Genomic DNA, 69,918 nt, shown 5'->3' with positions numbered 1-69,918 from the left:
CAATTTGATACCTAGAGAGCCGGCTTGTTGCATCACGTCATGGTTGGTTGTGCAGCTGTGACGTTCTTGTCTTCTAACTTGCCCTTTAGCATTTTCCTCACTGTTCCTTCCTGAATCTAAATGCGTTTAATTAATTTATTTTGATCCTGAACATGAAAAATTCTAATGTTTCCTTCTCCTAAGAATCAATATTTTTATAGAGTTTTTTTTTAAGTTTATTTATTTCTTGAGAGAGATAGAGACAGTGAGAGTGGGGAGGGACAGAGAGGGAGAGTATCCCAAGCAGGCTTCGCGCTGCCAGTGCAGAGCCCGACGCAGGGCTCGAACTCATGGAACCGAGAGATCGTGCCCTGAGCCGAAATTGAGAGTTGGACGCTCAACTGACTGAGGCACTCGGGTATCCCAAGAGCCAAAATTTTAGTCTATAAACAATTCATTAACTAGTTATTGCTTTAGTCCTTCAGGAATTTTTTAAGGACCAAATCAGTGTTTGTTACATATCGGAGGTTAAATTTGGAGCTGAAAAATATTCAAAATGACATAATTTGATCTGTGAGAGGAAATCTATAATCAAAATCAATCCCAATTTGTTTACCCAAAATGTTTTATTGGAACCTTTTGTCCCATTTCTTTAGTTATTTAATGCATATGTTTTGCATCTGTGATAAAAGATGTTTTTTTTTTTTTTTTTTTTTTTTTTTTTTTTTTTTTTTTTTTTTTTTTTTACTGTTGGCTTTTATCCCCTTAGCATTAATATTTCTCTGAGTGTTAGCCTACTGTAGGATCTTGTGACTCTGGCTTAGGTCAAATTCTTCCCGACATTTTCAACCTCTTTATAAACATATGAATCTGAACGAGATCACGATTGCTTTCCTGTAGCCCTATCTACAGCGGCTTTGGTTGTACTGGGTCAAGCACACCTCTCTATAGGATGAGCAGAGTCTGGGCCACCATGTGCATCCTACTATTCCTTGAGTTGTATCTTGTGTCACTTGTGGTGTCTGTTCATTACTGCACAATTGGTGCCCAACATGGGACGGAAAATACTGGTTTCCGACATACGGCCTTTCGGAAGAGGAACGCAAAGTGTTTTGCGCCCACTTTGGAAGTGGGGTACATCTTCCTTTGGGGGAAAAATGGTAAGCATTCACGGGAATGGGATGGCCAATGATAGATAAGTATGGGAATATAACTTGGGGCTACAAATCATGAAGCAGAGGATCTACTGAAAAAAGTAGAGATTCGAGATAATAAATTTGCTCGAAATCTCAGCTATGGAAATAGTTGGAGGAATCAACAAATACCACATCCACAAGGGGACAGATTTATCCTTCTCAAACCGTACAAGTCTTAAGGGAAGAAGTAGAACAAAGGGGGATCCTGAAAGTTTATTTCAGGACTTCAGTTGGTGCCTGACTGAATACTCCTGTGTTCTTTGCTTGACTGAAGACTTTCATGTCCTCAACGAGAAGAGGCCACCATGGCTCCAATTAGGCTGGCCACTGCAACCTGAACTAAATGCATTGTTGTCACTCCCAGGATGTGGATAAATTGAAAAGTGGCGCCCCAGTAGGTGCTGGGTGGAGCTGGGTGGCTCCATCGGTTAAGCGTCCAAGTTCGGCTCAGGTCATGATCTGACAGTTTGTGGGTTTGAGCCCCACATCGGGCTCTATGCTGACAGTTCCGAGCCTGGAGCCTGCTTCGGATTCTGTGTCTCCCTCTCTCTCTGCTCTTCCCCCTCTCACGCTCTGTCTCTCTCTCTCTCTCTCTCTCTCAAAAATAACTAAACGTTAAAAAGTTAAAATAAAATAAAAGGGGCACCTACTAAAGACATTTCCTGCTTTTCACTGCATGCTTCCCAAGAACAGCTCAGCAAGATGGATGAACACCGTATACAATTATAAGGACAGTAATTTGAGAACATTTTTGTGCTTTAAGATGGCATCTGGTATTCACACATATCAGAAAAGCCACTCTTTGCTCGTGTTTTTCTATGCTTTCAGTGTATTGCAGCTCTAAAATTATGGGAGGCCAGCTCAGTTCTTATTCATATGCAGACACTCTCCTATCTTTCCTGAAATTTCTTTTTGTGCTACAATAGTGACTTCTAGGCTCTTCTTGAGCATTGAGTTAGGGTAAAGGACCAAAGACTGGCCTTTCCAGAGGGACCTGATAGATCTCTTTTAGAAGTATGTGAACTTATCTGAGTCTGGGAAGCAGGGAGGGGTTAAAGTGTGAGTAACTTTTCCTTTCTTTGTATTTCAGGTATGGATAGGTTGTCCTAATCAGTTCTTTACTATACCTATAGGCAATACTCTTTTTTCAATTTTTTTTCAACGTTTTTTTATTTATTTTTGGGACAGAGAGAGACAGAGCATGAACGGGGGAGGGGCAGAGAGAGAGGGAGACACAGAATTGGAAACAGGCTCCAGGCTCCGGGCCATCAGCCCGGAGCCCGACGCGGGGCTCGAACTCCCGGACCGCGAGATCGTGACCTGGCTGAAGTCGGACGCCCAACCGACTGCGCCACCCAGGCGCCCCTAAAGGCAATACTCTTGAGTGAAACCTTGCCATCCTTGTGGCTACAATTTTTTGCTCCTTAGAAGGATATTTTGTCTGTTTAGCTTAATGTAAAACTTAATGTAAAACTTAAGAAACATATCAATCATAGCCCACCCTTCCCCCCAAATCATTCCTTTTTTGTTTTTGGTAACTGATACTTTGTTACAAGTAACGCATCAGAAAATTGTTGGGTACCTGTCAGAAAGATTGAGCACAGCAGTTGGATCTTTCTGATTAAAGGTAGACTCATCTGTTTGGGGAACAAACTAAAAGTCTATTTGGACTTCTCTAATGAAAATAATAGTTCAGGATTCTTGACTGAATTTTAGGCATTCTCGGTATAGGCATTAAATACAAGGAAGCCCTTCTGGGATTGGATCACACATTTCCTAGTAACAGCTCAAGAACCATTTGAGTAGAGGAGCCTAATGAATAGTTACACCTCAACTGTGGAGGCCCGCGAGTATTCAGTGCAGGGAGGTGGGGGGGGGGGGTCTTCCCACACCGCTCTCCCCCCTACCTCTATCTTAAAGATACAATCAAGTAAACAGCTAAGATGTCATACAGTTCTTGGGTGCCTCAGCATGTTGATCTACATTCTTACAGTTTGCATAACGGAATAACAGCACTGAACACGGCTTCTCTTCTCCTGACAGCCACTGCAGAGACTAAGAGCATGAGCCACATTTAAATGGCTTGGGAGAAAGTAAACAGAATACAGGCCATTTCTGTTTCTTTTTAAACTTCCAGCTCTCTGAATGTGCCTATAACCAGGAAAAGTTCGTATTATGCAAGTAAATTGTAAAATGTAGTATATATAATGTAAGAATTCTTGATTATCTTAATTAAGGTTACAGGAAAAAATCAAATTCTTTATCACTGATCAAGTTTTTCTCAACGGAGACATAATTTATATTTTCTAGTTCATGGCATGAAGCAGACTTACCAGACCTAAACTCTACTGTCTTTTAGCATGCTGGATGCATCTTCTTATGTTATTAATAAGTTGTGTTATAATTTTCTACCCTTCTGATTAGACAGAGATCTCAAAATTAGAGATAAGATCTATTCACATCACTCTGTCTGCCTGGGACATTGTAAACATGATATTCACATATAGTGAATATCTGTTACTGACAAGTTATACTGTTTACTTTGCACTTATGTCTTTTTGGTTGTATCATATTTGTCACCTCTCCCACCACACACACACACACACACACACACACACACACACACCACACAGTAGAAAGAGGGAGCAGGGTAAAATCTTTTTTTTTCCCTCTGAAATCTAACTTCAAACAAATTCAAAAGATTTAAAAACAGCCATCCACCTTGGTACCAATATTCCCTTCAAGTGAATTATTTATATCTGAAAGTATCATTAAATTCACAAATGGACATTAGTGTGTATATATATATATGTATATATTATAAATATATATGTTTCTGAGAAGATAGAAGGCATGAAAGAAGGGAAACCAGAAAACAAAACATATAGCTAAAAGCTATAAAAGGTTATACAATGTTTTGGTGACAACTTAGTTTAATGATCTGTTGAAATCTAGGTTTTACCTGCATAAAAACAAATGGTACATAGTCGAGTATGTGTGTGTGCATGTATTTACATATCTTTATATTTGATAAATATTATTAAATATATTATTAAACATTATTTATACACATACACAAACATATGTTATCATTATATAATAACATATAATATATATACATCTGTGGTTATTTAGGTACCTAAAAATTGAAGATTCAAAATAACTAGGACAGCCGAGGCAAAATAATACACATCATCTTACAATTATGCAGTGACTCTACATTTTGATCTATTTGAGGTACACAAAGCTTAGTGAATCTCAGCTCAGCTAATTAACCTGGAACCTATTTCCCTTGATAATCTCTGTGTTTTCAACTATGTAATTTAAGAAATGATGTAACCAATAACACAGGGTTTATGAAGGTTAAATACGGTAGGTTATGCAAAATATCTAGTCTGGCATACAGTAAATTGAAAAAAGATATTTAACTGTTTTATAGATAATCATTAAATACAAAAATTATATGCAACATATTATGAAAATTTTGCGATTTTGAAGGAAAACTAAAGCGTTAGGTATCCTAATCATTGGTGTTACTAAGGAATGAGGAAAATGATACAAATAGAAAAACCAGAATGTTAGAAAGGTTGGAGACTGAGTCTAATAGTTTCTGTAACGGTTTCTGTGCCAACCCCATAATTTTTCTTTCTTCCTTTCTTCTTTCTTTTCTTCCTTTCTTCTTTTCTTTTCTTGCCGAATTTATATGCCACCTAAACTATGTACTTGTTTTTGTTTTTGTTTTGAGAGAGAGAGAGGGAGAAAGTGAACAGGGGAGGGGCAGACAGAGAAGGAGAGAGAGAATCTTAAGCAGACCCCATGCTGGGTGAAGTGGGGGGATGGGCGTCTTCATCTCACAAACTGTGGGACATTCTTGTGTCACATCTTTGGTCAATATGCATAATTTAATTTGTAGCTATCAGTTCAATTGCAACTGTAAAATGATAACTTACTTATCAAAACAACATTGTAGTATCTAAAACCCGTAGGTATTTTTACAAAAGTTAAAAGGTGAGGTCTGCAGACTGACAGATTTGTCCCCATCTGAGTAATCCCCTGCCTGGTACTCATACGTCTTACTATTCTTAGGGGATTCTTTGACTTCCCCTGTCTTTTCTTTTATAACCAAGTTTCATCAACAGATACCGACCATAGGGCTTAACGACGCAGATATTTTTGTCTAAAGGTCAAGAAGGAGGCTCCGTGCCTGTAAAAATACTTCAGTTTTAGACTTTAGAAGTAACCAACTTGTCACCTTTGGTGTGTTACTTCAGACAACCTCAAGACCCACCCAACAGGCTCACCACAGAGAAACTATTTCCATCCACATGAGGGTTGACAAGCCACAGCTGCAGCCGACAAGCTCCGTGCAACTTTCACGTGAGGTCTTACACTCAAGTCTCCGGTGATGGGACTTATTAATAAGAGAGATGTACTTTAAAGGTGGAAATTAAGAAATTTTGCAACAAATTGTATATATTTTTTCATTCTGGTTTCACAAATCCCTCCCTGCCCTTAATAATCACAGCATGCTGATGTTTGATCCAAAATATATGTTACCAGATAGGACATTATTCTGAATGCTGCTTCTCTCATGTAGACATCTTACTTTATAAAACAGCTATTAGGCAGTGCCTAATGCAGAGAAAGATCTAAACACTATATCCAAAGCTTTCACTATATCCAAAATTTCACTATATCCAAAACAGCGTTCTGTTTCTTTCATTTGAATCTGAGTAAACTCATCCTCAACCAGATGCAGAGTTGGTTGCTGCTTTGGTTTTGTTGCTTGTTTATCTATTTTTTAAATGTTTATTTATTTATTTCTGAGAGCGGGGAGGGGCAGAGGGAGAGGAGAAAGAGAATCCCAAACAGGCTCCACGCGGTCAGCGCAGAGCCATGCAGAACTGCACACAGGGCTCGATCCCGCGAACCAAGAGACCATGACCTGAGCTGAAATCAAGGGTCAGACACTTAACTGACTGAGCCACCCAGGCATCCCTATTTCTTTTACTTCATGGGAAGAAAGGGGAAACATTCTTGTGTAACATCTTTGGTCAATATCTGTAATTGGATTTGTAACTGTCAGTTAAATTGCAACTGTGAAATCATAACTCACTTGTCAAAACAATAATACAATATCTAAAATCCATAATATAATCGCACAGATACTGGGTAACAAATCGGAGATCAAATGAATACAATGCATTAAATAATAACTGGAAAATAATCATTTCTGCTAATGGCAAATATTTCCTCGCTTAATGGAGCTACAAGATGATCATCTCTATTACTTGGAGAAGGCCAGAGCAAGACCCTATAAAGAATAATCTTGGTCACTCTTAGGAAATTTCTATTAGTAGAACTGAATGACCAGTAAGAATCTGGCTAGTCAAATTTAAAAACGTCAGAATCTTTAACTCTAGGACAAAAATATTCAAAGGTGGGAGAAATTTAAATGATTTCCTATTTCTAGGTATACTTGTGTGATCTTTACATTGAAGAAAAGACTGGATAAAACAGAATTTCTGATGTATTAATAAATTTATCCATCAATAAAATAGTAGAAGGCCACAATATTTCAGTAGGATTAAATATACTGGTCCTGGTAAATGTGTACTCATACACTTAATAAGACATTTAATTAAATACTAGAATAAGCATGTGATATGTGCTCAATAAATGTTAAAATTTCCCCCTACTAAATCAACTCATTAAAACGAAAATTGGTTGGGGCACCTGGGTGGCTCAGTTGGTTGAGCGTCCGACTTCAGCTCAGGTCACGATTTCACTGTTCATGAGTTTGAGCCCCACGTCAGGGTCTGTGCTGACAGCTCAGAGCCTGGAGCTTTCTTTGGATTCTGTGTCTCCCTCTGTCTCTGTCCTTTCCCCACTCATACTGTCTCTCTCTGCCTCTCAAAAAAAAAAAAAAAAGAATATATGCTAAAAAAAATCTTTAATAAAAAAATGAAAATTGGTAAACGAAGGAAAAGTTCTAGTCATTTACCTTGCCTTTTCTTTAACAACCAAACTTCACAGTAACAAAATAAATGGTAGTAATTATTTTCTAAAATATGAAAACAGAGATTATATGATGGTGGTTGCACACATTTATACACAAGACAAAATTGCATGCAGCTATACCCATACACACACACTGACGCAAATAAGTGCATATAAAACTGGTGAAAACTGACGAATTTATGGATTGCATGAATGTCAATGCCTTGGCTTTGATACTGTACTCTAATTATGGGAGATATTGTTATGGGGGAAACTGAGTCAAAGGTCCAAGGGAACTGGCTATACTGTATTAATTTGGCAAGTTTTTGTCAATTGACATTCATTGCAAAATAAAAAGTGAAAAAAAAAAGAGGTTAAGAGAAGATAGTATATTTATTGTTTTGATATTAGCACTAGCTACCTTCATTTCCCTTTCTTTCTTAGGTCTCAGCTACGTTGTCCTCTCACTAAAGTTAAATTCTGTTATATTCTTGAACAAAACATTCATTACACATCAGGAACAGTAAATTCAGAGATGGTGGATGTGCTGTTTTCGATCAAAGCTCATCGAAGTCATTACTCATCTGGTATAACACGGATTCTTGATGAATCTGGACTTGACTTGCTTACAATTAGTACACGAGAAGTTCGCTCATCTTTTCACTGGGCTTCAGAGTGAACTTTCACGTGTTGATCAGTGGTGGACTCATTCACAAAGACCTATTCCAAGGGGCAAAAGAAGGAAATGAAACAAAAAACCAACAAAACATATTGACAGGGGGCAACGATTTCCCAAATTTCATCTTTCGAAATTTACCTTCTCAAATTTCCTTTAAATGAATCACCACTATTCATTTTGTTTGGAGTAAAGTTGACACCCCTCCGGTATTCAAACTGGACCCCAACTGGTTTAAATCAACCGATGTGTCTTATCCATTAGCTGGAGTAGTTTGCACCTGGCCCAGTCAGTGTCAACAAGATGGAAAGGAGTCCTTGGATGACTCTCTCAAGAACTTGAGGAAAATAAGCTAGACACAAAAGAGTTTAGATTGTAGTGTTCAGTTATGTACATTTCAAAACCAGAAAAAAACCAAATGATCAGTTAGTTCGCCTTAGAGGTCAAAACGGTCTTGGAGGTCAAGCTGGTGGTAATATCTGGAAGGAGAAAGAGAGTAGCAACAAGTCTAAGTGAGGAAAGATCGTGAGGGTGGAGGAAATGTTTTATTTCTTGATGGGGGTTGTGGTTGCAGGTGCAGCCACTGATATTTAATTAGGAATTTTGCTTTTATTTCTTTCCAACAGGGATGTTAAATTTTATTTTGAAAGGATGGGAAGAAAATACGTGTGTTGGACTTTTTCTGTCTTATTTGGGTTTTGGTTGGAGGCATGTCTGTTATCTATTTCTCACTTTGCAGTAGCCACAGTGCTGTATTTCCAAGTCCAATTTATCCTACAAGATCATGCTCAAATTTCAATTTTGATAAGAGTGTTTTCTTTCTGAAGTTGTCTCCTTTCTCTGTTCTGTTCCAGAGTGGACTGGGAATACATTTAAAGGGCTACCACCTTCAGAATGAAGCACAAATGAGAGGGAACTGGGGTCTCCTCTGATTGTCATAATCTTAGTGTATTTCAGTTAGAGAGTGAGACGAATCAGTATTTTCTCAAATGAAGTATCACACATTTTCCTTTGGGAGATATTAAAGAATACTTCAAAATTAAGCTGAACACTTTCAATTTGATTGTTAGACATTGAGTGAACTTTCAGGTTCTTTTTTATTTTCTTTTTTATTTGAGAGAGAGAGAGAATGTGCGAGGGAGGGAGAGTGGCAGAGAGGGAGAGACAGAGACTCTCTATAAAGCTTTTTTTAATGTTTATTTATTTATTTTGAGAGAGAGAGAGAGAAAGAGAACGAGCAGGGGAGGGGCAGAGAGAGAGGGAGAGAGAATCCCAAGCAGGCTCTGTGCTGTCAGTGCAGAGCCCAACTCAGGGCTTGAACTCAAAAATGGTGAGATCATGACTTGAGCCAAAGTCAAGAGTTGGATGCTTAACCGACTGAGCCACCCAGGCATCCCATAGAGAGAGATAATCTTAAGGAGCTCCCCGCTGAGATGCAGCACTCATCCCACAACTCAGGGATCACTCACTGAGCCTAAATCAGGAGTCACATTCTCAACCAACTGAGCCACCCAGGAGCCCCACTGAATGGACTTTCGGATAAATTATCTGGTTATTTATTGTACCCTTAAGTACTCATTATAAAACTGACATAAGGTGTCTTAACAGATTTCATGAATAGCCTAAACTTCAGGTTTCTGGAGACAGGTTATGAAACTCTCAGGAAAATTTACAACGAATAAAAATAGATCTTTATTAAATAATAAAATACACACACCTGTGTTTCTGTGAAAATAAAATGGCTTTAATCATGAACAAAAACATGGATTCAATGTTCTTACCATGTGATGTTTCATTTAAATAAAGTTATTAGGTTCATGTTTTGGATTTTAGGTGATTGGAGATAAAATAGGCAATCATAACTTTATTACGTGGCTTTAAAATAGAAGAGAATTTCATCCCCATCCATTGTTTTATTCAACCATCAGTTAAAGTCTTGTTTGAATCAGAACAATTTTAACTCATTTCTACCATTTGTTTAAAATAATGTAGTTTTGGGGCGCCTGGGTGGCGCAGTCGGTTAAGCGTCCGACTTCAGCCAGGTCACGATCTCGCGGTCCGTGAGTTCGAGCCCCGCGTCCGGCTCTGGGCTGATGGCTCAGAGCCTGGAGCCTGTTTCCGATTCTGTGTCTCCCTCTCTCTCTGCCCCTCCCCCGTTCATGCTCTGTCTCTCTCTGTCCCAAAAATAAATAAACGTTGAAAAAAAAATTTTTTTAAATAAAATAATGTAGTTTTTTCACATCTCTGAAATAACATGTGGAACCATATTAGAGGTATGAATGCAAAAATAGTCCATCCTTTTAAGAAAGAAGTTCTTCTTATGGCTGCATTTGAAACTCGTGCTGACCATACAAACTGTAGGACATGCCCAAGTGCTTCACCCACAAAGTTCTGTTGAATTCAGATGTCCCAGGATGGGATGTCTAACGACTTAGGAAGGAAGCGTTGCTTAATACCTTTGTGTGCTGATGTCTCCTAAGATGAGTACAGTTTGGCGCTGATTCATAATCCATAAGAGGATGGGCAAAGAGAGCGAGAGAGTTAGAGGGAGAGGGAGAGAAATGAGTCATGTGATTACTCATTTATTACAACAGAAAATGATCTGGGAGCAGGAGGTTAAATAGCTGAGTCTGGTGGCTTTCATTTACTTAACACGCGGAGTGCCCAGAGCTGGATAGGCAGAAATAAATAGGTGACAGTTTGTGTATTTGGGGCCGCAGGGACTGGGATTTACTTTACACGTTTGACTGTGTTTCTAACTAGCGCATTATGGACTCCTTACCATCTTAGGTCAGACATTCACTTAGCACCTGTTTTCGGGAGGATGGCTCTGTTTTCTCCCATAATCTGTTACATGTCTGGTGGTTCTGCTGCTCTTCTGAAGTCTTTTTTTGAGTTTAACTTGAGGTAACACCAAGGCAATTTGCATTTCATAGCATTTTACTAAAGGTAAAGCCTCAGGGTATGACATTTGAGACAAGAAAACAAAGGAAACAGTATAACAATTCATCTCGACCCAGATTACCAGTATGCTCAAAGGATGAAAACCCCAAATTTCCCATTTTCCAAATGATTTTTAAAGACGTCTTTGATGTTCATATGTTTAAAAAAAAATCCCTCTCATTTTCTTTTCTAATAGTCAAAGCGTTTGCATTACACATGAATGGTGAGAATTTCCTGTGTTGTGTTTCCGGAAACATTTTAGAAGTGACTTTACTACTTCTTGTCCATACTATGCATTCACCAATAGAAGATTCAAGAACTGCCCGAATATATCATTTTTCTTTTCTTTTTTTCTGTTAAGTTTCTTCATACATGACTTTTGAATTCTTTAGCTTCCAGCTCGGCTCCGTGAACCAACACAACACCATTCGTCTTGATTAAGCACAAATTGTGCTTTGCCAGCGTCGACACTGGAACATTCCTTATGGCAGGTATGTGAGGCCCAAGTCATCGCATTTTTAAAAATGAAATTAGCCAGAAAGGGTGTCTCATGGACATGGCTAATATCAGGGTGGTGCTTTTAGGGAAAAAAGTGGATGTTTTTAGGCTTTCCAGGTATCAGAACTTTCCAGTTCTGATTCTTCACCTGTAACTTAGAAATGATTTTTTTGGAGCTTTTCCAGCAGGTTTAAAGAGTGGCTTCTGACAGGGATAGCTCTAAACTCTAATGCGAACTGATAAATTATGAGCAACATAACGCTGGTGCAGAAGTAACTAGAAAATGCCACATATTAAGGACAATGCTTGCAAGTGTTCTTTTAACACTTGTTAAAGTGTTGAGGTTGTGACACCTCAAATCACCTAGATTAATAGTTTGGCACATTGGACTGTTTGTTAGTGACAATACTCTTCGAGAGGATGCTAATGTTAATGCCAAGTCTCCCAATTTTAAATTGTTTTAGCCTACAATGCCCAGAAGCAAGTAAGTTTTGGTAGGAGAAAGTGTAATGTTGTTGCAAAAAAATGGTTGTTTATATATCATAATTTAATGCATGGTGAAGTGAATCCAGGCCACTGAAGTATTACCCATGCATTGGTTGGGGAACCCCCTTCCCCAGCCTAGGTCCAGAAGGCTCCTGTGTTCCCTTACCTATAAAATCTCTACAAAGCTGCAAGCAGCCAGACATTTCTTTGGCAGAGAACACATTGAGATGAATAGAAGGGCACATTTCCAAGTCCTTTTGTGGGGGTGATCAAGTATGCTGGGTAAAAGACGCTGGGCCTAGCCAAGCTTTCATTGGCTTTCTGACTTAGATACATACCCGCTTTTATACCTCGAGACAAATAGCATTATTAATGGATCTTAAGTTTTCTCACCTACTTAATGGGACTCCTATTATCTTGTGGGTTTTGTCGAGAAAAGCAACACAAGCATCTGTTACATAAGCCCATAGAACACAACGTGATGCTACTTGATTTCCTCTTACCCCAAATGCCTAAGCTTCTTTGCTGAATTAGGAAATAAATTGTAAATCGATTTTACTGAGACAGGACTGGTAAAGGAGAAGAGTTAACAGATAATCTCGCTAAAGAATAAATTACACCACGTAAAGCTGTTGCTATTGGCTGGAGTTCTGAACGCGATATTCTCATTCTCCTGTTTCATTGGCAAGATGATTGGGCTACCAAATGAAAGAACTTCTTGGAGTCTCTCTCCCTGTGTTGCTTTTAAGAACTTCACCTCCCGGGTTTGTTTTCTGAGTCATCATTGGACCTCTCCTTTACCACAGCTTCTCAGATCAATCCATGGAATTTGATTTCCGGCATCTTAGGAGTAATCTGCCTTTCCTTGATGGCTACTACGGGGATTTTGCTGAAACATTGTAAGTTTTCTTTTTTTTTATTAATTTTTTAAATGTTTATTTTTTTTTGAGAGAGAGGGAGCGAGTGCGAGTGGGGGAGGGGCAGAGCGAGAGAAGGGGAGACACAGAATCCGAAGCAGGCTCCAGGCATTGAGCTGTCAGCACAGAGCCTGACGTGGGGCTGGAACTCACCAGCCATGAGATCATGACCTGAGCCGAAGTCGGATGCTTAGACTGAGCCACCCAGGCGCCCTGAAAAATTGTAAGTTTTTCCAGACAAGTTTTTATAAAGACCACAACTGTGATGAAACATTTAACTAAAAGGCTTCATTTTTTAAATTTTATTAATAATTTTATTTATTCATTTTATTAATGTGTAATATGTCATTATTTCATAAACTTGCATCTAAAGAAGTAAATGTCTAATTGTTTCTTACAGTACTTACTAAACAAAGTATTCAGCCAACGATGCCAACAATGTCTCCAGGACTAACCACAGAAATCCAGAAAGGTAGGTTTCATACTTTGGAAAACCTTAGTGTTGGTAGAGGATAGAATAAGCAGTTTCTTGTTTTTCTCACACAGAACATGATGTACACTTAGTAATACGAGTTCGCCTGATAATTGTAGGATAGTCACATTTCATTATTCTCTAATGTAAAAACTGTTAAATTACATTGAATGTGCATACTTTACCTATTTAAGCAATAAGGAACATATTAGCCTAAATGACATTTTTTTTTCTCATTAAGTGCCCATGTTACATTAGTGCTGTAACAAATCAAAAATAGATTACAGTAAATACTACAGTTAATCCTAATCGCCTGCCGGTTTGCTCATAACCCATACTTTTACATCTCTTTGACTTTGCTTCTGCTTCTTACCTGACTCACAATAGAGTGCACATGTTTCTGCAATTTTAGTCCCTACTTATCCAGGGAAAGCCAGCTCAAAGTCCAATTTTTTAGGTATTTTTTCCAAACGCTCTCCAAACTGTCTCACCATCTTCTGTGATCATGTAACACTTAATTTACCTTTTTTTTCTTCCCTTAGCATTTTTGCATCCCTAATGAGATTCTGACATATCACGTTGTGTAAGGTGAAAGTATAGGAGAAATTGATCTGATACACACATATGTTGCAATATGTTACTGCCATAACATTAAGTAGTACCTCTATCATGTCACATAATTACCATTTCTTTTTTTGTGGCGAAAACATTCAAGATCTACTTTTTTTTTTTTTTTTTTTTTTTTTTAGCAACTTACAAGTATATAATACAGTATTTCTAACTATGACCTTAACTCTGTGCATTAGATCCCCTGGACTTATTCACCTTCTAACTGGAAGTTTGTCCCCTTTGACCAACATCTCTCCATTTACCCCACTCTCCAGCTCCTGGGAACCACTACCTTTCTACCCTACCTACACTTCGGCACCACTCATTTGAAAAAGATTTGAGTGCCTACCCTGTGTCTTGACTTTCATCACCGAGGATAGCAAATGTTCAAGACGCTATCACTGTCCAACTGTAGGAGTAGACTTCAAGCTAATTGTTTCATTTATCTTTATTTTGAAAATAAGATATCCCAAACACTGGAATTTTCTCCCAATATGCCATATGCTTTTCTGACTCAGGAAATAGTTTCCCTTCAATACCTCTTTCATCTAGTTCACACAGCGGAGCTCAATTATGAGTCACATCCTTGAAATCTCTTCTAAGTCACCCTGCAATTTACACTCTGCTACCCAATATTCTAACATACTTACTTATTCTCTTGCATACTTACCTAAGTTATCATGAAATATAATTGACAAATGATTGGAAATGACAGAGTTCCGACTCTATCTCTAGAATATAATCGCTTTTAGGAAAAAAGGTTAAGTCTGACTTGTTTGCATTAATGTCCCCTGAACTAAGGTACGCATAGTAGATTCTCGAAGAATATTTGTGGGAAATGGTGCATAAGTAACAAATGATTTTTGGGTGGGTAAATAGCATTGAAAAAATTGAATGTCATCACGTATGTTTTGGTTTTTTTTCTCCTAGAAGCTGACTGTTGTTCTTGCCAAGAAAAGTGGATTGGGAACCAATGCAACTGCTACTTCTTTTCTACTGAATTCAAAACTTGGGAAGAGAGTCGTGATTTCTGTGCTTCTCAGAATTCCAGTCTACTTCAGATTCAAAACACAGATGAATTGGCATGTATTTAATTCTGGTTTCCTACATTTTTTTTTTTTTGATGTATGAAAATATGCTAAGTAAGCGGTATACTTAGATTTATCTTTAAGTGGGCAGTAAATGGATGGTTATATTTGAACTAATGACTTAAATAATTCGCGACACCTTGAAACAATCATTATAAAACCTACATAAAATTGATTTATATCATAGGAATAAATATCAAGTTGGAGTACAGATAAAGTACAAGGAACTTTTTGGAGAGAATTCAAAGAACAAATAAAGGCCATTATTTTTATGCAAAGACTAATAAAACAAGTTTGTAAGTTTTAGTTTGTAAATTGAATTTATAATTTCTTTTGTAATATATGTCTTTCGTCATCATTCCGAGATATAATGTGCAATAAGTACGGAAAGTATGATCAAAAAATTACTCAATTTAAGAAAAGGTGAAAAACTTCCGAATATAAGTTGAGTCAAGTATATCTATGAAATTTACTTCTCAAGATACTGTTGATGTGGGATTGAATTTGATTGTAATCTTCTGTGAAGGAGGTGTTCCAGGAAAACTCTAACTTTTTTCTAACGTTTTTTATTCCTTTGAGAAGGAATATTTTATGGTATTTGTTTATTGATCACAAATGAATGGGCCTGATAAGGAAGAAAATATGAGGCAAGTGCCTATACTTTTTAAACTGGACATTAAGAATTATCTCAGTTTGTGTGATTAGAAGTCTCAATCTGATGCTGCCACTTTGTTAAAAGTACATTATTCCCAGAGTAGATTCAGATTAGATTAATGTGTTTGTCTATGTTTCCAATCAGCATTTTATGAGGTCCAGTGCAAACTTTTACTGGATTGGGCTCCGTTACAGTGAAAAACATCGTGCCTGGTTGTGGGAAAACAACTCCAACGTCTCCCAAGATCTGTAAGTTTCTGGCAGTCAAGGTCTTTTTAGTTCTTTGTGCGTTTATCTGTAGATCTCACCAGAGAATGTGACATTCGGGAACACTGTAGCAAGGATAACCTAAGGCATGCAAGTACAGAAAAGAGAGGAGATATAACAGAACATGAATTTTAGCTCCATCTAGAACATTCAAATTTATGCTCAAATGTCATGAGGTTAGTGTATTTGTGACCATGAAACAGCTTTCAGCATTTTTCTTTTTTTCTGCCTTGTGTAAGCATTCGGATGTGTATGTGCATCTACAGGTGTTCACATTCACAGAGCTGTCCAGGGAAAATAGTATATGTTATTTTCTATTCTCTTATTAAGCCCGATATTCTCAGCATCCTCCCATATTTCAAATATTCTGAGCTTATTTTCTGTATATTTGTAAGCTTTGGATCTCATTTTCATTCATAAGCATGGGTTTTGCAGCGTCAGACAGTGACAAATTTTATGCTTGGATTTGTTTTCCTGGACTACATTAGCCAGTACATCTCTAAACAAAATAGAAGCAAAGTATATTGTATATCAAAACCATTAATAACAACAGCAGAAAGAGAAAATCTTTGGCCTCAATGCTGTTGATTATAGGGACAACAACAGTTTTTGTCATATTGCACTCTGGAATCGTGAAAACGGGGCTTCTGAGTAAAAAAATGGGCTCATTATGTTAATATCGCATTCAAGTGCTTTTAAAAGTTCTGTCATTTAATTAAAAACACTACTCTTGAATATTATTCCCTTTTCTAATATGTCAACATTTTATTTTTTGTTACAGATTGCCGTTAATTCAAAATTTAAATACAAAGAAATGCGTAGTGTATAGCCCAGATCGAAGTGCTTTGGATGAACTCTGTGAAAGTACATATCGTTTTATATGTAAGCAACAGCTGAGGCGCCCGGGTGGCTCAGTCGGTTGAGCCTCCGACTTCGGCTCAGGTCATGATCTCGCCGTTTGTGAGTTTGAGCCCTGTGTCAGGCTCTGTGCTGACAGCCCAGAGCCTGGAGCCTGCTTCAAATTCTGGGTCTCCCTCTCTCTCTGCCCCTCCCCTACTCATGCTCTCTCTCTCTCTCTCTCTCTGTCAAAAATAAATAAACATTAAAACAATTTTACATGTAAGCAACAGCCTATTTAGGTGTTTCTTGGAGTGGAAGGGGTGGGTAATGAAGGTTCAGCAGTACTAAGAATATGACTTTACCTCTTGTATTGTTGCTAATTACCTGCCTTAGGGATCTGTAAAATGTTTCAAATTATGTCTTATGACACAATTTTCATATATTTGAAATCCTGTGTTTTAACATTGATGAAATTCCCTACGACCCAGCAATTGCACTACTCGGTTCTTGTCCAAGGGATACAGGTTTCGAAGGGACTGTTTCGAAGGGACACATGCACCCCAATGTTTAGAGCAGGGCTGTAGACAATAGCCCAAGTATGGAAAGAGTCCAAATGTCCATTGACAGGTGAATGGATAAAGAAGACGTGGTATATATGCCCAGTCGAGTGTTAGCAGTCAAAAAGAATGAAATCTTGCCATTTGCGACGATGTGGATGGAACTAGAAGGTATTCTGCTAAGCGAAATTAGTCAGTCAGAGAAAGACAAATATCATATGGCTGCATTCATATGAGGAATTTAAGATACAAAATGGATGAACATAAGGGAAGGGGAGCAAAAATAATATAAAACAAGGAGGGGGACAAAACATAAGAGACTCTTAAATACAGAGGACAAACAGGCTTGCTGGAGAGATTGGGTGGGGGGGATGGGCTAAATGGGCAAGGGGCGTTACGGAAATCACTTGCTGGGATGAGCACTGGGTGTTGTATACAGGGGATGAATCACTGGAATCTACTCCTGAAATCATTATTGCACTATATGCTAACTAACTTGGATGTAAATTTAAAAATAAATAAATAAATAAATAAATAAATAAATAATAAAATGGATGAAATTTGTGCACCTATACCTGAAATTATAAAGCATCAAGGTCTAGAAAAGAATATTTTGATTTAATGCATATGTTCAATATTACATGTAATATATTTGTATGTGCATATTCTGGTAAATTTTCTCTGTAGAAATTCAAATAAAATAATTCATGTCAACTGATTCGTATCACTGTCATTTCAGTTCTTTGTAAGGCACACTGAGTTGGAAAGTCCTATCTTCACCTTACTTTTCTGGAACTTAGTTCTTTCTGGATGTCTATATATCTATTTGTTTTAATTTAGAGCTTAGAGTGTCATATGACATCTTTCTCATGTGTATCACCCAACTTTAGAAGGGAACATATTTGTGTTTCTTCTCTTGATGGTCTTGAGCTCTGCAGAACAATTTTGAATCTTTGTCCAAATAGGTGATTCCCTATTTGGGAATCTATGGCTTTTAGATTTTGCAAGGGTAAATAGAATCTAAGCCCTGATCACATAAATTTGCAATACTTATTTTTTCACTCTACAATCTCTCTTGCCTTATGCTTATCCATCAGTAAAAAGTCACTCAGGTGTACATTGAAGATATTAATCTTTAATAAATCCCAAACCTTTTCCCCAAAAGTTGTGTCAAATATTGAACAATTCCCTTTCTCTGTGGGGGAGGAACAAACCACTTAACTGTGGGGATTCTGAGTGTGTCATCGAAGGGGTGAGAACATAATAAGGCCACGTATCTATGACCTGGATGGGGTTTTCCTAATCTCACACATATAAAAAGCCAATTCTCTTTTGTAAAACTATTGTATGTACATCTTAAAAATTTTATATTGATGTGTCTCTTTGCTTTCTATTTCTATATTTCAATTGAATTATAATAATTAAGAACCTCAAGTTGATTTTTAATAGTCAGGAAGAGAAAGGGGCCTTGTGTGTTTTAGTTCTTAAAATATAAATATAATAAGACAACCAGGTGAACTTTTCACATTCTCATATGAAGATTAGGAGAAGTATGACTAAGTTTTATCATGAAAAAGACAAGATGATATAAATCAAACGTGTAACTTGGACTAGGAGAACACACATTGCCCTCTCTGGGTATCTAAAATGTTTGGGCTTTGTTGTCCATGTAAATTCCAAATATTCAATTACATTAACAATAGCATAGGTAAGCTAATAATGAAAATCACTAGTTTTCTGTCCCAATATCCCACCTTCCACTCCTCCTCCCATAAGGCAATTTTCCTCTGGGTTTTTTGTTTGCTTTTCTACTTAGAGTGGTTTTCTCTGTAGTGAAGCAAGGATAGTCTACTTTTTATAATTTTGTCCAGGATGAATCTGTGAGGTGCCTAGAGCTCAATTTGCCTTTTTACTGAGAACTCACATATATTCATTATGATCTCAAGTGCAATGAGGAAACAGAAGGTGCTAAATACGATGGATGGGATCTAATTTCAGAGAGTAATCTATGTCAAGAATTGTCTCTATTGAGATGGGAAAATTCCTGTAGCCTCCCAATTATAGCTCAGGTGTTCTTTTCAAACCCCATATCATTTTCGGGCCTTATGATGGAAAGGAGAGTGCTAGTCCCCCACAGTAGTATGTCTTTCTCATAGCATCATCCTATCATATTGGTGACACTGAGTCTATGACCGTCAGGCACACACTTTATCTATCTATCATCTATATCTATCTATCTATCTATCTATCTATCACCTATCTATCATCATCATCTAGCTATCTATTTTTACTTTAGAGAGAGAGAGAGAGGACAAATAGGGAAGAGGGGCAGAGAGAGGGAGAATCTTAAGCAGGTTTCTCGCTCAGCTCAGAGCACAATGCGGGGCTCCATCCCAAGACGCTGGGATTATGACCCAAACCAAAATCAAGAGTCGGACGCTCAGCTGACTGAGCCACCCAGTTGCCCCAACCACATTTCATTTTTACTATTCTTCCTCCCACTTTTACCTGCAGGCTGCTTTCCTTCGTCCTGAAAATATCTTTGTCATCACTGGGATAGGAAAGACTTCTTTTATGTAAAGGTCTTTCTACCAAACATCTCTTTTCCCGTCTAACATGTAATTTCTGATATATTTTGGCGGGGGGGGGGGGGGGGGAGACACATTATTTTACTTTTGTTCTCTGTTTTTCTGTTATGAAATGGGCTAATGCACATCGATGGATCTAGCTGAATAAATATCTCAGGGTTGAATGTAAAACTAATGACAGAGGGTGAGGAAATGTTCAAAACAAAACCCCACAAAATAACAATATAATATGCCAAGAGTCAGCTTATCCTTCCTTAATTTTATCCTGGGTGTATCCTAGGTGTATTACCCTCAATATGTGTAATACATGTTACATTTTGTTGCATATCAAATTATGGTAGATTTAGGGGCGCCTGGGTGGCGCAGTCGGTTAAGCGTCCGACTTCAGCCAGGTCACGATCTCGCGGTCCGGGAGTTCGAGCCCCGCGTCGGGCTCTGGGCTGATGGCTCAGAGTCTGGAGCCTGTTTCCGATTCTGTGTCTCCCTCTCTCTCTGCCCCTCCCCCGTTCATGCTCTGTCTCTCTCTGTCCCAAAAATAAATAAAAGTTGAAAAAAAATTAAAAAAAAAAAGAAAAAACAAATTATGGTAGATTTATAGTATCTATGGGTCAGGAGCTGGGCCTGGCTTAGTCCTTAGTTCAGTGCTTCACAAGGCTGGAATCAAGGTCTTGGCCAGGCTGCATTCTTATCTGAAACTCAGAGTCCTTTTCCAACTTTATTCAAGCTGGTGGCAGAATTCAGTTCTTTTCGGTTGTAGGACTTAGGACTTAGACCCTCACCCCCCCAGTGGCTGCCCCCTCCATAGACAGTCACTCCGGGAATGCTTACTTCTTCAGGCCAGAAGGTGCCCACTCCTCTCTCTTTCTCACCTCTGGAGTCTTTTTCTTTTTAAGTATTCAACTAATTAAGTCGGGTGTACCTACAATATTCTCTTTTGACTAACTAAAAATTGACTAATTTGTAACCTTAATCACACCTGAAAAATAGCCAAATCTTTCCATTTAGTGTAATCTAATCACAGAGCAACCCCCCATCACCTTCATAAATCCCACTGAAACTCGAGGGCAGGGGACTGTATAGACATACACCAGGTCATGGGAATTTGAGAGTCATCTGTCTACCATACGAACGTCCCCTAAAATGTACATTGTAAGTGCTGCTACATAGTTTATTGCATTTAAACATTACTTTTTGATTCCTGGTGAGATAACCAGGAATTGAATTCATAAAAGTGAGGACAAATAATACTTTTTTAAAATTTTTTTCCAATATATTAATTCTTAATTCCTCCATTACTGAGGACAGTTTAAGTTACCTATTAAAGACGGAGTTTTTGTATAGCTGGCTTGAGACAGCTCTTTGCTTATCTTCAGAGATACTTAAGAATTGGTGGTTTTTCGTTTGTTTTGTTTTGTTTGAAACGGGCTCCACATGGGGTCTGTACTCAGAACCCTGAGATCAAGACCTGAGCTGAGATCAAAGGTTGGATGTTTGACCCACTGAGATGCCCAGGTGCCCCTAAAAGTTGGTTTTTGACTCTTGGCCATGATTAGGGCAGTGAGTTAGCTACCTAACTAAATAACTAAGTTAGTTAACAGAAAAACTAACAGAAAAAAACTTATGGTAAGTTTTTTTAAAGTTCAAACTTCCTGTGTAGCACCTAGAACCAATTTGTTTATTTATAACTTATACTTGAGATAATTGGTTAGATATCCTGTCTCCGCTATGTAACCAGACTCTGCAGTAAACTTCTGCCTGAGCTCTCCTAAAACCAAGTTTTGTCACATAAATACCAGCACAAATATCAGCAGTTTCATTTGGGTATGAATCATACCTTTGTGGAAGTAAGAACACTGGGGAGTTTGGTCCTGCATGTTTTTTTCGTCCCAAATTCTTACTTGAATTCCCTCCTGTTGTATTATATCATTTGCCTTTTTTAAAAGCTTTCTATGGGTATGCTAATTGAAGCCTTATGATTTCTTTCAGTTACCTAAATCTTTGGAATATCTAAATCCCCGTTTCCATTTCCACAATTTTAGGCCTTTTGAACTTTTTCTCTTTATATCTTAGTGCAGGGGTTAGAAAGCTTTTTCTGAAGAACTGGATTGTAAATATTTCCAACTTTGTGGACCAGTCTCTGTGGAACTATTCAAGTCTGCCATTGTGGTGCAAAAGAAGGCATTGATAATACATAAATGAACGGTTTGGCTGTGTTACAAAAGAACTTCATTTCCAAAAACAGATGGTGGGATAGATTTGGTCTAACAGGCCATAGATTGCAAACCCTTGCCAAAGTGTCCAAAATGAGAACATGTAGGCACCAATCCTACTTTCCTTCTTGCCTTATCACATCTTATTAGTCGTAAATGTACTTATAAAATTTGCCGTATAGAACCAGTTGTGTCCTGGGGTGCTTGGGTGGCTCAGTTGGCTAAGCATCCCACTCGTGATTTCGGCTCAGGTCATGATCTCACGGTTTGTGAGTTCAAGCCTCACATGGGGCTCTGTGCTGACAGTGCAGAGCCTGCTTGGGATTCTCTCTCTCTCTCTCTCTCTCTCTCTCTTTTTCTCCCTCTCTTTCTTCCCTGCCCACACTTGTGCGCTCTCTCTCTCAGAGTGAAATGAATACACTTAAAGAAAACAGTTGTGTCTGATATTATGCGTTCATTTTAAAAGGTGAAAATCCATAAAGTATGTGTGTTAGCCAAACTACAAGGTATCTGCCAGTGATACTCAGCTTCTGGTGTACCTACTTTTACATAATTTCCTTCCACACTGTACCAGGGTTGATCTGGGTCACCAGTGGAATACAGCAGAAATGAAAATATGCCACTTCTAAGGCTAAATCATATAAGATAGTATGGCTTCTTCTCTTCTCTCTCCCCTATCACTTGATCTGGGGGAAGCCAGCTACTGTATGATGAGAAACTCTGCTGATAGGACCATGTGACAAGGAACTGAAGCCTCTTATGGACAGCCAGCAAGCAAGTGAAGTCCAACTGCAAGTAATGAGACCTCTTCTTCTTTAACAGCCTCCGACTCTCCAGCCCTAGACAAGCCTTCAGAGGACACAGGCCCAGCCAGCCTCTTGATGGAAACCTCACCAGACACCATGAGCCAGATTCGTTCTTCTGAGTTGTTTAAAGATTCCTAACCCTCAGAAATTGTGTGATATAATACCTGTTTATTTCTAAGCTACAAAGTGTTGGGATAATGCATTACATGGCAATAGATGATTCAGATTTTGGCACTCAGAAGAGAGGAACTACCATAAAGAAAAAAAATAAGCTGAGTGCTTGAACCATGGCAGTGGATAGAAGCTGGAAGGTCTAGAAAGACTGAAGGCTTCTACTGAAGGCTTACAGGGACATGAGAAACATGTTAGAAAAAGGGGATGATGATGACTGCCAGGCTACCCTACCGTCATTGTTCTCACTGAGGCTGGATTATGCTGGGTGTCATCAGCACTCTGAAAGGCTAGACAGAATCTGGTCATTTGGGTGGCCCCGGGAAAAGTTAGGGCATTTAGACACTCAGTCTACCCCCTCCCTCCCACAGGGAAAGCTGAGAACTGGGAGTTTCCTCCTGATTGAATAGACTTGAACCAGGGGTAAACATTATGACAAGAGGGCGTCTCAGTTTTTCCTGCTGGCTTCCAAGTGGGTAGTTTTGCATTCACCCAGGCTGCATAAAACCTCTCAGTTTTAGAATTTCTCACAAAGGGATTTTGCCTGTGAATTGTTATTGAATTGGTGTGTTTGTGGTTGGAAGTAGGGTCTGGGATTTCCTATTTTGCCATCTTACTGATGTCATGTGGTTAATTTTTTCCCCTAGAAGTATAAATAAAAATAAGCATATTATAGATTTATAATTTACATGCATATATATATATATATATATATATATATGGCCTTAAGTGATATAAAATAGAGATTAATTCACTCTATCTCTAACTTATATCTAAATCAGATTTGAATTACACTCAAATGCAGTTTAACTGGATTTAAATGGACACAAATATCACCCTGTGTGAGTGTAAGATTCATCTCATGACCGGGAGAGGGATTGCCATTGTAAACAGTGCCATAAAATAGCTTCTTATGGCACCAGCTAGGGCTTTTAATATTCTCTAATTACCTGCTGAAGTTTTCTGAACAATATTCTTCGAGATGCTTCTAGCTCCTACAAAACCTATGTTGCAGGGGCGCCCAGTGGCTCACTCGGTTGATCGGCCAACCTCTGGTCAGGTCATGATCTCACGGCTTGTGAGTTCGCGCTCATGGCTTGTGAGTTTGAGCCCCACGTCGGGCTCTGTGCTGACAGCTCAGAGCCTGGAGCCTGCTTCGGATTCTTTGTCTCTCTTTCTCTCTCTCTCTGCCCCTCCCCTGCTCATACTCTGTCTCTCAAAAGTCAACATTAAATAAATAAGTAAATAAAACCTATGTTGTAAAATCCAGTGTGCTTGCTACTCTTTCTCTGTACATTTTTCCCTGACCTTGCATTAAAGTTGTTAGAGTTACATTTTTCAGCCATTATGGGCTAAAAGAGCCGTTAAAACAGAAAATTGGGGCGCCTGTGTGGCTCGGTCGGTTCAGCAGCCGCCTCTCAATTCTGGCCCAGACCATGATCCCTGGGTGGTGGGATTGAGCCCCACGTAAGGCTCTGCATTGCCTTTGGAGACTGCTTGGGATTTTTCTCTCTCTCGCCCTCTCTGCCCCTCCCCCACCCTCACACATTCTCTCTCTAAAAAACAGAAACAAAACAGACAAAAACATTATATAAATGACACAGAGGTACCGCGAGAGAGCCAATGCGTACATGGAGAACTTAGCCACTTCAGGTTAACATTTTAGAATTGCTTATTCACTGAAAACGTAGGAGTCTCCGTGCAGGCTGTTACTGGATGAGAATATGAGGTGCATTTTAGAGGAAGGATCTAAAAGAAAGGGTGCTTTCAGAAACACACTGGCTAAGCCTCCAGTTTCATACTGCAAGGACACTGCCTGATTTCAAACACCCCCATCCCTCCCACAGATACATAAAATCAATAAGAAAAGCCAATGCAACCACGCAAGACCCATGCCCTTTCAGCATCGGATGGTTCAGAGCACCACCACTTTCAAATCAGCTGTACGTAGAGAAAAGAAATTTAACAGGGCTCTTTCTCCAGACTACTGCTTAATGCAAATGGTGCAGCGCCGGGGGGATTCGTCCTTAAAATATTCTATGAAAAAGACAACAGAAGACGTCGATGAAGCACAGACATCATCAATCCAGGAAGATTAAACTGCACTCATAAATTCCGGGGCACTTCACGTAGTTTGGGACTTGGTCGTTCATAGGGGGTTTGGAACGTAAGACATGTGAGAAACTTGGAAAAACACTTTTTTTTTTTTCCTGTGAGAGAAAGAGAATAAAGAAGAGGCGATGCCTCTTAGAGATGTGGCTGAAAGTAAAAAAGAAGAAGAAAAGAAGAATTCTGAGGATTTAAGGATCCCGAAGAAAGAAGAAAAAAGATCTGCCTTTGCCTGCTCCTCCCCACCGCACCTTGCGCGTCGACATCCAAAAAGGAAACTGCACAGAAAAGCACAGAGTGGACAGAAGAGGGAGCTCTCTAACTAGGAACCTTGATCATTAAATGAATAAAAATGGAAAAAAAAAAAAAAAAAAAGAACCCCAAAAACCAAAAAAAAAAAAACCAAACAAACCCAAAAACAGACTACATCTACATGAAACCTCTTTAACAATTCAAGGATGTGATTAAAGGATTTTTTTTTTTTTTTTTTTTTTACCTACAAAGTCAATCTCTGAAAAAAGAAAACAACCACAAAACTGATAAAAATGGTAGTGCCACCCTGCACATTAACTACAATATCCTCACGCGGTCATAAAAGAGAACAGAAATACAAAAAAAAAAAAAAAAAAAAGGGTGAAATGAAGCAGAAGTCGATGAAACTCAGAAAAGCAGTAGGTTGCCCAAAGTAAAGTGATGAACAGAGATTTACAAAGCAAACGGAAGCAATAAGAACGCAGGTGCTGTGAACCTTGCTCAGAGGTCTGAACAGAGGCAAAGAATCACCTCTAAAGAGGATTCCGTGAGGCCAAAAAAAGACACTTTCTAGTCTTAAAGGATACATGCTACTCTGAAGATTGAACAGTTATGAGTCCATTCAGTAACAGTGACTATATCATATAAAAATGACAATAGATGCAAGGAGAAATAGTAGCACATTGATAGAAGGTGATTTTAACAGGCCGCCCTTAATATAAGGCAGCAAGTTTGAACACAAAAATAAGTTAAGCTACAGATGCTCTAAATGATCCAGTGTGCTACTATTTCTCTGCACGTTTTTACCTGACCCTGCATTAGGATTGTTAGACTTGCGCTTTTTCAGCTATCATGGGCTATGGTTGTTTGTTAAAACAGCAAATTGGGGCGCCTGGGTGACTCAGTCGGTTAAGCGCCAGACTCTAAATCAGTATGGTAGGTATTTTAGATATGCATTGACTACTATATAGTGATAGTACAAAATATGCCTTATTTTTAACCGCATTTGAAACCTCCACAAATATTGGATATCTAACATTTGGAAAAAGTAGAAATGTATGGATACTTTCTTATCTGGATGAAGTACATACATATATTTATGCATGTGTATGTATATATGTACATGTATCTATGTGTTTGTGAGGATTCTAAAGGTTTTACTTTGCAGAAAAAGTCCTAAGGTATTTCATTGGAATTATCTGCACTCCTTATTAACATTGTTCTGGTGGTATAGCCAATGTACCTAGGCTAAAAACTATAGATAGAAAGATATATAAAATATACACACACACACACACACACATATTTAGATGCTCTAAATAATATATGTTTAATAATATATATAATATATATTATTTAATATATATTAATTAACTTAATGTATATTAATTAATATATTGTATATGTTATATATTTAATATTAAATATCTATAATATAAATATATATTTAATAATAAGTATCTATAGTATATATATTTAATAATAAATGTATATAATATAAATATATATATTTAGATTGCTCTAAATATATATAATATAATTTTATTATTAAATATATATTTATATTATAGATATTTATTATTAAATATATATAATATATACAATATATTAATTGATATATTAAATTAATTAATATATATTAAAGAATATATATTATATATAAATATATGCTTATATTTTTATATATTTAGAGCAATCTAAATATATATATTCATATTATATATATTTAGAGAAATCTAAATATATATATATAAACTCTCTGTATTTGCACATGTATGATAATATACCTAAGTAATATGAGAAAATTGATGATAAACCTAACTCCTCTAATAATAAGAAATAAAAATAAGTTAACAGGTTGTGGAGTTAATATGCAAAAATAAACAACATTCCTTTACACAAATAAAACCAGTAAGAAGACATGATGAATGAAAAACCCTATTTACACTAATGACAAATAAGATGAAATATTTGGGAATAATTTAACAAGGACTATTCAAAAATCTATACAAAAAAATGTAAAACATTCCTGGGAGACAAAAAATATACTTTAAAAAGGTAAGGACACCTATTTTGGGTTAAGATCTTTTCTTTTTTTTTTATTTTTTAATGTTTATTTGTTTTTGAGAGAGAGAGAGAGACGGAGAGAGAGAGAGAGAGAGCATGACCAGGGGAGGGGCAGAGAGAGAGGGAGACACAGAATCCAAAGCAGGATCCAGGTTCTGTGTTGACGTGGGGCTGGAACTCACAAGCCATGAGATCATGACCTGAGCCGAAGTGGGATGCTCCACTGACTCACCAGGCACCCCTAGGATCTTTTCTTAAATTGATTTACAAATTTGAAGTGATCCAAATAAGGATCCAATGACTGGTGGATCTGGGCAAGTTGACACTGAAGTTCATATGGAAAAATAAACAGGAAATGCAAATAGCTGTAAGGAAATGCTAGACCTACTAATTATTGAAACATGCCTCAAAAGTCTCCGGTCCGGGGCGCCTGGGTGGCGCAGTCGGTTAAGCGTCCGACTTCAGCCAGGTCACGATCTCGCGGTCCGTGAATTCGAGCCCCGCGTCAGGCTCTGGGCTGATGGCTCGGAGCCTGGAGCCTGTTTCCGATTCTGTGTCTCCCTCTCTCTCTGCCCCTCCCCCGTTCATGCTCTGTCTCTCTCTGTCCCAAAAATAAATAAACGTTGGGAAAAAAAATTAAAAAAAAAAAAGTCTCCGGTTAAAATAGTGTGGTTGGAAATGACACACAAAGAGATCAAAAGACTAGAACCCAGAAATAGTCACAACTACAGATAGAAATTTAGATTATGAGAAAGGTAGTGTTCTGAAATAGGATAGATGTTGGTGAAAAACCAACATTATGATCAACAAAGTTCTAGTATAGAAAAAGCATGCTCTTAACATGGGCATCACTCTTCACGACCGTGAACTTCTGGTTATGTGAGTCCACATTCTAACAACATTGAGTTATTTAGGGGGAAAAGCCAATATCAAGTATTTTTCATAGGAACAATTGAATATAAATGGCTTATATATCATAAATCAGTTTTATGTGAAAGAAACCCAGGCCTCTTCCAGCCCCTTGCTCCTCCATTAATTCAGTATTGGCATATTTATTGGCTGTGGAGACTCTTGTGAGATCTTCTGTTTTCCCACACACATCCACAAAGTTATATATGCAGCTAGAACTCACTCAGAGTACAGCCTTCACTAGCATTAAGAGAAGTGTATATTTCCAAAAAAGTAGTTTATTAGTGACAATGGTAAAGTAGTTCAGATTTAAAGGCTCTAGGGGCTTAGACAAAGCCAAATTTGAATTCTTACTTGAATTCCTATTATATTTGAGGCCTCAAGCAAATGATTTTATTTTCAAAGCCTTAATTTTCTCATCGACACAATGGGACTATCCACTTGGTGAATTTGCTGAGAAATAATGAAAACATTTTGCATTCTTAAGAATGCATTCAAATAACTACAACAAACAATGAATGGCAACAAAAACTTAAAAGAAACCGAAACAAATTAAATCTATGTCAAATTAGTAATACTATTGTACAGAAAAAAGAAATATAAGTGACTAAAATACAGTGGTTTCTTACTGGTTTTTTTATGTAAAGCCAGTGTATTCTATAGAAGAAAAACATTTGCAAGCAGTCAAAAACAGTATGTGGCAGTCTTTTCAGTTATCATATTGGTAAAGACATTTTGAAATTATTTTATGCATGCTGTAGAAAAAAGTAAATAAGCAGTTGCATTGGTATCACAAGAATTCAGTGTACAAAAAAGATCCAACTAGAAAAATAAAAGTATTTAGGATTAAAAGCCCATCATTTTAAACTTGAATTGAAATACAGAAGTATAGCCTTTAAAATGACACATGTATTTCTTAGCGAGATACACCAAAAGTTATAGAAACAATGGCCTTCCAGTCTAATAAACACCACCAGTCTCTACATTACCATTTCAAATATTAACGGTTATTAATGGCAACCAGGATTCCTTGGAGAAGTAAGTAACTTCAGACAGAGCAGGAAGCATTACACACACACACACACACACACACACACACACACACACACCCCATTAGGATAATTTGTTGTGCCAGATCACAAAAGAAGCTATAAAACAAAACTTAGATGGAAATAGTGTGTAAAGGACTCAGGAATCAACTCAAAGGTGTTTCCACTGGCAATTTTAAATTTTGAAATGATAATGACAGGTTTAAACAGAAATATGGTAATGATTGCTATAGATGGAAAAAAAATCAAATGTCAAAGATTGCTTGAATTTATAATTTTATGTGAAAAATTATGGTCACAATGAAAGATTATCAGAGACAAAACTGATTAGCCTGAAAATTCAGAAAGTTTAGTAAAAATCAAACATTTGTTCTGCCTTCTGTTTGTGAATTTCATTTCAAAGAATTTGAAGCGTTCACAAACGAAGGTTTGGGGGGACAATCCCACCCAGTAAATGCAGAAAGAATGATAGGACTAGAAAACTTCCATTTTCCAAACCTTAATAATATAATGGAGCTAGGCAGGAAGCATCAATTGATTTTAAAACCATTAGGGGAAACTTTGATGAGGAAACTTCTATTACAAGGACCAGGCTGATGGCATCTGAATCCATGAAATAATCTTAGTTATGTAACACATGGGGCAACTCAGGATTATTTACCACACTGGGAGATAAAATATTGGCAACAAAACCGCATCATGAAGGTTTCTTTGACCAAAAACAAACAGAGAGAACCTGAACATAATCAATCCTCTATATGGACTATCAGTTAACAGGAAATTTAGGGAGTAGGGGAACAGTTAAACAATACTCTGAGGAAGCAATCACGGTAATATAGAATGTAAGGCTTTAAGAAAAACAAATGACTATTTTCTTTGACAAATCATGGCATGAATAAAACAGAGAGGAAGTGTGAAAAAAAGTATAAAAAATAAAGATGATCAGTTTCACAACTGAATATAATTTAGAAATTCATATAAAAGGCATACATTTTAAAATCTCCATATATACAGAAATTAAAGATAAACTATTCATTGCTAAGATATTTTAGCTAAAAATATCAGCTATTTAGAAATACATGATAGTGAAATTATTGTGTACCAAAAGGTCTGGGAAGTCAGTAAATCAAGAGACCAATTTAAAATGATAGGAGCAGGGGCGCCTGGGTGGCTCAGTCGGTTAAGCATCCGACTTCGGCTAAGGTTATGATCTCACGGTCCCTGAGTTCGAGCCCCGCGTCGGGCTCTGTGCTGACAGCTCAGAGCCTAGACCTCATTTCAGATTCTGTGTCTCCCTCTCTCTCTGCCCCTCCCCTGTTCATGCTCTGTCTCTCTCCGTCTCAAAAATAAATAAACGTTAAAAAAAAAGATTTAAAATGATAGGAGCAGATTAAGTACAATAAAGTAAATCACTTGTCCTTACAATTCAAATCAAGTAAAAGGAAGGAGGTAATAAATACAAGAATGAGTTAGATTATGATGGTTATGATAAGTAAACAGTACGGAGAATTCACAAAGCAACAGGTTGGTTCTTTTGAAAGGCTGACAAAACAAACAAACACTTGGCAAAATTTGTAAAAGAGAAAACGTTAGAAGGCACAGATAAATATTTTTAGGCATTATAAGGGGACACATATAGAGATACAGAAATGAAATAGTTTAGGAAGCTAAAAGAAAATTGATAATTTTAGTGCAAACAAATTTGAAAGTGTTGACGTTTTGTTAAGAGAAATGTTTAGGGTAAGGCAGCTTATTCCAAGCTTGAATATTTTTAAAACCATGAAAATATTATTCTTTTTAAAATTTTTAACGTTTATTTATTTGAGAGAAAGAGAGAGGGAGACAGAGGATCCAAAGCAGGTTCTACCCTCACAGCAGGGATGCGGGGCTCCAGCTCATGAAGTGAACCATGAGATCAGGACCTGAGCCGAAATTGGTAGTCGGCTGCTTAACCATCTGAGCCACCCAGGCGCCCCGAAAATATTTTTTTAAACTCTTTCCATAAAGAGAAGCAGAGGACTTCAGGAAGATTTCTTTGAAAATTTCATGGTTATATTTTTCAATTTTATATAAGCCGTTTTGGAAAATAGAAAAAGCATTTCTAAATACATTTCATAGGCTAGCTTAACATTGGCAAGGATAAAATTGCTATTAAAAACAGAGATAGTTTAATACTACATTGAATAAGCTTGATTTCACATTTCTGCCTCTTTATAACTATATAAAATATTATGGATTTGAAAAATACAATTGATACATAAAGCAAATCTACAATACAAATGATTAGCACAATAAGGTTAGTTAACAAATCCAGCAGGTCACATAATTACCATTTTATTGTTGTGGTGAGAACATTTCACTCTCTGTGATTTAAATATTTAATAATAAAATCTTAAAACAAACTTGACTAAATGCTAAGCTTTGTTAATTATGATTTGTGCGTATTACTTTACACAAGCATTTAAAAACTAAATTAAAAAATTTAATTAAATTAAAAAAAATTAAGAAAATGATTTTTTTCATGACATTTTATCGTAATTTTCCGCGAAAACGCTGTTCAATCCATGGCTTCATGCCTGTCACAAAACACACAAATGGCAAGTGCACTTGGAATGAAAACCAAAATTATAATGGGTGCACAAAGGTCCACACCTCTGGATTTAGTCTCTGCTTCTCTCTCCTCCCCTTCTTAAGCTCCTTGTCTTCTTCATCATTCTGCTCTTATCAAAATGGATTTTTTTTTTGGTAACTTTTTTCGGTTTGTGTATAGTAGGTACACGATGTTACATTCGCTTCAGGTATGGAAGCAGCCTAAATGTCCACCAATAGACAGATGGATAAGAAGACATGGTAGATATATATGGACATATATGATGGAATATCACACAGCCCTAAAAAAGGATGAGATTGTGCCATTTGTTGACAACATGGAAGGACCTGGAGAATACTCTGGTAAGTGAAATAAGTTAGGCTGAGAAAGACAAATACTATTGGATTTCACTCATATGTGGAATCTAAAACAGACGAATGAATGAACAAATAAAACGCAGAACCAGACCTATCAATACAAAGTGGCTTCCTTTAGAGTAACAGACTCTTCCAAATGCTGCTCACTTGCATGTTATTATTCCATTTGCCAAGAGTTCTGTCATCCTACTGGTTTGCCGAGAAACATCTTGGTCGCTCCACGGGTTTCACACTCAAACGCCATTTTTGCCTCGAAGCCTAGAAAGTCCGCTTCAAACTCAATTCTTCATATTCTGTATTTTGCAGCAGTCAGCGCTGTACTAGGGGGAGTAATTCAATTTCTACCAAAATGTGCTGTATTAAAATGGTAGTGGCATTTTGAAATTTTGAGGGTGTATCTGTTGACCTTTCAACCCTTATTTTGAAAATGTTTCAATATAGTAAATTTCACGAACCCTCATATACCCTTCACCCAGTTTAGATTTATTTGATTTTCAAAATTGCTAAAAGCCTTCTTAGTGTAAATTTTTGTGTACATTTAATAAACTCATAGTTTGAAATTTAGTTCAACCCTGGGTTTCATCAACAGTTTATTAAATGTAAAAATGAATCTGTTCGTTACCCAAAATTTTGCAAAAATTAAACAAAACATTCTTATAGAAGATAAGTTTTTTAACTTATTGGCCTTTATTCCCCTGCAAGATTATTTTTGTGTCAGGTCATAGATGGAAAAATAATACAATAATTATTGGTGGAATTTTCTGCTGGAACTTTTTTCCACAGCACATTTGGCAAAAGGCTTCTGTGTGTTTGAATCTTTTATATTTTATACATCATCAGCTTTTACACAATCCTCTGCATGCAGATGTATGTGTTTGGAGTTAAACAGTTTTCTGTATAAGCTTTAAAATTTGATCCATAAACTGCACAGGTTCCATTCTGCATGTCAACCATGGTTAGTCTAGATTAGAGAGAAAGACAAATTATATTCATCACTTACTTTATGAATACATAAATATAAAAAAATGCAATACAATTTATTTAAAAATAAGTATTAAAGTAATATCATTTCAGGATGTTTTAGGACCATGCTTGGTATCTCTTAGTTAAAAGATATGCAGAATATAGCCAACTCGGTTATAAAAGTAGAAGTTTCATTCTAGTATAGGTCACTATTTTGTCTACTTTGGAAATTTGTCATTTTAGGAAGTCTAGGCTCTCTTGGTATATGTACCTGAGCGAAATGAAAGGTTTTTGAAAAAGTTTTGTGTTTATATTTATTTTAAAAAGTTTTATTTTTATTTTGAAAGAGAGACAGTGGGGAGGGGCAGAGAGCGGGGAAGACAGAGAATCCCAAGCAGGCTCCGAGCTGTCAGCACAAAGCCTAATGCAAGACTGGATCGTGCAAAAACATGAGATCGTGACTTGAGCTGAGATCAAGAGTCTAGCACTTAACTGAATGAGCCACCCAGGAACCCTGAAATGAAATTTTTTAAATGTTTTTTTAAACAAATAAATGAGAAATGAAGTTAGAATTCAATGAGGTCAGCAGATGTCATGTTTTATGCAAAAATAAACAATCTTCTTTAGATATGTGCAACTTTACCTGGTAAGGAAATAAAAATAAATTGTAAAATTCTTATATATTTTATGTGTGTATATATACATACATATATAATATTATATCATATATAATATACATATGTATTATATATACATATGTGTATATATTTAGGTATATATAAATATATATATGTGTTTATAACATAAACTTAAACATATATATGTGCATGTGTGTGTTTGTAGGCATTCCATCTAGAGATAGTTCTATCTGTGTGTCTATTTTGCCTTGGAATCTGGTGATTGTTTTCTGCTAGGAACAGGTGAGAAATAGAAGGCTGAGCAAAGAGTGATGATGAATTGATGTGAATCAGAACAATAAAAAAAAAGAAAGACTGTGGTCTGATAGTACGTATTTAAAAGGACAAGAGGAGATGGGGAGCCTGGGCGTCTCAGCCAGTTAAGTGACTGACTTTGGCTCGGGTCATGATCTCAAGGTTCATAGGTTCGAGGCCCGCATCGGGCTCTGTGCTGACAGCTCAGAGCCTGGAGCCTGCTTCAGATTCTATGACTCCCTGTCTCTCTACCCCTCCCCAGGCTCACATTCTGTCTCTCTCTTTCAAAAACAAACATTAAAAATTTTTGAAAAAATAAAAAAAGGACCAGAGAAGAAACTCAGCCTATATAGAAACCACTACCTACTATAAGAGAAAAAACAATTAAGAAATTTTTAGTAACTGCTCTTAGTTGGTCTCAATCTTTGCACATTAGAGTTTCACTTTTAAATTGGACTTTGTTTTTCTATTCCTTTCAGCTTCTGTGTCTGTTTTCCCATACCATTCACATCGCATGTCCACCACAGCATAACTCTGGATTTTACTTGTTTAAAACCATATCTCTGACTGAAGTGTGAAAGTCTTGATGGAGTTCTGTACTATTCATCCTTGTAGTTATCTCTGTATGGTTTCTGGAAATTGAGTAATGCTCAACAAATACTTATCACATGCACAAAATGAAACTTAATATGCTAGCTGTTTTGCTTTGGCTTCCAAAACAAACTTTTGCACTTGCAGAGTGATAAATATTGAGGTAAGGTGATACAAAATTTTATTAGTAGTTCCAGAGAATAAACTTTTTTTTTTTTTTGCCAAAAATAAAATCCAGCCATACAGAAATGAGATCACCCCAGATCAATTCTAAGATAAACTGGGACATCCAAATTCTAAATATATAATGAATAGTCCCTGACAATGAATATAAGGGGACATTTGAAAGAAAAAGATGACAGTAAGAGGTCATTCATTGATCACTGCCAACTAAGCGTTAAAGAAGCAAAGTAAACTCCAAAATCAGTGAGAAGAGATTCTTTAAAGTCATTTAATGATAATTCTGGCTGTAGTGTAAGAAAGGGATTTATTTGACTCTCTACCACAATTACTCGTTTTATAGCTTAAGTGAATTATTATACATTCTAAGATTCTGTTCCTTACCCACAAAATTAGGTTAAAAATGACCTCTGTTAGATGCTTTTTAAGAGTCTTCAATGAGAAGATACATATAAAGTGCTTAAAACTGTCTTCCAGAAAGAACCGAATTAACCTGACATTAGCAAGGATGTTGTTGTGATGTTTTTGTTACTTACTCCAGAATTAGAGGTTCAAATAAGTAAAGTATACTTGAAGTAACGAATTAAAAACTTTTAGAGTCCAAAGAACTTCTGTTTCCTCTGTGATATCACGAGACTTAAGGGCAGCAGACCTGATAAACCACTTCGGTTTTATTTCTGAGATTTGTGCTAACATGGTGAAATTACTAAGCCAGGTATCCTAAGTGATAGAAGTGACCTTTTAAGAGAGCTACCCTAGCATTCATCCAAAAGAGTAAGCCTGTATTCATAAACTCTGTGAGCGCTAGGATGTTGTCACGTGGTCCTGCTATGCCCAGTTGAGCTGTATAATCAAGTGGTTAAAAGAGCAGGCTATAGAAATGGAATACATAGGACACTGGAGAGTCCACAAAGAGCCAGACGGCTGGAGTTCTCAGGACATAGGACTTGAGATGAGAGAGGTGAACAAATAAAGAGATCTGAGGATATGCAGAAGATCTCACTTGCGTATTTAAGAGTATTGATTAATGCATGTGTGTAAGAAAACTTTCCTAGTGCTTGCACAGGGTCTAAAATCGTGCCTGTCTTCACCACCCATATTGCAAAACTTCAAATTTCAAAAGGCTTTGGGTAGATTACTTAAAAGTGTCTTTGCTTGGTAGTGGGGCATAATTCATTGTAGACTGAGCATTCTAGTAATGCTTAAAAGCAAGGCCAAACCAGATCAAGCTGTTTCCAAGTAGCTTATTTGTGTCCTGGGGGAAAAAAAAAGAGCTCATGAATAATTTTAGAGACAAAAAATATGTAGCACTAAACAAGGGTGAAATTCACAGTGTATGAAATTAAATAGAAAAGTAACTGTAAGCGAAGACACAAAATAATGTGACCATAAGGAGGAGAAAAATCCATCGATTAAAATTGACCCAGAACGAACACAGATGTTAGAATGAACAGACAAGGATATTGTGATAGGTTTTTGGTTTTTTGGTTTTTGTTTTTTTTTAATGCTTATTCACTTTTGAAAGATGGAGAGAGACGGAGCACGAGCAGGGGAGGGGCAGAGAAAGAGGGAGGCACAGAATCTGAATCAAGTTCCAGGCTCTGAGCTGACAGCAGAGAGCCCAATGCGAGGCTTGAACTACAAACAGTGAGATCATGACCTGAACTGACGTCGGACCCTCAACCGACTGAGCCACCCAGGCGCCCCAGATATCATGACAGTTTTGATGACTGAATTCCATATACTCAAAAAAGTTAAAAGAAATACATGGAAGATTCATGAAATAGCAGCCAAATCAAACTTCCGAAATGAAAAGGTCAGTGTCTGAGATGAACTATACACTTGAAAGGGTAGTGAAAATTAGATATTGCAGGAAAAAAGATTAAAAAAATTGAATTCGGGACAATAGAGAATATCCACAATGAAACACAAAGAAAACAAGTGAAAAGAACACCAGTTCATCACAATTCTAACTTGCTTAATGGATCTGTAATTGTCCTGTGTCTGGGGAAGAGAAAAGAGAAATGAAGAAGGGGAAACACTTGAAGGAATAATGGTAGTTAAATTTTCTAATTGTGCTTGAAAATTATAAACCCACAGATCCGAGAGCCTCAACAAAACGCGAGCACAAGAAATATGAAAAAACTAATCCAAGGCATATTACGGACAAATTCCTCAAACCCTGTTATAAAGAAAAATCATTAAAGCAGTCAGAAGGAGGGAAAATGATGTATTACGGGCTGACTAAATGGATTAAAAACAAGATACAACAATATGCTGCCTGCAAGAGACGTACTTTAGCTTTGAGGACACACATAGGCCAAAAGTGAACAGATGGAGAGTCATATTCCATGCAAATGATAACCAAAACAGAGCAGGTGTGGCTATAGTTATGGCAGACAAAATAGACTTTAAGTCAAAATCAGTCACACAAGACAAAGGAGGTCACTATGTTATAGCAAAGGGGTCAGTTAATCAAGGGGATAAAACAAGTTTAAATAACGGACCGTAACAAGTGTCGCCCATAATGCAGAGCAAATGGAACTCTCACACCCTGCTAGTGGGAGGGTAAAATGGCACAGTCATTTTGGGTAGTAGTTTGGCAGTTTCTTAAAAGGTCAAAGGCATACCTATTATCCAACCATTCCACTCCTAGATATTTATGTAAGAGAAAAGAAAGCCTGTGGTCATACAAAGACTTGTACACAAATATTCATAGCAAGTGGCTTTGTTGTTCATGGTCAACAACTGGAAGTTACCCAAATATCCATCAGCAGGGGAAAGGATAGACAAATTGAACTACACCCATAAATAAGATACCTCTCAAGAATAAAAAGAAATTAGTTCTTAATACATGCTTTGAGGTGGCTGGATCTCAAAATAATTATGCCGAGTGAAAAAGCCAGACATAACAGCAGTGCCTCCATTGATACTAAGTTCTATAAATTGCAGACTAATCTATAGTGACAGAAAGCAGACTAGTTGCCTGGGGACGGAAAGAGGTAGGTAGAAAGGGGGAGAAAGGAGGCGCGTCTGGGTGGCTCAGTCAGTTAAGCGTTCGACTCTTGATTTGGGCTCAGGTCATGATCTCATGGTTCGTGAGATGGAGTGCCAGTCTGAGCTCTCGACTGACAGCACAGAGCCTGCTTCGGATTCTCTCCCTCCTTCTTTCTCTGCCTCTGCTCTGTTTACGTGTGTGCTCTCTCTCTCTTACACACAATAAATAAATAAACATTAAAAAAAAGAAAGGAGTAGGAAGGAAAGATTACAAGGGTGCAAAGGAAAGTTTGGCAGGTGATAAATGTTGATTCTCTTGATGTTATTAACGGTTTTGTGGATGTATACATTTCTCAGAATTTATCAAATTGCACATTTCAAATATATGCAGTTTCTTGAATGTAATTGTATCTCAACAAGTCAGGTAAAACCTGAAAGAATGAATATATGTGATACTTAACCTCTCTGCTTTAGTCTCCTTATCTGTAAACGGGTGTAGTATTAGACTTACCTTGCACTGCACTTGGCACATTGCAATTAATGTTACTCATTGTTGTGGTATTGGCTGCTCTTCCTAAATTTAGGCCCTCAGAGCTTTCTGCTGAAACTATTAGAATATGGGAGCATCCTGGGATTGTGTGAGGTAACGTGATCGTTGAAAGACCACAGGGCTAGTTTAGGGACAAACCCCCGAAGAGACACCGATTGGTATAAACTTACTGGTCGGGTAAGAGAATGCTGCCATCTTCCCATTGCCATGATCCATTTGGTGGCGTTTGTATTAGTCCCATCCAATGATAAGACTTCACCAATTTTAGGAAATCCTGGTTGAAACCACAAATAGAACCAGTGCTAAGACTTTTAGTCAATTCAAGGCCATAATCATGTAATCATTTTTTTCCTCACACTCGGGGAAATGGATTCTGTCCTCTAGCCTAATTCTGACTTAAACAACACCATACCTAATACCTACAAAATGCTTTCTTATTTTTAATGCAGAAAGACTGAGGGTAGACATATCTGGGTTAGTGCCCCTCTTATGTTTCAGGTAATAGTCCAGTGATTAGGAGTAAATAGAGGAAGGGAAGTTAAAATAAATACTCAACCTGGTGTTCTCTGCTGTATATCTTCAAGAGACTGGAATTTTGAGACACACAAGAGGCTTGGCTTTGGTACCAGCTTTTGCTTTCATTAAAAAATTGGTAGCAGGTATTTCTATAACATATCCAGTTTTTAGGACATGGGCCACAATAACTTTCTAGAAAGGGAGAATATGTTATTAATTCTGTACAGGTCTGAGCATTATAGCAGATTCTGCCTAGACAAATTAAATACCTTTTATTCCAACTCTAACATTTCAGACGAGCCAATCTGATCATCTCCAATGACATGGCCCCACACATTTGTATATATACACAGATGCCAAAGACTAAGTATTTTCTGCTTTTTACGAGCACTCCTTCATTGTTAAAAGATGAACAAATAAAATAAAAATGTTGGAACGCTACGGATTACGGACAAGAATTCATCATTTTCTTATACACGCTCTTGTTAACACTGTGGGACACATGCCTATACCCAGTTATACAGAGATACATGTAATTTGTGCTTCAAAATATTAGAAGACTTTCACTTACCTTGTAAAGGAAGTGGAGCTTCTTGGTGGAATAATGCTATTAAAATAATCATTGAGAGGATTAAGAGGTACAAACTTCCAGTTGTAAAATAAGTATGTTATAAAGATGACAAGTAGAACACAGGGAGGATAGTCAATAATATTGTAATGACCTTGTATAGTGACAGATGGAGATTATGCTCTCCGCAGTGGGCATTGAATAATGTATACAAGAATCGAATTACTACCTTGTACACCTAAAACCTTGTATGTAAGACATATTTCAATAACAAAAAACCATAATTAGTAAAAGGGTTTGTGTTGTTAGTAACTTACAGTTCTAGCAGAAGTAGTTGACAAATTTCTAGACGGATAGCAAAAATATAAGGACACGTCCAGTATTATTAGTTTTTGTTGCTGTGCATCTGAATGCTAATCAAAGTAATGCATTGCAACCATCAGGTCAAGAAGGCTCTATGTAGGCCAATGGGCACATGAAAAGATGCTCAACCTCAGTCCTCATTAGGGAAATACAAATCAAAACCACACTGAGATACCACCTCACGCTGGTCAGAGTGGCTAAAATGAACAAATCAGGAGACTATAGATGCTGGTGAGGATGTGGAGAAACGGGAACCCTCTTGCACTGTTGGTGGGAATGCAAACTGGTGCAGCCACTCTGGAAAACAGTGTGGAGGTTCCTCAAAAAATTAAAAGTAGATCTACCCTATGACCCAGCAATAGCACTGCTAGGAGTTTACCCAAGGGAGACAGGAGTACTGATGCATAGGGGCACTTGTACCCCAATGTTTATAGCAGCACTTTCAACAATAGCCAAATTATGGAAAGAGCCTAAGTGTCCATCAACTGATGAATGGATAAAGAAGTTGTGGTTTATATATACAATGGAATACTACTTGGCAATGAGAAAGAATGAAATCTGGCCTTTTGTAGCAACGTGGATGGAACTGGAGAGTGTTACGCTAAGTGAAATAAGTCATACAGAGAAAGACAGATACCATATGTTTTCACTCTTATGTGGATCCTGAGAAACTTAACAGAAGACCATGGGGGAGGGGAAGGAAAAAAGAGAGAGAGAGAGAGAGAGAGAGAGAGAGAGAGAGGCAAACCATAAGAGACTCTTAAAAACTGAGAATAAATTGAGGGTTGATGGCGGGGTAGGAGGGAGGGGAAAGTGGGTGATGGGCACTGAGGAGGGCACCTGTTGGGATAAGCACTGGGTGTTGTATGGAAACCAATTTGACAATAAATTTTCATATTAAAAAAAAAAGAATGCTCTATCTACTTCTCTACTGTCACTTACAATGTATGATTATGGCACCGCATATCATTACCATAATAATGAAGTGGATCCCCAGAGCTATAGCAATGGAATGGACTAGGAAAAATGGAGATGCTGTAAGAAACAAAAGAAAACAAACAAGCAAACAAACAAACAAAAAAAGAGTGAGAAAGATGAGAAAATAAGGATTAAACATTTTTGGTATGCTCATGTTTAATATAAACATTAGATGATTTTTTTTAATAGGAGGGGTGGTATCAGTACTTTTACCCTAATTATTTTTCCCAGAACAAGTAACATAGGTACTTTGCAAATGATTAAAAAAAGAGAGACTATAGAAATGCATACATATTCCCTCCTGCTTCTCCACAAAAGTCCCCCAGTTTCCTCCTTAGTATAAATCATGGTTATAATTTTTAAACTTTTTCATGTAGATACAATAACAAATACAGACAGTTCCTTTCAATCCCTTTTTAAAAACACACCTTTAAGAAACTGCGCAAAATATCCCGTGAGTTTTTTTCACTTAAGGAAATATCTTGGAGATTATTCCACGTCATGTCTTGTAAAGTTGTCAAATTTTTATACATAGCTTCTTGCATTGTCTTTCATTGGTATATGGACAAAAATCTCCTGACAGTTTTTAATTTTTTTCCCCATGTGTATTTAAATTGTTTCTTAGTTTTGCTATTAGATATCACAAGATGAATACATTTTTACATAATTGCACATCTTTTTGAGTTCCTCTCTGGGAGAAGTCCCCCATATGATTTCACTCATATGTGGAATTTAAGAAACAAAATAAATGAACATAGAGGGGAAAAAAGAAACACACCAAGAATCAGACTCTTAACTACAGAGAATAAACTGATAGTTACCAGAGGGGAGACGGGTGAGGACGTGCTAAATAGGTAATGGGGATTAAGGAACACACTTGGGATGAGCACTGAATATTGCATGGAAGCGATGAATCCCTAAATTCCAAACCGGAAACTAATATTGCACTCTATGTTAATTAACTGGAATTTAGATGAAAACTTGAAAAGAAACTCAAGAAACTACAGTCTCAATTGTCATTATTATGTTAATGATAATCTCATCATTTGCAGAGCATGAAAAAAATCCCAAACTGAACAGTTTCTGCGTAACTGTATTATATATTCCAATAGTATAGTAGAGTGAATTTCATTTCTGCTTTCCTCCTGAAGGTAAACTAAACTGAATGTTTGCCACTGATCTAATCATACGGATTCCGCAATTCCCCTCAACATACCGAGAGCAGACAAATAGATGCGACGTGGAACTTACGGTTTTCTCTATATTTGCTTGTGTTTAATACATGCCTTCTCTTTGGTCGTGTGGAAATACCATGATATACCAGCTCAGAGTTGGAATTACGGACTGCGTCCATGGCTAGACGAAAACAATTCAGGCCAATAGGAGTCATAGCCTTTCTGCCACTTGGGTCACACATTTTCACAACTTCACTTGCCATTCTATTCATGTCCCTTTTCAATAACATCAAGTTACTTTTGTTTTATACTACTTCACGATTATGATTTTTGTGCTTTTAAGATGACTAGAATTAGATTTATTCTATGGCAAAATCTCTCTAGCAAGATCTTCCGTTCTATTAAAATAAGTCAATTCTTAACGTGCAATGAAATGAAACATTATAACAATGACAGTGTAGGAGTGCCTGGGAGTCAGTTAAGTGTCCGACTCTTGGTTTTGGCTCAGATAATGATCTCACATTTCGTTAGGGGCACAGAGCCAGCTTGGGATTGTCTCTCGCTTTCTTCTCACCCTTCCCCACTCACTTACACGTGCACTCTCTCTCTCTCTCAAAATAAATACATAAATTAAAAAAATTAAAATAAAATAAAGACAGTGTATAATAAGAAAGACAGGGACCTAAAGAGGTAGATATGTGTTTAACTCATGGAGCCACATTTGCTAAGTTAACAACTTGAAAGAAAGAAAGAAAGAAAGAAAGAAAGAAAGAAAGAAAGGAAGAAAGAAAGAGGAAGGAAGGAAGGAAGGAAGGAAGGAAGGAAGGAAGGAAGAAGAGATGATAAGAAAAAAGAGAAAAGGAAAGAACAAAGGACATCAGTACAATTAGTTATGGGTATTTTAAAAAGTGAAATTAAATAATATGCATTTAGTATCAATAATGTTCATCATGTAGTAAACACTTACTAAATGCCTAGTTTTTGTTTAAAGTGAGGGATATACAATGAATAATATAATAAGGCATAACATTTTAAGATAAAGACACATAAAAGAATCTTGTCCCTGAACAAAACAAGTAAAAAATCATTTTGCTCTCTTCCTGAGATAGCAATCATTACCTTTTACAAATGGAATGTTAATACTAATTATCTTTTATACTTAAAATTATACTGAAGCATTTTTTGTACATACCATATGTAATTTAATTATCAAACATGTGAAGAGGGTAGGTATTATTTTGTGGATGAAGAAATTGAATGTTACAGGTGGCCAAAATCATATTGCTTATTTAATATAATGCTAGAAATAGAAATCTACTAAGGTCAATGTAGCGTGTTTTATATCTCTACTCGATAGAAAAAGGAAACTTAAGTGCGTAGAGGCTGTGGATTGCCCTCAGATCTCAAAGCTAGAGACTGGTGAAAGTCTGTGGAACATTCTTCCAGCTCTAAATCATTATGCTGTCACTATTTCAGGCTGCCTCAGATTGTGAAAGATTTTACTTTAGGTAGTTAATAAAAAAAGAAAAAGGAGGAAAAAATCTTTCAAGTTTTTGAAACTTTATTTAAAATATAACATGAACATAATATGAAATGGACATAAGTGAATCAGAGTAATTTGCTTTCTTCTTTTTAGTGTTCATTTATTTATTTTGAGAGACAGAACATGAGGAGGGGAGAGGTAGAGAGAGAGAAGCAGAGACAGAATCCCAACCAGGTTCTGCACAGTCAACATAGAGACTGATGTGGGGTCGAATTCAAGAACTGTGAAATCATGACCTGAACCAAAACCAAGAGTCAGCCGCTTAACTGAATGAGCCACCCAGGCACCCCTGGAGTAATTTGCTTTCTTATGCCTTGTGTGCTTGTATCAAATTCTAGGCATCTTAGCAATTACAGAGGGGCACCTGGGTGGCTCAGTCAGTCAAGCGACCCACTCCAGCTCAGGGTGTGGTCTTGCGGTTCATGAGTTTGAGCCGCACGTCCAGCTCTGTGCTGATAGCCCAGAGCCTGGAGCCTGCTTCAGATTCTGTGTCTCCTTCTCTCTCTACACCTCCATTGTTCGTGCTCTCTCTATTTCTTTCAAAAATAAACATTAAAAAATTATTAAAAAACTATATACAAGTCAGGGTGCCTGGGTGATTAAGTCGGTTAAATCTCTGGCTCTTGACTTCAGCTCATGTCATGATCTCATGGTTTGTGGGTTTGAGGCCCATGTCAGGCTCTGCGCTGACAGTACAGAGTCTGCTTGGGATCCTCTCTCTCCTCTCTCTCTCTGTCCCTGGTATACTCTCTCACTCTCTCTCATAATAAATAAATAAACTTAAAAAAAATTATACACAAACCAAACTGCACATTTAAGTGGTAAGTACATACCCATGCTGTGACAAGCCCACCGATCTCGGACCAGATTCATTGTATAATTATGACTGTTTCTTTACGCCAGTGGTGATCAAAAAAACTTCGTTTTACAAAGGAATCCTGAATAAAATAAAATTGGGCATTTTTTCTTGTTTTCTTTCCTTAGGGTGAGATGACATATCTTCATTAGGAAAATGAGAACATAACAGTATTTTTACCGTTCATATATATAAAGGGAAAAAAATGAAAATAAGAGTTCATACAAAGCCAGGTAAATAAACCAAGTAAAATTAATTTTTTAAACTTCTCTTGGTTACAAAATAATAAATAATTATTTCAAAAAAATAACAGGCGTTTTAATTCACCTACATTAAGATACGTAATCAGAAATATTTTTTATCACTGATATCGAATGACAACACACATAATTTTCTTTTTTTTTTTTTAATTTTTTTTAAAGTTTATTTATTTTTGACAGAGACAGAGTGCGAGCATGAGCTGAGGAGGTGCAGAGAGAGAGAGGGAGACACAGAATCCGAAGCAGGCTCCAGGCTCCAAGCTGTCAGCACAGAGCCTGACACGGGGCTTGAACTCACGAACTGTGAGATCATGACCTGGGCTGAAGTCAGACACTTAACCGACTGAGCCACCCAGGTGCCCCAACACACATAATTTTCTATCTATAGTTATTTTATGTTGTTAATTCAACATGAATTCAACTTCTGTCCATATCATCACCACCACCATCATCATCACCTATAAGTTGTCATCACCATCATTAGCAAAAATAATCTCATATTTATATAGTAACATCTTACAATGTCTAGAAGAACTCTTAGGAAAAAAATGGCTATTTAATAACTATATATCATGCTTAGGTTAAAAAAAAAGCCATTTCATATTTGATCACAGTAGTTGGAAGTAACAACATGTTTTTCATTTGCAAATAAAGCTGTGTATCACAGAAGGTTACGCGCCCGGCACCAGCCCAGAAAACTCAGGTGTGAGAATTCAAGTTGAAATTCCATTCTTTAATCCCAAAAGTAGATTCATTCTTGGAGTTTTGTTTGATGATACCACTCCATCAAACACTCCATGTTTCTTTATAGCAACACCATAACTTACTCTTCAGTAAGTTTCTCCTATCTACTCGTCATTGAATACAGGAAAAAAGAGTATATACCTCAGAAGTAAGAAGCATTCTTTACCCTCCACAATTCTATTCAAACAGCTAAAAAGCAGTTATAATTCCCTTATTGTGTAAATCGTTTTGGAAACTTTCTTGAGTTTGAAATCTCAAGAATTTCTCATTTCTGGACTAATAGTTGTCAGAAACAAAAACACACACAGAAACACACCTGATCCAAGAAGGAAGATCTTGATTCTTGTGGATAAAAGCCTCCTAGACAACTGAAAAATTGAGACATGTCCTGGGTTACCAATTTAGAATGAAAACTAGAGATGTCACCTTTGATCCCTGAGGGAGATATGATAGATGTTATTTTAATCTCACATTGTGAAAAAACACAAAACAACCACAGTATTTCCGCCTTATCACAGCACAGAAAATTCTGCTAACAGATGAAATAAATGTGAGGTGTGAACACGATTTTATGACTTAAAATGATTAATCCAGTGACAAGAAGTTTCCCAGAGTTAAGAGAGTTATGATGGGATTACATAATCTCTTTCTGAATTAAAAGTGTAAAATTGTTCTAAAATATGGCTGTAAGTACTGTGTGAAAACAAATAAGAAAATTAAATTAACTTCTTAATCATCCTGTGTACATGCTGTTATAAATTTGAATGGAACCAAGTATGCGATATATTTCATGTAAATTGGAACTATAGAAAGATATCTTTCATATATATGTATAAGTATATGCACACACATAAATGCATACATGTGAATAGACATATATGTGTACATACATAACCTTTTAATTATAAAAATATAAAGTGTTTACAAAATAAAAATTCTATGATGAACCATCATATGCCTAGCTCAAACAATTATCAATTTGTAGCCAATATGACTTCATTTATGATATACGTGGTGTCTCAGATCCATCTCTGTTCCTATTAAATAAGTCCTTTTCTCTATTTTCCTTCAACATCACTCATTATATTACTGTCTATTATTCAGAACAATAGCACCAAATCGTATGCCAGAATAGCAACACAATCAACTAATGTCTTAGTATTCTGGTTTTTAGCTACTCATAATTTTTGTTACATTAAGAAATGATAAAAGGAACTGTCACAGCCAAAAGGAGCTTAAAGAGACGTAATGACTAAATGTAATATGGTATCCTGGCTGGGCTAATGAAACAGAAAAGAAGATATTAGGTAAAAACTAAGGAAACCTGAAAAAAGTATGTTCTTTATTTAAAAAATGTCGATATCAGTTCATTCATTGTGACAAATGGGTCATAATGTCAGCTGTTAATACAGGAAACTGGAGATGGGGTATATGGAAACTCTACTATATTTGCAATTTTTCTATAAATTTAAGACTATTATAAAATAAAGGGTTTATTTAAAAGCAAGTACTGGGGCTTCTTTATAATGTTATAATAGTAGTTATTATTTCATTAGTATAATACACATGGGACGCTTTAAATAAACAAAAAGACACTGGAGAGAAATATCTGAAAAAGCAGTCACTCCCATTAACTCTTCACTGAACATGAGCTCATGAAAACAAACTTCAATCAGTGCATCTAAGTCCATTCAATCAGAGATCATGATTAGGCAATAGTCTTTAGCTAATAAAACAATTGGACGTTGTAACAAGCTATGTACAATATGTATCACATACAATTAACATACACAAGCACTGATTCCACAAAATTTGATAAAGCTAGAAAAAATAATGAAATCAGTAGGTTATTTGAAATCTTCCCATATGGTCAACACAAATGCCAAATAGTTTTACAGGAGAGAAATCATAAACTTTCAAGAAAAAGGCATTATAACTTACACAAACTCTTCTAGATGGTGTGGAAAAAAGGAATAGTTGTTATTTCTTTCACTACAAGTGGAATTATCTTGGTGCCTAAATTAGGTGAGAATATGATAAGAAAGGAAAAAGAAAAGTCAATCTCATTTATGAAAATTGCTGCAAAATCCTAAAACAGCACTAAACCAAAACAAACAGTGTATAATAGTCATATAGTTGATCAAACTGAGTTTATTTCAGGAGTGTAATAGTTTTCCTTTGAAAGAAAAATCATTAAATGTAATTTGCTATAAACAATAGATTAAAGAAATAGAATATGATTACATCAAGGTGGAAAGCACATTTGCTGTAATTCAACACCTTTTCATGATAAAAACAATCATTAGCAGACATATGAGAGGATTTATATCAATATCGTTCTTAACTTTGAGATATTAATAGTCTTTTGGAAAATCATAAAACAAAGCAGTCTCTAACATCCCTTCTTTTCAATGTTATTGTGGAGATTTTTCAGCACATTTACGACCACCATAGGAAATTAAACAGATAAGGCCTTAAATTTATTTATTTATTTTTTTCTGATGATAGATTTATTGTCAGGGAGGAAGATCTTCCTCTGCTATGGTCCTTCTAGTTGAACTTAGAATCAAATTGACATGAGACAGACTAACAGGAGAAAATCAAATTTAATAGGCGTCGGTATGGGAAATCCACACAGATATGAAATTCCAAAGGCAATCAGGCAACATGAAGCTCATATGAAGTTAAGGAGAAGGGGAGGGCCTGAGGATACAAAAGGAAGAAAGCTCCTTAGCAAGAAGGTAAAAGATGTTGGGAATAACAACAACAAAGGCTGCCCTGTTATGCAGTTAAGTTCCTTAAGTAAAGGGGAGTCTCTGTTAATAGCTCGCTCCTTTCCAAAGTAAATGGATGCTAAGCACATACTCCTCATCTGTCACCTTGGAACATTTATTGAAGATTTGCTGAACAGCAGTGATCATGTGGTGACATGTAAAATTCAAAAGGATGTGACATAATCTTCAGAAAACATACTTTTTAATAAATGAAATTAAACTCACAAAAATGTATACAGAAATGCTCATCTGACTACAAAAATATACGTATGGGCTTCATATGGACATTATTTATCTGGCCTCTTAAAACTATTGGAGAAAGAAAGTACCAGTGCTTTGCAAACAGCCTGGGTTCAAGTCATTTAAGAGCACCCATCACCACTTCAACAAACTACTGGGAAATTACTTTTGTTAAATGAGAATAACCATCCTCCAAGCCCCAGTCCACTGGTCTTGATGTACATGGCCGAGCGTGTATTAAGCTCTTCCTGTGTATCCTAAGCGGAGGAGGTGTTGAGCCACAGTGCAACTTTGTGGTGAGAAACTGTCCTCTCGGCAGGATGCTTACCTCAAGATGTGACACTGAACCTGGATGTGGTCAGAGGTATTTACTGGGCAGTTGCCCAGAAATGAAAGTATAAGGTATGTGGTCAGGACCAGATGGAACTTTTGTAGTCTTGACTTTCCTGTAAATATTTTTGAACTGATCAGAGACAGGTCCAAAAGACAAATTCTAAAGTCAACAAAAACAAGAAAGTAAATCAAACAAGACAGAGAAAGAGAGCTGAGTCTGGATGCTAATGGACATATCAAAGTAAAAATATCTGAAATATAGAGAACATGCTGATGGTTACCAGAGGGAAAGTGGCTGGAGGGATGGGTGAAATAGGTGAAGAGGGTTAAGAATACGCTCATCATGATGAGCACTGAGTAATATATAGAATTGTTGAATCACTCACTATATTGTACACTTGATACTAACATAACACTGTGTGTTAACAATACTGAAAGATTTTTTTTAATTAAAAAAATGTTTATTTTTGAGAGTGAGAGAGAGAGACAGAATGAGAGCAGGGGAGGGACAGAGAGAGGGGGAGACCCAGAATCTGAAGCAAGCTCCAGGCTCTGAGCTGTCAGCACAGAGCCCGATGCGGGGCTGCAACGCACAAACTGCCAGATCATGACCTGAGCGGAAGTTGGATGCTTAACCAACTGAACCACCATGTGCCCCTGCCTTATGGGATTTCTATTCTTCCTGCAGGTGGTCATAACGTAGTACACGAGTCTCTTCGGCACACTTAGCATACACTCTGGTATCTTCTATGCCCCAAATCACATTCCTGAGTGCTTTTCTCTTAGAGTCATACCAACAGGACCAAATCTATTGATTTTTATTTTGTTAAGTTTCAAAAAAAGCCCACATAGCCTAGATCATCTTGAGGTAAAATTAGATAATTTCATTAAAGTCTGTAAATTCTTACCCTGACATTAGTCCTAAGCATCCAAATACCCTGTGACCTCTTACCTTTAAGCTAATCTTCTATCTCTTAGTCCTGATTTTTGCTATACTTGCCCTAAAAATGACTTAATTTGTACTTCAACTTTTACTTTAATTTTGCCTTATAATTTAATTTGATATTTAATTTAATTTTCTGTGAATGCCATTGCATTTGCTTTTACTATTGTAAGTAATTTCACAAAATATTTTCCTGTATTCATTTTATGTTGTTTTTAAGGTCTGGTAAACAACTAGCTATTTCACAAAAATTTTTTCCTATGATTTAAAGGGACAGTAAGTTATGAAGTAGCCATATATGCTAACTGTGTTCAACTTGATCCAACACAGGAGTAATATTTTTTTAAGTTTATTTTTTCATTTTGAGAGAGAGAATGGAAGCAGGGGAGAGAGAGAGAGAGAGAGATTGAATCCCAAGCAGGGATTCCCAAGAATCCCAAACAACTGACAATGTGGAGCCCAATGTGGGGCTCAAACTCATGAACCACGAGACCATGACCTGAGCCAAAACCACAAGAGTCAGACTCTTTACCGACTGAGCCACGCAGGTGCCCCCACAGGAGTAATATTTTTAAGTGGAAAAGCGTATTTGTTCATTTATTATTTTTATATTCAAGTATTTTATAGTCAAATAGTGCCTGTATTACAATGTTCTCGTGGCATAACTATGCCTTTGCTTCGGAAAAGCATATGGAGATCTTGTGTGAAAGGGTATGTGGAGTTATTTCTAGAGAATGTATTGTAAGTCCTGGAGGGTGAATGGGACAATAGTGGAAACGTCAGCAATGTTCTGGTCTCCAGGCTGTCAAACGCGATAGCATTATGAGACACAGAGCCCCATGACCCCCAGAGGACAGTGAAGATACAAAACCTGCTGTAACTCCCTGACACTCCTTGAAAGGAACAGGTACTTCCTGCATGCCTTCACATAGCCACCAGGTGTATGTCTGGTTAATGTCTGAAGACCCTTTGTGTTCTTTTTCCATGCTTTGATATTTTTTGATACATATAGCTAATAAAATATGAAATAAAGGCTATGTGCATTCTACTGTTGCTGTTGCTCTCTCACAGAGGCAGCCCTGCACATCCGCTCAGTCTGGTGTCTGAAAACTTCTTCTTTAGTGGGCGGCAACAAAGATGCATGTGTATATATACATACATATATATAATATTACATATATATACATATATACTATATATAATATTACATATACACATATATACATATATACACACATATATACTATATATAATATTACATTAAAATAAATATGTATATAAAATATATTAAAAAGGCATATATACATACATATGCATATTTGGGGGATTCTATACTAAAGTAGCAATTACTACATGGAAAGTTATTGAGAAAGCCAATTAGGGAAGATTAGTTGCCTTGGCCAGGAATCAAAAGGAAATAAAAAGCAAATGAAACACTCAAAACCAGTATATCAGTCAAGAGAGGTGAGGTTATCATGCAGTAACAAATAATTTCAGAATATTGGGTCTTATTACATCAACAAAAAAAAAGGTATCTGCAGCAAGAGAACTTTGTTTCTTACTTATACCATATAGGTGTCACCCAGATCACTTTCACCCCTGGACACGGTTTTTTTAAGTAGCCTCAATCTGGAACATTGATGGTTCTGGTGTCAGAGAGAAAGGAGCTACAGAAAGCCATGAACTTTCCTCTTAGCATTTCTTCTCAGAAGTGCCCAACTTGAGCCCAACAGCATGAAGATACATAATCCTCTCCAGGAACATTAATATTCCATAGCAATTCAACTGAATTTATTGGTTACAAATTCAGCTAGCCTCATTAAACTGAGTAGGCGAGTAGAACAAAGAAAACATTAGAAGCATATAACAATGAACAAAAAAAATTATTTACATAAATATTTCAGAAATAAATACTGTCTATACAAAGATATATAATATATATATATATATATTATATACACAGTTGATCCTTGAACAACACAGTTGGAACTACAAGGGTCCACTCATATGTGGATATTTGACAATACAATACTGCGAATGTATTTTCTCTTCCTTATGATTTTCTTAATAATATTTTCTTTTTTCTAGCTTAATTTATAATAAGAATACAACATATAAGATGTATAACATACAAAATGTGTGTTAATTGACCATTTATGTTATTGGTAAGGCTTCCAGTCAACAGTAGGCTATGAGTAGTTAATGTGGGGGGAAATCAAGATTCTTTTTTTTTTTTCAACTTTTTTTTTATTTATTTTTGGGACAGAGAGAGACAGAGCATGAACAGGGGAGGGGCAGAGAGAGAGGGAGACACAGAATCGGAAACAGGCTCCAGGCTCCGAGCCATCAGCCCAGAGCCCGACGCGGGGCTCGAACTCACGGACCGCGAGATCGTGACCTGGCTGAAGTCGGACGCTTAACCGACTGCGCCACCCAGGCGCCCCGAGATTCTATGAAGATTTTTGACGGCAGTGGGGGTCAACACCTTTAATGCCTACATGGTTCAAGGGCCAACTAGATGATAGACAGATAGATAGATGATAGATAGATAGATAGATAGATAGATAGATAGATGGATAGATCGATCTCAGAAATAAATGCTAGCAAGGCCAAGACAATTTAAAATCTGTGAAAAGTCAGCATCAGGAAGACAAGGAGGTCGTGTCGTGCCTCTAGACTACACCATATGCATCAGTATTGGTTTCATGTGAGAAACGTGGTGAAAATGACTATTCCAGGTACAAAAATTGTGAACGTGTTATGAAAATCTTCCTTGGGACATCGATTTCTTAGATCTGAATATTTCCAAAACCCAAAAAGCCAAAACAGCCAATGTCAGGACTAAAACTACAAATCTGGAGAGAATGTAGAAGTTATGTCATTAGAAGCGATCCACACTCAATGTATTATTAGAGGTCCAGACTTACAGAGATCAATGCGAAACGGATAACTCATGAGGTTTGAGTGTGGAAGTAAAAGTACTTCCAGTAAGACCTGGTAAGTTAAGTTGAAAGCCTTTTACAACGTTTCTAAACTTTGCAGAAAAAGCAACATATCTAAGAGGAGAGAATATTAGAGGCTTATTATTATCCCTGCTACGTGCACATTTAACTGTATAAAAAAGATTTCTTAAAAAAGGTTAAGATTACCTAGCAAAATGAAAAATTAGCATTTAAAAATAGCAGTTACCCCCAAAAAAGGTTAAGTCAGGATATCTTCCTGTTGTTGAGGTATCATTAGGTTCGCCATTATCTTTGGAGCCAATGATCCCTGGCATCTAAGAAAATCATTTTGCATATGATAAACTCTAAGGGCGAGGAATTTTGTTTTATTATGAAGATGATGATGATTCCAGTGATGATGATGGTGATTATGTGGATGAAAGATTAGTGTTTTGATGATTTTATGCACTCATACACTTTTGAAAGTTTAAAAATAACAAACATAAGATTTTTGTTTGTTTTGGTTGAGTACAGCCGATACACAATGTTACATTAGTTTCAGGTGTAAAACTGTGATCTGACAAGTTTATACGTTACACTATGCTCACCACAACTGTAGTTACCATCTGTCGTGTTTCTAAATCCAATTTTTTGTGGTTGGAAAATATTACATCTATTTCAGGGAAAGGCGACTTGAGCCGAATCTCCCTAAGAATACTAACTTAATCCAGGCAACATACTTTATGGTGAGAAGAAACAAAGTAAGAATTTGGTGTAGATGAATGATTTTCTTAATTATTTTTAGTCTTTTATACTACTTAAGTGTTAATTTCGAAGTTAAATTATTCTAGATTCATAATTTGTTTTGTCTTTGTGCCTTCTGTGCCTGTCTTCTTTGGAATTATTTGAATACTTTTTTTAGAATTCCGTTTCAATTAATATATTGGCTTCCTGGGATCCTGGGTGGCTCGGTTGGTTAAGCCTCCGACTTGGGTCCAGGTCATGATCTCGTGGTTTGTGGGTTCAAGCCCTGCATCAGGCTCTCTGTTGTCAGCTCAGAGCCTGCTTCAGATCTTCTGTCTCCCTCTCTCTCTGCCCTTCCATCTTTCTCACTCTCTCTTTCAAAATAAATAAATTAACACTAAAAATATATATGTATTGGCTTACAGGCTATATCTGTTTACATTATATTCTAAACAGATTGTTTAGAATGGTTGTTCTAAAGATTACAGTACACACTCTTAACTTTTCACAGTCTTTTTAGAATTATTTTTCTACAACTTAAGAAATCCTGTAACAAACAGGTTTATTGATCACCTCCCCAACCCATTATGGTATAAGTTGTTGTATGTATTACATCCTACATATATTGTAAACACTGAAGGCAATGTTATAAAATTTGCTTTGAATAGTCATGCCCACTGCAAGAATTAACAGAAGATTGTCTTTAATACTTACCCAGATATTTATAATTTCTCATGCTCTTCTTACCTTCTTAAATACCCAATTTTCTATCTGGTACCAAAGAATTTCCTTCCTTTGCCACTCGTAATGCAGTTCTGTTGGTGATGAATGTTCCCAGTCGTGTTTGAAAATGTCTTAATTTACCTTCATTCTGGAAGGCTATCAATGATATAGGATTCTGGATTGGCAGATTACTTTTTCTTCAGGTGAATATTCCATCATTTCTTATTTTCATTACTCATAATGAATTTCTGGCATATATGTATCATTATTCTCTGGTTGCTTTCAAGATTTTGTTTTTCTCCCCTTCAGAAGAATGACTACAATGTACCCACTTGTGATTTAGATGATCTTATTTGGGCTTTGTTGCGCTTCCTGAATTTAACTTTGTTTCTCAACAAATTTGGAATAGTTTCAGCTATTATTTCTTCAAATATTTTTCTGCCACATGTTTTCTTCTCCTTGTAAGATCCTAATTACAGGTGTCATAGCTTTTGATATTATCACATTGAACTCTCTTGTAAAATTATTTTTGCTCCCCTAAAGATTGCATTATTACTCTTATCTAATTTGGAATAATTGGGCAGGAGAGGGGCAAAGCTAGATATTTACATGTTGCCTTAGGAGAAACAACAAGGAAACAATGGTTGTAATTAAGGGAAGAGCCTCAGAAAATGCAGGGCAGAGCAACACTTTTTAAATGTCTTATTTTATCCATAACTTTGCACCCATTAGTTACCAGAAAACAAAATTTTCGGATTAGTGAATTTGGCACACGAGACTGAACAGACACAAGTCTGTTCTTTTTGCATTTTCTCTGGAACTGGCTGCCTGCAAAGAATACGCTTTCCTCTCTGCCCCAACAACAGTAACATTTAAAAGCCACCCCCCCCCCCCACCCCCGCAACCTTCCTCTGATTTCAGTACTGAAATGAATACTGTTTCACTCTGGGATCCAGAATAACAAGTCCATTATGTTCAACGCCTAATGTGCGTTCTCAGAAAGTCACAGAGAACACTACCGTTTTGATTTTTATATCCCTGGCTTCTGCAGGACTCTTTCTATTCTGAATTCACTCTTGATTAACACCCTCTTAATATCCTTCCATATTTATATATATATCTCCAGTGGTTTTGGTGGATCCCCTAACCTGAGCTCACGCTACCAAATGGTTTCCATGGATTCTTATGGGTACTTGTAAGACTTTAGGCACCTTTTTATGCACGTATTTAGACATGTAAAAAATACTCTGGGAGAAAATTGGGAGGTATTCCACCTCAGAATGTATTAAGCAGCTTCTCTCTAACCTTTCTCTATTCCTAATGGTAAGAGATGCATATGTGTGGATGGGATACTCCAACATTGGAAAGAAGAGGGCACATCAGTCTCCTCTTCCCCTAGCATCCCGTAGGCTTCTTAAATCTACGATTCGAATTAGGCTATCTTGTCCAACCTTGAGAATTCCTTTCAAATTTCTTCAATTCCAGAAAAAGATGGCCTTAAAATACATCCAAAACAACAACTGTGGAAGGAAACAAGGGTTCTTCATCACCGAGAAAAGGAACAGTAAATGTGACTTGATTTCAAAATGGGACTGCCTGCCCAGTAAAAAAAACGACTCTTGTTTAGTGTTCATACGTGGCATGTTGACTTTCTCAAAAACTTTGTTTAACATGCAAATATCTTTGATGTATATGATTGAGTTGGTCAAATGAGGTAATATTTTTGGTCCCGTATTAAACTAATATATTGACGGCAGACATTTGGATGGGTGAAAAGAGGAAGGCAGAGTTTGAGACTTTGAGTCCTCTTGGAACCAGAGTTTACTGAATATTTGGGAAGCAAAATATGAAAAGAGGACATACAGCAAAAACTCGGTGTGGTTATACTTTATTTAAAGAATCTTTAGGCATTACACTATTTATTCCTCAGATCAGCCCTATTAGGTGGCTACAATTACAGTCTTATCAGATGATGGAACATCCTCCTATCAGATGATGGAACTGAAGACTAAAGACTAAAGACTTAAGTAAAAATGACTGAGGTCTAGTGAATGCTTGAGTGCCAACAGGTGCTTTCAAATACCCTTCAAGTAACTCTCTGAATAAAATACCATGTCTGTCATATGTTACTGGAGAGGAAACTGAGCCAGAGTAGTTATATAACTGAGTCACAGGACTAAGAGTGTGCCTTCTGAAAGCACATTGAAATGACTTGGTTTCATTGCCAACGTTCTTAAACTTTATGCTCTACTGCTTACTTCCCATTTTACTTGATCAAGGACCCTGGTGAAAGCATCTATATGATGATGTTTACCACTATACAAAACTACCTTATGAGAATATTGGGTACAGAGGAAACAAAAATCTAGAAAGGAAGTTGCTTAAAGTACTAAGTGTTTTAACTATTTTCCAATATTTTCTTTACAAACATGCTTACCTATTTCATAAAATATGACAAAAATATTCCTATACCTATAATAGTAGATTAGGTTATATTTCAGTGACCTACATTTCTTCCATCTGACTGTTTTGAAAGCAGATATACTTTGCAGAAACTTAGTGACAGTTTCGGTCATGTGACTTCTTTTCACAACATAATGTGAGTGAGAAAGGGACACCTTACGAGTTTAGGGCCCAAGAATTAAGAAGCACACATCTGCTGGGGTGCCTGGGTGACTCAGTTAAGCATCCAGCTTTGGCTCAGGTCATGATCTGGCGATTTGTGAGTTCAAGCCCATGTTGGGCTCTGTGCTGACAGCTCAGAGCCTGGAGCCTGCTTCGGATTCTGTGTCTCCCTCTCTCTCTACTCCTCCCCCACTTGTGCTCTCTCTCTCTCTCTCTCTCTCAAAAATAAATAAACATTAAAAAAAAGAAGTACATATCTGCTGACTCCTCTGAGAGCTACTAATCTCTGTTATAAAAGGTCATATACCAGGTATCCCCTCCTCTAAGAATAAAATATATAAAAAAGATCTGAGCTGAATCTGTATGGAGCCAAGTTCATGTTTACCCAGCTTACATCAACTGAAACACCCTCAAACTCTAAATGGTTGAATGAAAAATAAGTTTAAATTCTTTGTAAACATCAATGCAATCTTGAGTTTTTTGTAACACGACTTCAGCGATTAGTTACAGCTGTCATTTACATGTTGTATGAAATTGATTTTAAATACTCATATAATTTTTCTACATGAGTATAGGGACTACATACAGAGAATATAAGGAAGGCTACATTCAGAGAGATGAATGTATATGAAACAGTAAGTTATTTGGCAAACAATAATCAAAGGTAAACCCTTTCCCTCTTGTGAGCAAACTAGGGTAGAAATATCTCTGAATGATTATCAAATTACTCAAGGGTCTCCCCAATTCTGTCAATAACCAGCTGCTTGACCACAGAAAACTCTTTCTGCTTTTAATTCTTGTTTTCTTTATTATTCAACACTATTTTTCCCATTAAAGTATTTCCTAGGCATTGTAGTAAAGAGTTAGCAAAAGTTAGGATCTGGAACATTTAAGAAAACAGGATATGTTCCACACTATGTACAATCCAGGTGAGGAGAACACCAAACAAGAAAACGTGTGTGAAAACGTGTGTGAATGTCGAAGGACACCGGTTATTAGCCGATGAAGATACCAATCTTTACCAAAAAATGAAACTAATCACTAAAAACGCTGCACTAAAACAGATTCAGAAGGTACAGCTTGGTTCCATTCTCTGAGGAAGTGGGCAGATCTGAATGGCTCTTAGACAGCAACCCTGTGGTAGTTGCATGATAACCCTGAGTGCCCATTAACAATTTAGTACTCTCAGCTCCAAATCTACCCTCCATGTTCCGTTCTCAGATAATGGAGTTACATCCTGTAAACTTCTCGCCCTCGTCATCTCACACGATGTTGACTTTTGTCGGTAAAAGACAATGGAGAGTCGGTGCAGCAGAAAGACATCTTCTTCCTGGTTTCATGGTGTTTTCCCTCCTTTGGCCACCGTGGCTTGGTTGCCAGCCGTATGCTTGCAGGAAGTCCTGTGTATTCAGCCTGGAAGAAGTTTTGGTGGCCTGTCCATCAGTTTCCTGCCCTCAGCTCTGTGCCTCCTAACACTCTGGTGTGGGTTCTTCTTGCCTGCTGGTCACAGCCTGAGATCTATCCTCACCAGTGGACTGTGGAGCTGCTCTGTCCCACGCCAATCCAGGAAGCATGTCTGCCATGAAGCTGTGTGTAGCAACAATGTCTTTAGTGACATCTAAATCCTGTCTTCAGAGAGTAAGCCTGGCTTCCCAGTGATCGCTCCTTTGGGTACTCTCCTTTAACTCTGACATATTCTTTTATTTAAAATTCTTTTTACTGTTTATTTATTTTTGAGTGAGACACAGACAGAGAGCCAGCAGGGAGGGATAGAGAGAGAGAGAGAGAGAGCCGGACACAGAATCTGAAGCAGGCTCCAGGCTCTGAGCGACCAGCACAGAACCCGACATGGGGCTCGAACCCACGAACTGTGAGATCATGACCTGAGCTGAAGTTGGAGGCTCAACCAATTGAGCCAATTGGTTGGAGGCTCAACCAATTGAGCCAGGCACCCCTCACTCTAAGTTATTCTTATAAATTTTTTTCATCTTAGTAGTCTTTTCTCTTAGTAGGCTTTCCCTTACAAATAGAGAATACTTGTATACATCAAACTTCCTTTGGTTTCTGTCTCTTGATTGAATTCTGACTGATAACCTTGCCACTCTGCATTGTTCAACCCTCCTTTGCAGCCCCTTTAAGGGCTAGGACAAATCAATTAATTTGGAAATATATTAGAATTGTTTACTTTATTGAGAGCTTTACAGTAACAGTGCTTGATATTATGATTTGGAATTTATAATTTATTTTAATAAAAAGCAAAAGCTTAAGGAATATATATTATGTACCTTGAGAACGTATTTTTTACATTAATGTAACTAAAGATTGAAGAACACCAAGGGTGAATCTTCAAGTACACTTTGGACTTGAGTGATTATGATGCATCACTGTGGATTCATCCTTGGTAACAAATGGACCGTTCTAGTGAGTGACCTTGATAATGGGAGAGGCCATGCATGTGTACAGGCAGAGACAATGTAGGAAACCTCTGTACCTTCCTCTGAGTTTTGTTGTGAACCTCATATTGGTCAAACAAAGAATATCTTAAAAGTATTCTGAGAAAATAATTGGATGGCGTATGAGGAAATGTGAGATATGCTCTATATAGATGGTGAGATAGCGTTATACCAAAATGAGGTAACTAAAATGCCTAGTGCTTACAAACATATGGTCTTGTGATTAAGCAGGATTCAAAATAGCTCTTCTTTAATTTAAAATTGAAATATGGACAATTCTGGTCACTCTCTGAAGATACTGGCAACCTGAAATACAGAGAATTATATTGCATTAATCTTAGCAATATATACAATAATCTTTTGATGGATAAACTATTTTGATTAATAGTTATGCATCGAAATGCAAATATTTCCCCTATCATTTTTCTATGGAAACACTTCAACAATTGTGTCTATAAAATTGTCCACATATTGCTGGTTTTCTTTCTAAGATTAATTCCTCGAAGGCATAAAAAAAAAAGTTCTTAGGAAACTTACACTTTGGAAGAGACAGTTGAGCCTCTTGACCACACAGATGAATTTTTATTGCTTCTGTGGCAACCTCTAATCCATGAAGTAGGAATGAATAAATTCAACAAATACTATGAGAAAATAAATTTTATTAGAAAAGCTCTTGTATTCATTTGGATTTTGTAGTACCAAATAAAGTTAATTCTTTCCTACTTTATAAAATCTTTCAAATTATAATATAATGTTACGCACTGGACACATTATAAAAGTCTCTTAGCAGGATTAAGTGAGGAGGACATGCTGACGAAGGTCATAATTTTGGGGTTCTGATTATTGACGAAAGGTTAATGATAATTTGTGACATATTCACATTGGAAAAAATCCTAGAGATTCAAGTAGGAAGCAGCACATTTGTCATTTTCTTGCCTGGGATGCTCCCATGCCTCCCCACCTGTTGACCCTAGCTCAGCGATCAAGAAGAATCACAGTTTTTACAGTTCGAGAAGCTGCAAAAAAAACAATGGTATTGGTGCCACAGGGGCAGACTTGATTAGCGGTGGGGTTGGGGGCAAACTAGCCTATTGATTTTCAGCTCCAAGTGCTGATTTCACTAGGTAATGTTGAAGAAAACCCATACTCTTACTAGTCAGAGGTTTTGGTCTTTGTGTCAAGCTCTGTGACCCCCCCATAAATATAATGGGAAGGTAGTTCTGTAAAAATACAACAGAAGAGTTGACATCAGCTCTCCACACACTCTTGGCTGATGGAAAAGAATATGCACACATGGAGAGGAGGCCAAGACGAACTCAGGAGAAAGTAAGAACAGAAAGAGACTTGAGAACTCATAGTAAAGTTATGAGCTGTCCCCTCCCACATTTACACATGTGCACAAACACACACACACATGCACACACATCACATGGCAGAGGGGGGAATCCTCCTGATTTGCAGTATTTGAATGCAGTCTTTTGTTTGTTTATTATTATTATTTATTATTTTTTAAATATAATTTATTGTCAGGTTGGCTAACATACAGTGTATACAGTGTGTTCTTAGTTTGGGGAGTAGATTCCCATTATTCATCACTTACATACAATACCCGGTGCTCATCCCAGCAAGTGCCCTCCTCGATGTCCATCACCCATTTTGCCTGCTACCCCACCCCCGTCCATCAACCTTCAGTTTGTTCTCTGTATTTAAGACTGTCTTATGGTTTGTCTCTCTCTCTGTTTGTAACAATTTTTTTCCCTTTCTCATCCCCCATGGTCTTCTGTTAAGTTTCTCAAATTCCACAGATAAGTGAAAAACATATGATATCTGTCTTTCTCTGCCTGACTTATTTCACTTAGCATAATACCCTCCAGTTCCATTGACATTGTTACAAATGGCAGGATTTCACTCTTTTTCATTGCCGACTAGTGTTCCATTGTATATATAAACCACATCTTCTTTATCCACTCATCAGTTGATGGACATTCAGCCTCTTTCCATAATTTGGCTATTGTTGTAGAGCTGCTATAAACATTGGGGAATGCAGTCTTTAAAAAAAATTGGTATTTACACTCAGATATCACCTCACGCCAGTCAGAGTGGCCAAAATGAACAAATCAGGAGACTATAGATGCTGGAGAGGATGTGGAGAAATGGGAACCCTCTTGCACTGTTGGTGGGAATGCAAACTGGTGCAGCCACTCTGGAGAACAGTGTGGAGGTTCCTTAAAAAATTAAAACTAGAGCTACCCTATGACCCAGCAGTAGCACTGCTAGGAATCTACCCAAGGGATACAGGAGTATTGATGCATAGGGGCACTTGTACCCCAACGTTTATAGCAGCACTCTCAACAATAGCCAAATTATGGAAAGAGCCTAAATGTCCATCAACTGATGAATGGATAAAGAAATTGTGGTTTATATACACAATGGAGTTCTACATGGCAATGAGAAAGAATGAAATATGGTCCTTTGTAGCAACATGGATGGAACTGGACAGTGTTATGCTAAGTGAAATAAGCCATACAGAGAAAGAGAGATACCATATGTTTTCACTCTTATGTGGATCCTGAGAAACTTAACAGGAACCCATGGGGAGGGGAAGGGGGAAAAAAAAAGAGGTTAGAGTGGGAGAGAGCCAAAGCATAAGAGACTCTTAAAAACTGAGAACAAACTGAGGGTTGATGCGGGTGGGAAGGAGGGGAGGGTGGGTGATGGGTATTGAGGAGGAGGGCACCTTTTGGGATGAGCACTGGGTGTTGTATGGAAACCAATTTGACAATAAACTTCATATATTGAAAAAAAATTAAAAAAATAAAAAAATTGGTATTTGACATCTAAGCTACAAAATTATAAGGGCAATCCCTAGGAAGATAGGCTGAAAAATAAAAATCAACAAAAAGAATCTGGAAAACCTGAACAAAAATATCAGCAGGCAGACTTTAGAAGAGAAGATTCTGCAGTAATGTTTATGCAAATTATAAAAATAATAAATCTAAAAAAAATAGAATGTATGTTTGCTAAAGTATATTTCAAAGAATGTCTACTTGAAAAATCAGAACACATAAAAAGAAGTTGGAAAATGTCTTCCATAGTAAGAGAATTCATAGGCCATTAGAAACCTCTAATGGGATAAGACGTTACATTTATCACAAGAAAGTATTTTCAAATAATATTCATAAATATATGTAAATTATAATGAAAAGTTACTTCAAATAATTAAATGAACAATGTGATGGCAGCAACAGAACAAGTCAGTGATACCAACAGTGAAATAAAACTATATGAATAAACCACAGAGACGTTTTGAGTGTATAAATTCATACCTGAAGTGAAAAATTCACTAAATTTTCTCTGCAGAAAATTGGAGATGCCGTAGACAAAACTGATGAGATGGTGGTTACAGTGACAGAATTTATTCATCCCATAGGATGAGAGAGAAAAAAAAGAGAAAATTTAACAGGGTTCAAAACCTTCAAAACAGGATCAGGAAAACCAGCTTAGGTCTAAGTAGAATCTGATAAGAACAACAGAGGCAGAAAAAAAAAAAAAGAACAACATCCGTAAATCACAATGAATGAACAACTTATTAGATATAGTTTAATAAATATTTGTGAACACCAGAGGCTTAGCAAACTGCTAATAGCATGAACACATACAAATCCACATCTCATGACATAATGAAATGACCGAGGGACACTTGCAAACCTAGACCAAGAAATAATCTTCAGGTAACAGGGTGGATTAAGATGTGTTTTAAGTCAGTGTGAAAATCAGGGAACGGGTGACATATTTTCCACCTCAATCAGCCTCGGACCACATCATGTACCACAGAATCCATATCTGCCCTGCACACAATTTCAGACTGAAGTGGGATACCATCAGCAAGAGGAAGGAATAGGAAGCCCCGGGCCCTGAATCTCCCATGGAAACAATAATTTAAAGATATATTCAGACACAAACCCATGTATATTCAGCTCATCATTTTTTTAAGGGTGCCAAGACCATTCAGAAGGGAAAGAACAGTATCTGTCACAAATGGTGTGGGAACCTGGCTATCCACATGTAAAAGAATGAAGTTGGCTGCTTACATTTCCACCATATACTAAAGTTAACTCAAAAAGGACTAAGGACCTAAACATAAATGTAAAACTATGTAAATGCATGAAGAAAACCTGGGGGGAAAGTAAACAACATTGTGTTTGGCAATGATTTCTCGGGTATGCCACCCAAACCATAGACTACAAAGGAAAAGTCCGTTGTAGACAAACAGGCTACATCAAACTAAAACATTTCTATGCGTCAGAGGGCGTGATCAACAGAATGAATAGTGGCGAAAACACTTGCAAATCATACATCAAACAAGGGATTCATTTCCAAAATATATAAGGAAACTTACAAGTCAGTAACAACAACAAAAACCAAACCACACAGTTAAAAAATGAGCAAAGAAATTGAATAGATTTATCTCCAAAGAAAATATACAAATGGTCAAAAAGCATATGAAAAGATGCTCAATAGCACTAATAATCTGAGAAATGCAAATCAAAACCACGATGAGATAGCACCTCATTCTCATTAGGCTGGGTAGAATCAAAAAAGTTTTGGTGAGAAGGTGAAAAAGAGGAGCCTTGCATACTGTTGTTGGGAACATAAATTGGTCAGCTGTTATGAAGGAGAGTATGGAGCCTCTCCAAGAAATTAAAAATACAATTACCAACTGAATCATGTTGCAATCATCCCACATGTTGCAAAATATCTAAAGGAACTGAAAGCAAGACCTCAAAGAGATGTGTACATCCATCCTCACTGAAGCATTATTCACAAAAGCCAAGTAGTAGAAGCAGTCCAAATGTCTACTGATGGATGGATGGATCAAGAAAACGTGCAATGTGCAATACACATAACACATAACGTGCAATGTGCAATACACATAACAATGTATTTATCCAGCCTTAAAAAAGAAGGAAATCTAACCAATTCCATAATATGGATGAAACTCCAGGACATTATGCTAAGTGAAACAAGCCAGTCACACAAACGCAAAAAAGAAAAAAAAAAGTGTATGATTCCAATTACATGAAGCGTCTAAAGTAGTCAGATTAGTAGAAACAGTGAGTAGAATGGCGATTGCTAACGGTTGAAGGGAAAGTGGAGAAGGTAATTATTGTTTAATGAGTATAGAGTCCCAGTTTTACAAGGTAGAAGTTCTAGATATAGTTAGCGCTCCTAGCATGGGTGCTTAGAGTTGCTTAAGATGCATGATCTAGTTAAATGCAATGTAAGATGTGAAATAGCGTGTGATTCCCACTGTGTGAAAATACGGAAGAAACAAAACTACAGGGACCATAAATAGATCAGTGGTTGACAGGGTTTGGGGGAAGGAAGTTTGGATAGGTAGAGCACAGAGGACTTTGAAGGCAGTGAAACTATTCTGTATAACTCCATAATGGTTGATACACATCATTATATATTTCTCCAAACTCATAAAATGCACAACATCAGGAGTACACCTTAAAGTAAACTATGGTCTTTGGGTGACAAAGATGTGTCAAGATAGGTGTATCAATTGAAGCAAACGAACCACCCCACTGAGGGATGCTGAAAGTGAGAAAGTCTCTGCATTACTGGTGCACAGACACATAGATAGTAGAGGAATACAGAAAATCTCTGTACTTTGTCTGAGTTTTGCTGTGAGCCTAAAACTGCTCCAAAAAAACAGTCTATTTTTGTTAACATGGATAATGTGGTCAGTTTTACGTTATGTGCATTTTTTTTTGCCACAACTTAAAAAAAAAATAAAATAAAAAGGCAAACAAAAGACAGGAGGTGATCTTGACAGAAGCAAGAAAAAAAAAAAAACTACTCATTACATTTAGTAAAATAACGATATGATTAATAGATGAGTTCTTACCAGAAACAATAAAGAATAAAAGACAGGGAAGGTCAAATTCAGAGCTGAAAGTCCTGAAAAAAAAAAGCAAGAAACAAACCAACTCCCTACACACACACACACACAAACCCAAAACAAAACAAAATAAAAACACTTGTCAAACAAGAATTATAAATTCGCAAAACAAATTTTCAAAAAAGAAGTTGCATAAAGACCCCACAACGAACACAAAATCTAAGACAATTTCCTCTTAGTATACCTGCCCTCTAAAAACGTTCTTTAAGCTACAAGGAAATGATGCCAGTTGGTAACGCATATCTACAAGACGGAATATGATCGGCAGAAATGGTAAATATATTTGTATATTTTAAAATCTGTGTGTATGTTTTCCTCTCTGAATTGCTTCACAAGATGAGATTATTTAAAGCAATCATTATAACACTGTACGGTGGGATCTATACCACGTACGTTATTTTTTTAGCATTTGTTAATTTCTGTGGCGCAAAGTCACCAAGAGTGCGTCATTTCAAGTCCCCAGTGGGAAATCAGTGTTTGGAATCTGAAGGTAGCTGGCTTCAGTACAACCTTGTAAGAACAGGTTTCCGGCTCTCCCTGAAAGTTAAGCGTCCCTATGAAAATGTTCCTAAGCCGAAATGGTGGACACTAAAGAAGTAAATAACATTAATTCACATGGAAAAATTGTTGAATATTCCCTGATCCCCAAAACATTCCCCATCAAAATAAATAACCCCCAAATAACCTCCCTTACGTTTTTCTGATATAAGACACACCTTGCGAATGGATATGAAAAATAAATTGAACACAGATGCTCAAAAACACAATTGAAAGCTATGCTTGGTACTGAACTCAGATGCTGAGTATAGTTTCTGAGGAATGAAATTGACAGGGCCAATCTTGCTGCTTGGAGGGTGTGAGCTGCCTCTAACAGTAAAACTAGCAGCGAGCACAATTTTTGCTTTTCACCTTTTCTCCTAAATACGTTAATCCCCTTCAGATTCTGTTGTTCAGCAAAAACTGGTACTAACGTAGGTCTTTCACAAAAGCAAACTGACGTAAGGCAAATTTTCCTAAAAGTGTGTTTGTTATTTTATTAAGAGCATGGGGGGAGGGGGCACAGAGAGAGGGAGAGAGAGAATCCCAAGCAGGCTACCCACTGTCAGGGCAGAGCTGGACTCAAGGCTTCATATCTCATGGACCATGTGATCACAACCTGAGCCAAAATCAAGAGTTGGACGCTTAACCAACTGAGCCACGCAGGTGCCGCAGGCATAATGCAAATTTTTGAACAGCTGAGGAATACCTGTAATACTTAGGAGGGGGAAAAGGAGCTATATTCGTGTTAATATAACATATTTTAATGGAAATTAGAATTAATTTGAAGTAGATGGCGATCAGCTAATGATATATGCGTAAAGAGTGCTATCAGCAAGATAGAAGATGAGCAAATCCCAATAAAAGCAATAAGAACAATAATTATACAACTCCAAACTGAGAACTGCTCAGGGAACAATCTAGACCACAGAGAAGCAGCACACACCAGGTGTAATTCAAAAATCCAAGATGGTCCCATAGAACGTAAAGGAAGCATTTTACCTGCATCCCCCAACCCTGCAGCTGAGAGCCACTTGGCACCTGGAGGAATCCCCTTAGGGGGAGTCACCTCATGGAGAGAAGAGGAGCAGGAGAACCCAATAATCTTCAACAATGTGGACATCTGCAGCTTTTGCAACAGAGGTGTCCCACCGATACTGATCCTGATCCCACTAGTTGGAGCAGCCCAGAGTGCTCTCTCTGTATCTCTTCCCAGAGCCTGGGGCTGTTGCTATGGTCAGACTTGCCTTCGGGGATGCCAATTGCTGCTTTTAGGGACTGGGTGCCACAGCGCCTCCCTTATACAAGACTAGAGCTGGTCTGATTTTTGCCCTCTCCTGGTCCCAGGTTGGGGATCTGTCTCAACATTACCAGGGCAGACTCTGCTGCCCTGAACACTGCCCACAGCTCCTAAGAATGCTTTAGCTGCCACTCTAGGTGCAAGTTGCTGCTGTCCTGAATTCTACCCATAGTGTTCCATGTCATGACTCTGTATCTTCATGTAAAGGGTCCTCCTGCTGCTCTGAACCCCATCCCCACTCGATGCCTAGATTCTGGACTGCCATTGCTAACACGAGGTTGCTATTGTTTGAAAACATGACATCACCCATGGCAACTCCAGCCTCTGACCCATCCTTGCTAGGGCTTGTCATCCTAAGTTCCGTGGTCACTGCTACATAGCTTCTGTCAACCAGAGTCAGAGCGATGAGCCCCTGAGACCCAGGTACAGTTTCTGTGGCATATCTGCAAGTGTCTCCACCTTAGACCCCAGTGCCACAGCCACAGTAAGTGAACCTGTGCACTGAGACCTTGTGGCGATGGTAGTTCTATCTGTGCCTGACCTTGGATGACAGTTCCAGTACTGCTCTGAGGGCTCTGAGGCCAGCATGCAGTACCTGATACCAGAAAGATCATCTCGACAAGATCTTCTTCCCAAACATAAGGCAGGAGGGAGTGGGATGATATTTTTAAGGCGGTCAAAGGGGGAAAAAAACAGCCAACCAAGAATGCCTGACTCAGCAAAGCTGTCATTCGAAAACGAAGAAGAGATAAAAGCTTTCCCAGCCTGTCACAGGATGGTGTGTCAATGGTTCAGCTTGCCCCGGATGGCAGAGGACAGCAGCACCATGACTCTCGTGGTGGTCTCTAGACCACTATGTGTCAGAACCAGTTTTAAGTATTTGACCTGCCTAACTGAAATGCTAAAGGGAATTCTTGAAGCTGAAACAGAGAGAGGAAAATTAGAAACATTGAAACACATAAACATATAGAATCACTGGTAGAGGCAAAAGGAACAATACCCTTGACATTGGTGTAGACGATGGTTTCTTGGATACCGAAACCACAGGCAACAAAAACTAAAATAAGAAAAGTGGTACTGCATTAAGCCAAAGAGCATCTTTTCAGCAAGGAAAGAACCAAGCAAGTGAAAGAACAATGTAGAGAGCAGAAGAAAATATCTGCAAACAAATATCAGATAAGGGAATAATATCCATTTATATAAAGAACTCTTACAATGTAATAAAAGCAAAGAACACAATCCAATTCAAAAAATGGGCAAAAGACTTGAGTAGATATTTTTTGAAAGACATACAAATGGCAAGCAGATACAGGTAAGGTGCGTAAGGTCACTAATCATCAGGGAAATGCAAATCAAAACCACCAGCTGGGGGCGCCTGGGTGGCTCAGTCGGTTAAGCATCCGACTTCAGCTCAGGTCACGATCTCACGGTCTGTGGGTTCGAGCCCCGCGTCGGGCTCTGGGCTGATGGCTCAGAGTCTGGAGCCTGCTTCCGATTCTGTGTCTCCCTCTCTCTCTGCCCCTCCCCCGTTCACGCTCTGTCTCTCTCTGTCTCAAAAATAAATAAACGTTTAAAAAAAAATAAAAAATAAAATGTCATATTCATAGAAGACAGCAGTGAAAATTCACAAACTATAGGCAAATGCAATAATATAAGTGCCTTACAAATGTCATATGAGAGCGAAGGGAGACACACATAAAAATGCATACTGCATGATTCCATTGAGAAAAAGTCCAAAATTAAGCAAAGATACTTCATAATGTAAATGGGTAGGGCTAATAAAGGCCCTAAACTTCTACATCATGATCTGACTTGTAATTGCGTGGTTCTAACTAGTTTGTGTTCAATTTGTGCAATCATGTACTTACTTTCCTTGATGCGTCAAAATTAAATAGTAAAGTTTATTTCATGCTAAAGGGCATTTATAGAAACATGGTTTTCTATGAAAAGCAAGAACTGGAAATTATTAAATGTGCAGTAACGATATAAAAATATACATAAAATATCATACCCAAACTATAAACAGACTTCAAAACAAATAAACTACAAATATTTACAAAAATATGGATGAGCTCTACAAATATAATATTAACTGATAAGCTTTTAATAAACTCTGGAAGCATTTGAAATCTTACCACATCCTCTTCATTATCTACGGAGAGCAGGTTAGAGTTTTTAGAAGCACAGGACATCAAACTCTCATTCCACGGTTTTTTTTCAGTGCTGATGTAATAGCAATTGTTGCAATACGTAACCCACTCTTCTGGACGACGACCACAGTGATGTGCTAGAAGAAGATTATGAGATATTATCAGAAATTTTGAATATTACAAAATTCCAATTTTTGCATGGGTATGTACATATGTATACATAACATATCTACGCATCCTCCCAGGATGGTATAAATAAAATAGGCTCACACACACTCACAGAGAATGGTCAGGTTCTCATCCTAATTTATGTGCCCATATAAAGCAAACACACAAAAATATCCATCTCTACATGTCCTGAGAGTCACTGAACAAAATCAGTTTTATGGAGAGTAAAATGATTTGACTCTTATCATGTTATAGCAAGAGGAAGTTTGAGGTGATTGGTAACAATGGGTATGGTGATTTTAAATGAGCATTTCTTCACATTGTTACAGAAGAAGTAATATTCTCTGACAATCATTATTTCAGAAAGTTTATATGTGAACTTCTAATTGATTTTCACCCAAATAGACTCGATTAACTTCTTTGCCTAGCCTCAGATGGAGACAAAATAGAAACTATACTAATAACAGAATTTTGAAAATGATGTTGTACCTT

The 69,918-nt window shown here is 37.3% G+C and overlaps 3 protein-coding genes across 4 annotated transcripts in view; 1 reads left to right on the top strand and 2 right to left on the bottom strand.

Moving 5' to 3' along the window:
- Positions 1 to 11,057: 11,057 nt before the first annotated feature.
- Positions 11,058 to 17,900, top strand: KLRD1 (killer cell lectin like receptor D1). Its single transcript, XM_025930284.2, has 6 exons — positions 11,058 to 11,285; positions 12,585 to 12,677; positions 13,096 to 13,167; positions 14,707 to 14,858; positions 15,664 to 15,767; positions 16,567 to 17,900. Exons 1-6 carry the CDS (start codon positions 11,279 to 11,281, stop codon positions 16,706 to 16,708), a joined length of 570 nt encoding a protein of 189 aa, XP_025786069.1. The 5' UTR covers positions 11,058 to 11,278; the 3' UTR covers positions 16,709 to 17,900.
- Positions 17,901 to 31,373: 13,473 nt separating this feature from the next.
- Positions 31,374 to 45,968, bottom strand: KLRK1 (killer cell lectin like receptor K1). 2 transcript variants are annotated; one of them, XM_025930672.2, is made up of 8 exons: positions 45,843 to 45,968; positions 44,500 to 44,604; positions 42,200 to 42,304; positions 40,913 to 41,005; positions 39,611 to 39,646; positions 39,080 to 39,231; positions 38,694 to 38,797; positions 31,374 to 33,271 (listed from the first exon to the last, which is right to left on the bottom strand). In XM_025930672.2, the coding sequence occupies exons 2-8, from the start codon at positions 44,537 to 44,539 to the stop codon at positions 33,154 to 33,156; spliced, it is 648 nt and encodes a 215-aa protein (XP_025786457.1). In that variant the 5' UTR covers positions 44,540 to 44,604; positions 45,843 to 45,968; the 3' UTR covers positions 31,374 to 33,153. The 2 variants fall into 2 exon arrangements, with proteins under 2 accessions (XP_025786457.1, XP_086570220.1); XM_086714094.1 differs by lacking the exon at positions 40,913 to 41,005.
- An 11,474-nt stretch (positions 45,969 to 57,442) lies between these two features.
- Positions 57,443 to 69,918, bottom strand: part of LOC112867876 (NKG2-A/NKG2-B type II integral membrane protein-like) — a 13,686-nt gene continuing 1,210 nt past the window's right edge. The window contains 4 exon segments of the mRNA XM_086714093.1: positions 57,443 to 58,426; positions 65,426 to 65,445; positions 69,244 to 69,395; positions 69,916 to 69,918. The exon segment at positions 69,916 to 69,918 is cut by the window's right edge and continues 51 nt beyond it. Of these exon segments, the coding sequence (XP_086570219.1) occupies positions 58,375 to 58,426; positions 65,426 to 65,445; positions 69,244 to 69,395; positions 69,916 to 69,918 (227 nt within the window). The 3' untranslated portion in view covers positions 57,443 to 58,374.

This window comes from Puma concolor, chromosome B4 (assembly GCF_028749965.1).
Source record: "Puma concolor isolate L17-30 chromosome B4, mPumCon1.1.hap2, whole genome shotgun sequence".
In the NCBI taxonomy this organism is placed as follows: Eukaryota; Metazoa; Chordata; class Mammalia; order Carnivora; family Felidae; genus Puma; species Puma concolor.
Note: the sequence above shows the minus strand (reverse complement) of the source record. Positions and strands in the feature narration are given on the sequence as shown.

Excerpts from the sequence above, each read along its gene's own strand:
- KLRD1 (XM_025930284.2), top strand. Across the intron at positions 12,678-13,095 it reads GGGGATTTTGCTGAAACATT|TACTTACTAAACAAAGTATT; the intron begins GTAAGTTTTCTT and ends TGTTTCTTACAG. Across the intron at positions 15,768-16,566 it reads TCCAACGTCTCCCAAGATCT|ATTGCCGTTAATTCAAAATT; the intron begins GTAAGTTTCTGG and ends TTTTTGTTACAG.
- KLRK1 (XM_025930672.2), bottom strand. The coding sequence starts at position 44,539 with ATGAATCTGGTCCGAGATCGGTGGGCTTGTCACAGCATGG. Across the intron at positions 41,006-42,199 it reads AAGCAAATATAGAGAAAACC|CATCTCCATTTTTCCTAGTC; the intron begins GTAAGTTCCACG and ends TGTTTCTTACAG. Across the intron at positions 39,232-39,610 it reads AGCTCCACTTCCTTTACAAG|AAAGTTATTGTGGCCCATGT; the intron begins GTAAGTGAAAGT and ends CTCCCTTTCTAG.